At 41.9% G+C, this 72,089-nt stretch overlaps 1 protein-coding gene across 1 annotated transcript; it reads left to right on the top strand.

Moving 5' to 3' along the window:
• The first annotated feature begins 13,368 nt into the window (after window positions 1-13,368).
• On the top strand, window positions 13,369-48,094 carry TRIM35 (tripartite motif containing 35). The gene is made up of 6 exons (XM_027850594.1): window positions 13,369-13,799; window positions 26,025-26,120; window positions 32,192-32,422; window positions 36,291-36,313; window positions 38,115-38,233; window positions 46,520-48,094. The coding sequence occupies exons 1-6, from the start codon at window positions 13,374-13,376 to the stop codon at window positions 47,089-47,091; spliced, it is 1,467 nt and encodes a 488-aa protein (XP_027706395.1). The 5' UTR covers window positions 13,369-13,373; the 3' UTR covers window positions 47,092-48,094.
• The last annotated feature ends 23,995 nt before the right edge of the window (window positions 48,095-72,089 follow it).

Genomic DNA, 72,089 nt, shown 5'->3' with positions numbered 1-72,089 from the left:
ATAAGTTTGAATACTGCCTCAGACACTAACTACTTGTGTGACTCTGGACAAGTCCCTTAAATTCTCTCAGCCTCAGTTTTGTTAAAAAGAGATAATCAACCAACAAGCATTAAGTATACACCTACTATGTGCAAAACACTGGCAATACAAAAACAAAGAATTAAATAATCTTGACTCTTAAGGAGCTTATATTCTAATAGGATAGACAAGAAGTAAATACATACATGATATGATATAATATATAATATAATACAAATATATAATATATATTAACTGAATAAATATTAAAAGAATGAATACAAATAAATACGATGCAGTTAATGAGGGGTTGAGTTATCTTTCTCTAATGCCATCAGTTCAAGCCTTCAATCCAAGTGTACTTTCTCCACTGTTCTCCGGCAGTGACTAGCACCCCAGTTTCATTTAACCACTTCACATCAATTAGATTTTACAGAAGGATATTTACTTCAAAGTTATAACAGGAAGAGAAGAACAAATATTTGCTCTTAAGCCTTCGGGGACACACCTCCCCTATTCTACTTCAGTCCCTGGGGAGAGTAGGCTTAGATTTATCACAGTTTCTACATAGCATTGGTCCCACCAATTCACACCCAAATATGGCATCACTGATGGATGAATACTCATTTCAACTACTGATGGCCTAGGTCCTTGAAGGTCACTTCTCAAGCATCTATGCTAAGTTGGCTGCAAAACATAGGACAGACTTAACTTCCAGATGGCTCAGTGTCCTGATCTCTTGAAACTCACAAGATCACAGACTACAGATTAATCTCCTTGCCCTAAAATTAAAACAATAACTAAGTGCCCAAGATCACTCCCTTGACAGCATTGACTCTCAAGGGACACACTACCAGGAAGAGATGAGAGTGGATTAGAGGCCAACTAATAACCTTTTGAATCCCTCTGTAGCCAGTCAAAGAGCATCCTATGTACCATATAGTTAGCAGATTGCAATTGGTTATAGAATGTCTACACATGGTCCAAAGTCTTTCCAACTCTTCCTAAAGCAGGCTCCCCAGTCTCTTCCATGTGAAAAATTCTATCACCACCACTCTGTGCATATTTATAAAGCCAGGGCTCATTGGCTAATCCCCCATTAAAAGTAGAGTGTACTCGCTCCTCAGCCCTGCTTCAGAATCCTACTCTTCTCACCTTCTATATAATGTCTTTCCTGATCCCCTAAATGCCACTGCTCTCCCTCCTAAACTACCTTGAACTTAACTACTTTGTATTTATTCTGCCACCTCACCTCTGCCTCTTAAATTCTTTGGCTTCCTTTAAGACTCAGCTTAAAGCCCACCATAGGAGGCTTTTCCTGATCCTTATTGCTACTAATGCTTCCCCTTTCAGATTACCTTCTATTTAACATATATGTATACCCCCCACACACACACACCTTATTTACATGTTGTCTCTCCCATTACAAAGAATACTTCTTGGGGACAGAGTCTTTTTTTTTTAATACCTCTATGTCCCTCTAGCTTAGCTTAATGCCTGGCACATAGTAAGTGTTTAAAATATGCTTGTTGACTGACTAATTTGTATTTATATATTTACTTATTGCTTCCTCCTCCCCATTAAAAGTTAAGCATCTGATAAGTAGAAATTGTTTCATTTTTTATACTTGCATCCCCAGTGCCTGGTGTGTAACAGGTTCTTAATAAAGCTTTGTTGATTGATTTGATGAACTTGATCTGTAGGATGTGCCTTGATGGACTGGTGTCAGAGGTAATGATATAGGCCTGAAATGCAATAAAGGGTTATGTTTGGAGGGGCCTTAGAATCCAAATCCAGAGTAGTTGGGATAAACATTCCATGAGCTTAGAGTTCCCTTGGAATTGGAAATCCCTAGAAGAATCTTATTAAAAAGAGGAATTTACTGTCTCTACTGTTTATATCACATACGAGTTAAAGGATTTCTATCATAAGTGAATTTGCAGGTGGTCATTAATATACCTCTTTCCATAAAAGTTATATTGAAAGAATTTCTCCTATATGGTAACTCTAATAAACATGAAGATGTGATGTCTTACTGAAGTTATATTGAAAGAATTTCTCCTATATGGTAACTCTAATAAACATGAAGATGTGATGTCTTACTGAAAGCTTTCCTCTGATCATCACACAATCAGGACTTTTCTCCTGCAAGGCCTCACAGGTAAACAATAAGATTTGCTCTATCACAGAATCCTTTCCTGTTCTCATTACATTTGTGGGGAGTAGGGATGTATGTGTATACATACACTTATGTGTGAGTATATATATATATACACATACATATATATAATAAACATACACACATACATAGTATACCTCAGGATAACCTCACCCTTCACAGGTGGGATGGAAGTGGGTGGGTAGGGTGTGACTATCCCAGGTTCAATGTATTTTGTGGGTCTCAACTCCTAAAACTATAGCTCACAGGTCCCTGTTGATGTGTTTACCTTCAGTCGTCAGTCAGAGGACACAATTAGCTCAGAGCAAAGGTATTTATTGAAATGGTATAGTAATACCCAATTAATAAATGGTCAAAGGATATGAATAGGCAGTTTTCAAAGGAAGAAATCCAAGATATCAATAACCATAAGGAAAAATGCAACAAATCATTAATAATTAGAAACATTTTAAATAAGGTAACTCTGAGGTGCTACTTCACACTCATCAAATTCACAAAGTTGACAAAAAAAAAGAAAAACGACAAATATTAGAGGATCTGCAGGAAAATAAGCACATTAATGAACTGTGAATAAGTAGAGCTATGAATAGGTCATCCCATTCTGGAAAACAATTTAGAATTCTGCCCCCAAAGTTACTAAACTATGAATATCCTTTAACCTGCAACACCACTACTAGGCCTATGCCCCCACAGAGACAAAAGAAAGAGCATAAGGCTATACAAACATATGTACATATATACATGTATATATATACCCATACATATATATATGCTTGTGTATATATAGATATATCTCACAGCTCTTTGCAAGCCCATCAGTTGGGGAATAGGTACATAAAATATAAAAGTAATGAAATAACACTGTGCCATAAGAAATTATAAAAGGGGCAGTTTCAGAGAAAGCTGGGAAGACTTGTGTGAACTGATGTGAAGTGACTGAATACAAGGAGAACATTTTAAATAATAAGTCAATAAGTCAAGTCAATGAAATATTTATTAAGTATCTACTATGTTCTAGACACCCTGCTAAGTAACAAAAGACAAGTAACTCTGAAAGACTCATAAACTCTGATGAAAGCAATGATCAATCCCTAATCTCAAGGATCAGTGCTGAAGTATCTACCTTACTGACAGAGATGATACACTCAGAATGCAGAATAAGACATGTTTTTGGAAACAACCAATGAGGAGATGTTTTGTTTTGTTTTTTTTGCTTGACTATGTGTATGTGTTACAAGGGTTTTGTTTTTGTTCTTCTTTTCATTGGAAGAGGAAATGAATAAGAAAGAAAACGGATTTTTTTATTGCAAATGAAATTTTAAAAAGAAATGGCATCAAAAAGTATCAACAAAACATCTCACCTGTACGCCTGGGGTCTGCTCTCCTATGTACCTATACAATACCAGTAGAAAGAACAGAAACACAAAGATTCCATGAGTGGAGAGGGAAACACATAGGGAACAAGTATGGCCAAGGCATCTTACTCCAATGCAGCCATGTCCCCCCTTCCACCTGAAGTAATCTCATCACATCTTCAAGATGCTTCTCACAAGCAGTAGGTCTCTGTTACACAAGTCATTCTGTCCCTAACTGCGGGTTAGGTATATGGCTCTCATGCTTGGTCAAGGTCTCCATCACCTCCAGTTTCAGGCTCAGATGTACCCTGTCTTGGGGTACTGCTAAGCTCTTTTTACAGAACAGCCAGAATCCCTACCCTAAAACCAGCAGGAGTAGGGCTGCCATTTTCCAAGGAAGATCTCAACTCCAATTCTCAGTTCCTCTCATTGACTTGATTTAATTTGACTGTGCAACTGATCTCCCTCCATGTGCTTCTGCTATAAGATACCATTGCCAGTGGAAGTGGAGTGGGAATGGGGGCGGGAGAGAAGGGAGAATAGAAACCCTCACTGCTGCCCCCCCCATGCCCATCTGCATATTCTTCAAAGGGCACAAGGTAAAAGAGGAAGAGAAAACTCAAGAACTGTGCTCTTCCTCCATCTTCTCAACTCTGTCCTCAGATCTGCCTGACTTAGAAAGCGGCCAACTTGCTTTTTATCTGGGTCAAAAGGAGTATGGCTGATCTTCCTTCCGAGGAGCCCTCCCCGCCCCACCCCACCACAAAAAGGAACCTTCCAGATCTAAGGTTCCATTTGTCTAACGACTCAGTTTCCAGACTATGCCCAGATTTTATGCCCTACACAAGCTCGTTTCTGGCAAACAACAGCAGTATAAAACTTGCTTTGGTTGCTGCCTTAACCTGGGTGCTTCTCACTAGAATTCTATATTCCCCCCCTTAGAGTCTCTTTTCTTGCCAGAACACCCCACCCTCTCCATTCTCCTTTCTCCTCCAAGGAATTAAGACAAGGCCCTGCCAAGCAAGTAGTAGTCATGGTTCTCCATCCCCACCCCCTTCCCCTATCAGACCAAAGTTTATCTTGGTCACCATAGCATTCATTCCTTCACTCATTCATTCCTGCAACTCAGGTCAATTAACACTGAATAAGCTTCTTACTACTGTACTGCCAACAAAACAGTTTTAGAATTTTAAGAACTGACTCCCAGCACTCTGCTTTGAAGGGTTGTGTGGGTTTTTCCCACCCACCCCCACCTCTTCCTTCTGAACCTTTCAAATATTTTTCATGGAACACAACAGAAATTTACCCAGAATTTCTTTACAAGAATGTGACATGATGACATAGCAGAAATTTAGGATAATTACTCAATGAAAGACAGTGTGGTACCATCCAATTAGAAGTCATGGGCTCAAGACTCATGTTCAACACATTACCTGTATAGGCAAAACCCTTCACTTCTTGGGGTCTTCAGTCTCTTGTAAAATGGATGGGTTGGACTTAGATAACCTACTGTTTAAACTTATGATTTAAATCTATGATCCTATAATCTGCAGAACCCTAATAAACATAAGGACCAACATGGTGGAGGTGGTGTGCCTCCTCCCTAGAAAGGCAAGCTTCTCACTCCATACTGGCTCTCCTCCCACTAAAAGAAAAAAATGAGACAATGAAAACACCCCCTCTCCCAGTGTGACTATATTTCATTCCTATGCTAGTACCTCTGCAGCTCTGCCTACAAAAAAATATTTCTAGTCAGTCCTGGTTAATTTGGTAGTAATAATACAGGATTGCCTGTTTAGGAGAGAAAAGGACAACTTCTAGGAAGCTGTTGTCTTAGGTCAGAAATAAGGTGATAGGAGGCTAAATTAGGGTGGTGGTGATGGGAGTGCAAAGGAAAAGGTGAATTTCAGGTGTTTCAATGGAAGAAACAAGAGATTTGATCAACAGATCTGTTACATAGAATACCTGTGTAATATCTCCTCTGGAGTCCTTCCTCAACTTATTGAAAGTGGATTTTTAGGAGGACATAACTGACTCCATTTTGTACTATATTTACTGTTATCCTATTTCTTTCTTTTACTATGTGATGCTGAATGTACTGAATGTCTCTTTCAGTACCTCCCTTCCTCCAATTACTTCATGGTTACAAAAGAAAACTTATAGAACTTTGAATAGTTCTAGGAAATCACTTCTTTTATTCTATCTAGTAAGGCACATAGTAGGAGCTTAACAAATGTTAATTAACAAACTGACTGATGCTGTTTTCATTGGTCTTCTATAAGTAACTATACTAAGGCTTTGTAACAGTTTAGGCATCTTTTTTCTTTTGTTAAAAATTAGTTTTTCCTGTCTTATGTGCCCTACCTGATCTTATCCAAACTCTGGTTCATTTAGGTCAGGAGGAAAGACTAAACACACACACACACACACACACACACACACACACACTCTCTCTCTCTCTCTCTCTCTCTCTCTCTCTCTCTCTCTCTCTCTATATATATATATATATATACACATATATACACAATATATATATGTATATATATGTCATCTGTGGAATTGTGAGGCACACATGTCCATCATCTACTGATATAGTATGTCACACTCTTGAGTAGATAAACAAACCAGTGTTCCTGTCTGTCTGCAACCTGTGCTGACTTATTCATGCAGTGGCTACCAAGTACTTTGAAAATTCTTGCAATAGCACTTACACTCAAAGATGAGATCTCCAGATCTACCTCAGATTTTAGGGGTAATCCTATGGGTCATTCCAATTTCAAATCTGAGGTACCAGCCAGCCTGAGCCAATCTAGCCTATGGCAGTACAGAATAAACAGTTGTTAAAGCAACTCATAGCTATCCTTGGGTATAGGATCCCTTCTAGATGGACTGCTCATCTGGATTCTCAGGGTCTTCTCCTAGTTCAACTCTCTTCTTTGTTGCCAAGTACTAAGCTCCTTGAAGCTACTTCCTCTCTTCAGTGATTGTCTCTACGTAACTAGATTATATATCTCTGCTATCTACTGGATGAAGTGTTGGCTACTGGGCTAGTAGCTCCCCTTCAAAGTCATATGGCAAGCATCAGGGCAGGAGGTAAAAGAAAATGCCTCTTTACTCCCTGATGAAGCCTCCTCCACAATAAACTCCCAGCTTTCAATCTCTCCTACTAACCAACTTGAAATTCATCTAAAGCTTACCTATTTAAGGTTCCCAGAGGCATGGCTAATTTGTTTTCTTAGCCAATTAAGTTGGTCTCTTTTTCACTCAATCAGAAATGTGTTCAACCTCATAAAGGGATTGTAGGGTGTTACAAGACCTTGTTAACATATTACAACCTAATCAGGTATTGCTACATTCTGTGACTCCATCAGCTGAGCTGGAGAGGGGTGAAGGTTACATCTTCCCTCCCTACACTTTTCCTCCAGTTAAATATTTGTTGACTCCAGTAAATTAACCAAAGCACTTTTTTGGCAAGGGACATTTGGCAACAGCCACAAAAGATATGGCAATGACCACTCTTCAACAAGGATACAAACCTACCATAGCAAGTGGGGCTAGAGGTTACACTCATCCAAATTCATGGTAACACAATTTTAACAAGCAAGTAACATTTTATGAAATTCTCATAAGTTACCACCTGTCTTGGTACTTTCAAATGTGTCCCCCAACCCAAAGACAGCAAAGAAAAGAAAAATAAAAATATAATTAAGCATCCTCTCTCATAGGGAAAATCTGGCCCCTACAGAGAACACATGGGGGCTCTTTCTCCATAGGAATTAGGAACCTGAAGTTGGCTACAAATCTCCTCATCCTTCAGGTGAGAAAATAAACTATTTTGTCTTGGTATTTGTGTAACCAAACACAGAAGACAGACAGACAGACACACACACACACACACACACACACACCTATTGCATTCAGGGAGGGAGAGGAATTTGGACACTTGTCCTCTCTCATTAAGGAATTACTTTAATAAAAGAAAGAACAGATCAACAAATTGGGCATGCAACTAAAAAACTAGAAAACCAGCAAATGAAAAAGTCCCAGTTAAACACTAAGATAGAAATCCTAAAAATCAAAGGAGAAATTTAAAAAATTGAAAGTAAAAAAACAACTAAGAATTTTTTTAAAGGAACAATAAAATATATGTCATTAGCAAATTTGACTTAAAAAAAAGAGGAAAACCAAATTACCAGGATCAAAAATAAAAACACTAAATGCATAACCAATGAAGAAATAATTTATTAGGAACTATTTTACTCAACTACATGCCAATAAAACTGACAGTCTAAATTAAACTGATGGATATTTACAAAAATATAAATTGCCTAGATTAACAGAAGAGGAAATAAAATGTTTCCATAACCTAATATTCAGGGGAAAAATTGAACAAGCCATAAGTAAACTCCCAAAGTGAGGAAAAAGATGGATTTATAAGTGAATTATATCAAACATGTAAAGAATAATTATTTCCAAAAATATATAAATTATTTTGTTAATAGGTAAAGAAGATATTCTATCAAATTCATCCCAGGACAAAAATAAAATCTTGATACCTAACCCAGGGAGAGCAAAAAAAAAAAATAGAAAGAAAATTGTAGATGAATTTCTGTTATATTGATGCAGAAATGTTAAATAAAATATTAGCAAGGGAATGACTGCAGTATGTCACAAGGATCATACACTATGGCCAGGCTGAATTTATACTAAGGATGGAAGACTGGGTCAATATTAGGAAAACTATTAACATAACAGACTTTATTAATAATAAAACCAAAAAAATTGTATGATTATTTCAACAGAAGTAGAAAAAAGATTTTTGACAAAATAAGAAATCCATTTCTATTTAAAACATTAGAAATCATAAGAATAAATGGAACTTTCCTTAAAATGATATGTTGTATCTATCTAAAACCAAAAGTAAGTATTATCTGTAATGGAGATAAGCTAGAAGCCTTTCCAACAATGGGGGAGGGGTGATGTGTGGGTGGGTGAAACAAAAATGTCCATTATCTCCACTATTATTCAATATTGTACTAGCAATGCTAGCTATAATAAGACAAGAAAAAGAAATTGAAAGAATAAGGATAGGCAAAGAGGAAATAAAACCATCACTTTTTGCCCATAATATCATGACTTACTTATAGAACCCTAGAGAGTCAATGAAAAAACTAATCAAAACAAAGAACAATTTCAGCAAAGTTGCAAGATACAAAATAGGCCCATACAAATCATCAATGTTTCTGTATGTTACCAACAAAATCTAGGAGGAAGATATAGAAAGAGAAATTCCATTTAAAATGACTATGGGTATAAAATCCTTGAAAGTCTACATGCCAAGCCACACACAGGAACTATATGAACACAATTACAAAATATTTTTCATACAAACAATCTAAATAATTATAAAATTATTAATTGTTCATGGATAGGTGGAACCAATATAATAAAAATGGTGATGCTATCTAAATTGATTTACTTATTCAGTGTCATACCAATCAAATGACCAAAAAATTACTTTATACAGCTAGAAAAAATAATAACAAAATTCATCTAGAGGAACAAAAGTTCAAGAATATCAAATGACTCAATGTAAAAAATGGAAAGGAATGGGGACACTTAGCAGTACCACATCTCAAACCATATTACAAAGCTGAATTGATCAAAACAATTTGGTGCTGGGTAACAAAGACAGAGGTTAAAAAAAAAAGACAGACGTTGATCAGTGGAACAGATTAGATATATACTGTATTTCAGAAGCAAACAAATGAGCATACTAGCCTAGAGCATGATAAACCCAAAGATCTCAATTATTGGGGCATTCACTATTGACAAAAAACCATTGAAATAACTGGCAAGTAGTCTGGCAAAAGGTATAGATCAGTATCTCACACAATGTAACAAGGCAAGCTCCAAATGGGTATAGGATTTACACATATAGTGTGATATCATAAATCAATTACAGAAGCATGGAAGAAATCACTTCATAGCTATGGATAGAGATAAAGTTCATGATCAAACAAGAGAAAGAGAAGTTCACAGAAAGTAAAATGGATAATTTTAATTACATAAAATTAAAAAGGTTTTGCACAAACAAAACCAATTTGGAAATTGTGGGGCGGGGGGCCTTTGCAGCAAGTTTTTTCTGATAATGGTCTTATTTCTAAGATATCTAGGGAACTGAGTCACATTTACAAGAAAAAGAGCCATTCCCTAATTGATAAATGGCCAAAGGATATGAAGAGGCAGTTTTCAGAGGAAAAAAAATCTAAGACATCAAAAGCCATGTGAAAAAAAAATGCTCTAAATCATTAATAATGTAAATTAAAACAACTTTGAGGTACTACATCAAATCCATTAAATTGACTAAAGTGATAAAAAAAGAAAAATGACATGATGGAGAAAACAGGTGCATTAATGTAGTGTTGATAGAGCTATGAACTAGTCCAACCATTCTGGAAAGCAATTTGAAATTATACCCCCAAAAAAACCTATTAAACCCTGCATACCCTTGATTTAACCACACTAATACTAGGTCTATACCCAAGAAATTAAAGAAAATGGAAAAGGACTCATATGTACAAAAATTTTTTAGCAGGTCTTTTTGTAGTGGCAAAGAATTGGGAACTGTGGGGATGTCCATCAATTGTGGAATGGCTCAAGAAGTTATGATATATGATTGTGATGAAATATTATTGTGCTATAACAAGTGAGGTAGGGGATAGTTTCAGAAAAACCTAGGACCTGTGTGAAATGATGCAAAGTGAAGTGAGCAGAACCAGGAAAACAATTTATATGATAACATTAATTATTAATGATAACCAACTTTGAAAGACTTAGTAATCAACATGATGACCAACTACCTCTTCAAAGGGCTCATGATGAATCATGTTATCCACCTCCAGATAGAGAGCTGATGGACTCAGTGTAGGTTGAAGCATATTTTCTTCTCTTTCTTTTTTTTGTTTTGACATGACTAATGCAGGAATTTATTTTGCACGACTGTACATATTTGTAATGGGTTTGTTTTTTTGTTTTTTTTTTGCCTTCTCAATGGGAGGGGAAGGGAGATAATTCAGAACTGAAAATAAAATAAAATTGAATTTAAGAAAACTTCAAGTGCTACAACCTTCTGTGACTACATTAACTGAGGGTGAAAGTGGGAGTGGGGGGCAGAGAAGGGGAAGAAATCACATCTCATGTTCCTTACAAAAATTTAAAAAATGTTCTTCACAAATACAGGATGATAGAGGCATAGTTAGGTTTTGTGTGTGTGTGTGTGTGTGTGTGTGTGTGTGTTTTAATATGTGGGAGTTTTAATGGACCCCAAGCCCAATGAATCAGCAATGTAATATGGCAATCAAAAAGTTAATGCAATCTTGGGATGCATCAATCGAGCCATAGTTATCAGCACTAAGGGTGCAATGATCCCTTTGTACTCTGACCACATCTGGAGTATTGTGCTCAGTTGTACCCATCACTGTTTAAGAACACTGGAAAGCATCCAAAGAAAGGCTACCAGGATGGTGAAGGGCTTTGAGTTCACGTCATATGAGGAATCCCTTAAAGGAACTGGGGATGTTTAGCCTAGAAAAGAGAGACACAGAGAGAAATAAGATAGAATTCAAATATTTGAAGATCTGTTAAGCGGAACAGGAATTATTTCTATTCTATTAGGGCCCCAAAGGGCATAGTAAGGAGTAATAGTTAAAAACAGATAAATTTAGGTTTGATGTCAGGAAAAATTTCCTATTAGACCTATGTATAAGTAGAATTGCATACCTGCTGGGGTAGTAGATTCCTCCTCATAAGAAACCATTAAGGGGCAGCTAGGTGGCACAGTGGATAGAGCTCCAGCCTTGGAGTCAGGAGGATCGGAGTTTAAATCTGGCCTCAGACACTTGACACTTACTAGCTGTGTGACCCTGGGCAAGTCCCTTAACCCCATTGCCTAGCAAAAAAGAAAGAAAGAAAGAAAGAAAGAAAGAAAGAAAGAAAGAAAGAAAAAAGGATACCATTAAGTTGGATGGTCCACTTTTCAGGGATGTAAGAGTGAAGATTCCTTTTACTATTTATTGTGTGTTCTAGATGGTTCTTTCAACTAGAAAAAAACATTCTGTGATTCTATGAAATAAAGGTAGGAATCAGAAGTCAATACTATTACAGTACTAGGCACATGCCAAATGCTGGGGTTACAAAGACAAAAAGGAAACAGTCCTTGCCCTCAGGGAGTTTACAATCTATCAGAATGTTATTTCTAGAAATGGAAAATCCCATTTACAGGGAGTGAATCAAGACGTTTGGTTTTGGCCTTGTTGATTTTGAGCTAACAATGGGACATCAAAACAGAGACTATGAAGTAAGTTAATGTACCAAACCCAGACAAATATGCTTTTTGGTCATTTGCTACTAACTAAATCTCACAGGTCCTTTTTTAGTGATTCTACCCTTGATATAAAAAAAATTAGGGTGAACTAGGGAATAAAGGATTTCTCTTTTTCCCCATAAAAAAAATTTCCCCCTGGATTCTAGCTTTTTCTTTCATTCTCTGGCAAGAGGGCATCTCAGGGCATGAGTTGTACACAGTGGTGTCCCATCATGGCTGATTCACATTGGTCAGGCAGCTTACTTCACTTTTACAGACCCTCATACTGCCAAAAAAGAAGAGGTTGACTCAGATATAATCCTGCTACAATGAGTGCTCCCAGATACTACCTATCTCCTCTTCCTTTAATCCACAGTCTAGTCCTAGGTAGGGCCTTTTAGGCCCCCTTCTGGTTCTTAGAGAACTAGTATTATTTCCACTTTGATTGTCAGATCCACTTCCTCTGATTAATTTTTATATAAAGTAAAATGATTTCCGGTGTATTTTTTCCCCTATGATTTTATGGGTGCAGGGAACTTCCAGTGTGGAAATTTCCTCCATTGAGAGGATTGAGGCAGAAACTATTATGTCATTTGTATACAGAACTCAGAACTGAACCTAGATATTTCCTCTCATTGCCCAAGCTACCTTTTTAGTTGTCTTTAGAGTCACAAACAGTTCTTCCAGTCCAAATCCAGGCCATGTTTTCTCTATATCTATATATTTTCTTCACCTCCACTTCCTCCCCACTTGAGTCCCTTAGCTGTCCTAGTTTCATTGTACTGTACCTCCATTTTCTCTGTAAAATGGGAATAACAGGAGGTGATAGACATAAAAGCATTTTGAAAAGCAGAAACAAAGCAAGGATGAAAGGGCAGGGCTGGTTTTGCATTCTCTACCGACAGAGGGAGTACCTCTGCTTCTGATGAGTTAAGAATAGATTTAGAATCAAAAGCATGGTTCTTAGCTCCTGCATCTCAGACCCAAGCTCTCAGTGCTCTGGCCGTTGGATCTGGGATGGGGATGAAGAGGGAAGAGGAGGGGTTTCCAGAAACTCAGTTGATGATCCCAAGTGGGAAACTGGGTTATGGTAATGCATTGGGGTTTTTGCTTAGAGGTGGATAGAATGTACATTTCAGCTCAGCTAGGCAAACTCTGGGAATGGGTACGGGGGAGGGTGGGGTGTGGATAGGAATGGAGGCGCCAAGCCTCCCCCATCCCCCGCAGGGCACCTTCCAGCCCCGCCCAGAAAGCAATAGCTTTAAGAGAAGCAAGGCTGACGGAAAATGGGCAAACCGTCTCCACAGTGGTTGGCCAGCTGCGGTGTCACTCAGAGCACTGCGTGGGGTGGTGTAGGGTGGGGTGAGCCCACGCCTGAGTCACCCGCGGGGAGGGGCCACGCACACTTTGGAAAGTTTGGGAGCGCAGGACGGCGCGTCAGACCCGGGGCCGCGGCATGGAGCCGGGGGCCGGCGGCTCGGTGGGGCCGTCGCCTTCGTTCAAGGAGGAGCTGCTCTGCGCCATCTGCTATGACCCGTTCCGCGACGCGGTGACTCTCCGCTGCGGCCACAACTTCTGCCGGGCTTGCGTGGGCCGCTGCTGGGAACTGCAGGACGCGCCCGCCTGCCCTGTGTGCAAGGAGCGGGCGTCCCCGGCTGGGCTGCGCACCAACCACACGCTCAACAACCTGGTGGAGAAGCTGCTGCGCGAGGAGGCCTGCCCGGCCCGCCCGCGGGGGCCCCGCTTCTGCCGCCTGCACCACGGCCAGCTCAGCCTCTTCTGCCTGGACGACAAGGAGCTGCTGTGCGGCTCGTGCCAGGGCGACCCGCGGCACCAGGGCCACCGCGTGCAGCCAGTGCAGAGCACGGCCCGCGACTACCGGGTGAGGGGGGCCTCCCGCCGGGCCACCAGCGGGGACTTCGGCCACGTGGGTGGAGTACTGGAGTGGGCGCACCCGGGGAGGCCGCACCGCGCGATTAAAACCTGGCGCCTGGGCTGGGCCCCCAGCTGCTGCACGCAAGCCTGGAGTTCCCCTGAGCTTGAGCTTGAACTTGGCCCGCCCAGCTTGGCCCCGCCCCCTGCCTAACTCGCTCTGTTCCCGCTCTACTGACCCGCATCCCTTCTATTCCCCCCGGGCCGAAGCGCACAAGGTGGCCCGGGGGATGAACGTAGAATTACGTGGTTTATTAGGGACTCATAGAGGTCCCACTGGAACCTTTTCCTGGTACCCTCAGCCTTTCATGCGAGAAGGAACAGGATCTGGCGTCCCAGGGCTCTTCTGCTTACTACTCACTTTCCAGCTTCTATGGACAGGTCTCTTTCCTGCTTTGGGCCTTAGTTTCCTAATCTGTAAAATGAGGCAGTTGGACTAGATAACTTCAATGCTCCCTTCAAATGCTGTACGTATGATTCTGTGACAGAATGACAATTCGCACTTATATTGTGCTTTAGAGTTTAACAGAACATTTTCTGTACCCTGTGAGATAAGTAGGTGAAGAAAATTTGTGCTCAGAGCGGGTAAGGGTCAGAGCTAGGTTTCGACTCCCAAGTTCAGCACTGTCTTCTCAACCGCACCACCTCTACATGAGTGTGTGCCTCTCTCTACCTGTAAGAAGATAGGATCATCTCATGTGGCTTTTAGCTATTATTGGGGAAGCCTGGCAAGCTGAAATACACCATCTGAGATTTCCTCTCTCTTTCCTTCTCCTTCCTCCCTCCTCCTTTCTTCCTTCTCTCTCTTCCCTCCTCCCTCTAGCTTGTTGCAGAGTTCCTCTCTTGGGGTGAGGAGTAAAAGGTCAGAGTAGTTCCTTTCTGTCCTGCCTAGGTCTTAGATTTTCTGTAATTGGAAGGGGAAGAAAGGGAAGGAAAGAATTCAAGGGAAAAAGTGTCCTCTGAGTATATTGCTTATAAGATTTTAATTAAATCCCTTAGCTGGGCAAGAGGTGTGATGTCAATTTCTGCCCCTTTTTAGTATTCCTGCCCACCCTCACTAAGCCTAGAACTCACATGCTATGTAAGATGCTGAGCAAAGGGCCTGCTGCAAATGCCACTCCAGGGCTACCCAAATCTGTCCCCCTTTCAGGGGCATGCCTGAGGATCTAAAGAATGGCAAAAAACAGTCCCTTCTCACAAAGTGCTCACAGTCTAATGGGGGAGACAACATGCAAACAAACTATGTTTATACAAGATCCATACAAGATATATAGAAGCTATCACAACACAAATACGGCAGTAGTGATCTGAGAAGAATGGTTAGAACGTCCCAGGGGTTGGGGAGTCAAGCCCTAGGAAAATCGATCAAGACATTCTAGAAGCAACTGTAGTGATTTGCTTACTGTTGCCAGAGTAAGAGGAAGAAGACTTGGTGGGATGAAAGTCATTGGGAATTAAGTGTTAGACAGTCAAATGGAATGTGAAGCATAATCAGAGTTCTGGGATCAAGAAGATATAGCAGGCCATCTGCATCCATATTAACTGATTTACCAACCAAGGCATTACAGTTTCAGGGCCATCATTCTAAAGCTGAGTGAGCTAAGTCACCCAGGGCATGGTCTCAGGAGAGGATGCCCCATGGCATTTTCCTTGGAGAACAAGTTAGATTAAAAGTTCAGTGTATGGCACATTGGATCTGGAGTGAAAGGACCTGGGTTCAGGATGTATCTCTGCCACCTGTGTGACTCTGGCAGTTCACTTCACCTATAGTTTTATCTTCAAAGTGAGGGTATTGGTAATATTAAGAAAGCATTTGTTAAACACTTCTTTGTGCCAGGCACTGTGCTAAGCTCCAGGGATATTAATAAATGAAAGCAAAACATCCCCTACCCTCAGGGTAATTACATTCTACTGAGACAAGATAACACACAAAGGGGAGTCAGAAGAGGGGTGGGGCGGGAAATGCTACTCACGGCTTTGGAAATGGCTGGGGAGTGAAAGCCTAGCTTTGGGAAAGATAAAAGCAGAAAACTGTCTTTCAGAGCCCACGGTGGTCTCAGGGTACAGTTGGGAGGGGGATGAGGCTGAAGATGGTGGCTGGATTGCAGGTGATATGGTTCACCAGTGTCAGTGAAGTATTGGTCTAAGTGACTTCTAATATCCTATGTAGTTCTGAATCTATGTCCCTAGTAAATTGACCTTCAAATGCATGCCTCCTACAGATAATAAGTCCTATATAGAGCTGAGGGAACCATGGAAGTTTTCTAGTCCAGTCCCCTTAATTTTACAATTAAGAAAACTAAGGCCCAGAGAGGTTAAGTGATTTTCCTACAGTCACACAGGTAATAAGTAGCAGAGCTCAGATTCCAAACCTAGTTCCTCTGACTCCAAATCTAGAGGGCTTGCTGCCTCTTCACTCCCAGGTCCATGGAATACCAAAGTCTGAGATTCACCTGATCCCTGTCTTCTGTCATCTAGGATCCTGGAAACCAAGTCTCTGATCACTTTTAACCCTTTCCTTTGATATTTTTTTTTTTTTTTTTTTGGCAATTGGGGTTAAGTGATTTGCCCAGGGTCACACAGGTAGTAAGTGTCAAGTGTTTGGTCAGAGGCCGGATTTGAACTCAGGTCCTCCTGACTTCAGGGCCGGTGCTCTCTCCACTGCACCACCTAGCTGTCCCTAACCCTCTCCTTTGAGAGAAGCTTGGATAATCAAGCAGTGTAGAAAGAGGGCTGGCTCTGTCTCTGACTTGCAGGACCTGGCCTTAAATTCTAGTTCTGTGACTTGGTATCTGTGAGGTCTGGGGTGGCAAGGCCTTTCACTTCTCCTGGTCTCAGTTTCCTCCAGTGTAAAATGAAAGGCGCTGGACTAGACGAGTTCCAAGATACTGTCCAGCTCTAAATCTGTACTCTTATGTATTGGGCGAATCCCCCAGCATCCCTGTACCCAGTAACTCAATGAGCACTTACTAAGCCTCTGCTCGATGCTGGGGATGCAAAGACAACAACAAACCAGCTCCTGCCTTCAGGAAGCTGATATTCCATTGCAGATGGGGAGTGGGGAGGAAGATATCAAGAGAAGCCGTGTGTGCAGAACCCAGCCAAGAGAGTGGGTTGACAGGAACAGGAGATATTAGAGGGTAGCTTCCATGGCAGGAAGTTATCTTCAGATACCCAGCTGTTTAGGGGCCTTTCCTGATCCCCCTTAATCGTAGTGCCTTCTGCTAGATGGATATCTCTAGTTTATCCTGTATATATCTTGTTTGTTTGTATGTTATTGTTTGCACATTGTCTCTCCCGTTGGACCGTGAGCTCCCCAGGGGCAGGGACTGTTAATTGCCTTTCTTTGTCTCCTCAGTGCTTATCACAAGGCCTGGCATGTAGTAGGCACTTACTAAAAGCTTGTTGGAGGCAGCTAGGCAATGCAGTGGATAGAGAACTTGGAGTTAGGAAGGCTTATCTTCTTGAGTTCAAATCTGGCCTCAGACACTAGCTGTGTGATCCTGGGCAAGTCACTTAACCCTGTTTGCCTCAATTTCTGTAAAATGAGCTTGAGAAGGAAATGGCAAGCCATTCCAGCATCTTTGCCAAGAAAACCCCTAATGGGGTCACAAAGAGTCAGACCCACCTGGAAAACCAACAATAACAACAGCTTGTTGTCTGACCAAAAGGGCAATGGAGAGGCACATGGTGGGCATGAGCATAGTGCCTGGCACATAGTAGATGCTTAAATAAATGTTTATTGACGGACTTACTGACTGCTATGTCTAAAGAGTCCAGGATCTGAAAGAACTAGAAGAGACCATCTAATACAACCCCATCATTTTATAGAAGAGGAACCTGAGATTCTGGTTAAATGACTCGCCCAAGGTCTCATAGCTAGTAAATGACAGAAGCAGGACTCAAACTCAGATCCTCTGACCCCAAATCAATGCATTTTCCACTATTCAATGCTTCCTCTTATTCAAGGGCTTGTGCCCGAGTTGTAATTTATCAATAGCTACCAAGTGTTTCCTGAGTAAGTCTCCAACTGGGAAGGAGTTATGTAAGAGGATATGTAGATGAGACTGGAGGCTTCAGGGGGCAGTGGCAGCCAAATAAGGAAAGGAGAAGAGCCACTCCCAGAATTCAGTGACTAAGATATGGCAGACAAGATAATTATATAAACAAATGTCGGGAACTCAGAAAAATAGTGGACCACCCTAGAAATGTCTTGAAGAAGGAAGTTTAAATAATAGAGCAGTCTGGGGAAGCTTATCTCAGAGGACTGAGAAGAAAATCTCCTGCAGGGTATTGGTAGAAGTGGGAGGCTGTGAAGGATAGGTGAACTCTGGAATTATCACTTCCTGGGACAGAATAAAAAGGCTGCGCTACCTATTTTAGCAATAGGTTCCTAGAATGTTAGTGCTTAAAGGGACCTTAGGATCTAATCAATCACTGTGTAAGGTGCTGGGGATACAAGAATAAAAATGCTGTATTCACTGCTCTCAAGGAGTTCACATTCTTCTAGGGGAAGACAATAATGTATACAAATTCATGTAATATACAAAATATGTCAATGTTCAGTTATGTCCAACTCTTCAGTTTTCTTGGCAGAGATACTAGAGTGGTTCACCATTTCCTTCTCCAGCTCATTTTACACTTGAGGAAACTGAGGCAGGCAGGGTTAAGTGACTTGCACAGAGTTACATAGCTAGTAAGTATCTGAGGCCAGATTTGAACTCGGTAACATGACTCTTCCTGACTCCAGGCCCAGCACTATTCACTTTATCACCTAGCTGCCCCTATAAAATATATAAAGGATAATATTGTGGGGGAGGGAGAAAAGCACTGGCAGCTGTGAGGTCCAGGAAAGCTTCATTTAGGAGGTAGCATTTGAGCTGAGCTTTGAAGAAGGCTAAAGATTCTAAGAATTGGAAGTGAGAGCAGAGGTGAGCCCTAGGCATGAGGCACAGCATGTTCAAAAGCGAGGAGACGGGAGATGGAATCTTGCATGTAAAGGATAGCAAGTAGACTAGTTTGAATGTGAGAAAAGGGAATTATAATTATAATTAATATAATATAATTAATTATAATTAAATTCAATATCTCTTCCCCTAAATCCTGCCCATTTCTAAATTTTTGTATTACTATCAAGGGCACCACATTCCTTGCAGTTCCCCAGGCTCAAAACCTAGTGTCATTTTAGACTCCTCACTGTCTGTCACTGCCACCCCCAGTATTCAGTCAGTTGCCAAGGCTTGTCATTTTTACCTTCATAATATCTCTCATGCATGGCCCTTCTTTCTCTGACATTGACACCACCCTGGTGCAGACCCTCATCACTTCACTCTTGGACCAGGACAATAACCAGCTAGTTGACCTCCCAGGCTTAAGTCTCACTCCACTCCAGTCCATTCTCCACTCATCAGTCAAATTAATCTTCCTAAATTGCAAGTTTGACCATGTCATCCCATACTCAAAAAACTCCAATGACTGTCATCTTCAGGATCAAATATAAAATCCTCTGGCATTCTAAAACCTTCATAACCTAGCTCCCCACCCCTTCCGATCTTCTTATACCTTACATCCCCCCATGCACTCTTTGATCCAGTGACACAGGCCTCCTTGTTGTTTCTCCAAAAAGCCACTTCATTTCTCTGCTCAGGCCATTTTCCCTGGCTGTCTCCCATGCCTGGAATGTTCTTCCTTCTTGTTTCTGCCTACTTCCTTCAAGTCTCAGCTAAAATCCCACCTTCTCCAGGAGACCTTTCCCAATCCCTCTTAATTCTAATACCTTCCTTCTGTTAATTATTTCCTATTTATTTTGCCTTTCTTTATATGTAGTATGTATGTATGTACCAGTGCCTGATACATAGTAGGTGTTTAATAATTGCTTATTGACTAAACTTGGAAAGGTAATTGGATGATTACGGGAATCATAAAAGCAGAAGTTTGCATTTGATCCAAGAGGAGTGACATGCTCAAACTTGTGCCTTAGGATTATCACTTTGGTAGCTGTGGGAGGGAGGGATTGGAAAGAGCCAAGACTAAAGGTAGGGATAGCAGAGATTTTAGAGATTGGGCGGTCCAGATCTTCTTCCATGTGAGAAAACAGGCACAGACAACCTGAAGGATTGGCCTGATGTCAGACAGCAAAGAAGTGCCAGAGACAGACTCTGAATGCTGGTCCTCAAAGCCCAGACCTGGCTGGCACCACCCCTCCCACTGTGTACTGCTGCCTCTCCTGAGTGCCATTGGAGATCATCTAATCCAACCTTTGTCTTTGGGTGAAAGAAAAGCAGAGGCTCCAAAAGCTCATTGATCTGTTCAGGGTCAATCACTAACTAGCAATGTGGCTCTCTGCGAGTCACTTCCTCCTTGGACCTAGTTTCCTTAGCTTTAAAACTAGGGGGTTTTAGACTTTGATGTCATATCTCTAAGGACCTTTTCAGTTCTATGACTCGGTGGTATTGTCTGACTCAGCTCAGCACAACTCATAACCGCATCTGAAAAAATTCATGGCTTAATGATGGTAGGCCAGCTGGTTAGAGAAAAGACATATTTGATGCTAAAATCACAATAGCAGAGCATGAGGTGAAAAACCACTGGCAAATGACATAAAAGGAAATTGTAGAAGAATGAATTCATTAGGCCTAAGAAGAGTAAAGGAAAATGTTGCCTACTAGAGGAGGTTGAAAGCGTCTTTCCAGGGGACATGGAAAAAGGCTAAGACTTTTATTATTTTCTTTTCTTTTTTTTTTTTAATTTTTCTCATCAAAAATTTAGAGAGCTCTAGTGTGACTGTGGATTAGGGAAGTATTTAAGCCCCAGTTGGTTAAGGCCTAGATTTTTTAAGGAACAGTGCAAAGTTATATAGGAACTTGTAGAAGAGTAATCTTGAAAACTGGAAAAAGAGAGGTAGTGTTGGGTAATGGACAGAATACCACACTTGAAGTCAGGAAAACCTGGGTTCAAATTCTGCCTCAGACACTTATTAGCTGTATGACCTTGGACAAGTTACTTCACCTCAGCTTCTTCATCTGTAAAATGGGAATAACAACAGTCCCTAGCAGTTACAGTAGTGCATCTTGCTCTTTATGAGAGAACAAGGCCAAGAACTGCATGTGATAGGAAGGAGTAGATAGCTTACAGGAGGGAGAACCTACATGAATGAGATCTTTTGGAGAAGTTCTAATTAAGCTGTTCCTCATTCAACCTGCCATGCCTAGAGAATCATTGAAACATATTTAATGACTTGTTTCCAAGCACCTTAACAACGTTAGGGCCTTGCAGGGGGTGTGTGTGTGTGTGTGTGTGTTTGTGTGTGTGTGTACATGTATGTACATAGGGTGCCCCTAATCCAGGGTCCATCTGCAGACAGATACCTGTAGCCTGCCAGGTATCAGCTGTGTGCCTACCTGAATCGCTATCCTGTTATTTTCCAGTCATTATTCAGTCATATCTGACTCTTTGTGGCCCCATTTGGGGTTTTCTTGGCAAAGATACTGGAGTGGTTTGCCATTTCCTTCTCCAGCTTATTTTACAGATGAGAAAATTGAGATAATCAGGGTTAAAAGTGACTTGCCCAAGGTCACACAGCTACTAAGTGTCTGAGGCCAGATTTGAACTCATGAAGATGAGTCTTCCTGACTCCAGCCCAGCACTCTGTGCACTATGGCGCCAGCTAGCTGCCCCTATAACATATAAATATTAAAGTTTAGGGGGAAACTATTACTGTCTGTCACTTAGATCAGAAAGCTATGTAACGAGCAGGGTTTAGAAGCTGTGGAAGGGATGTTGTCCAGACTAGTCTAGAGGAAGAACTTAGAGATCAGGGCCCTGGCCTCATCAAAAGATTTGTGGAAGCAGAGGACCATTCAAGGGTAGACCTATCATGGAGAAAATTGAACTTAACAAGGGGTCATAGAATAGATTTGATGTCATAGAGGTTGGAGTGGAACAGTGACCACTCCAGATCAGCTTCATTGGGCCAGCTCCTGTGGAAATGTGAGTTGACTTTAGAAACCAATCTCATTTACAAAGTTGAGGATCATAGGTGATTTTGGTCTAGGACTCCCCCCACCCCCAGCTGAGGTGTATATTAGACCAATGTTTGACTTCCATGAACCCATGTGATCTACAAAGCACCAGATCAAGTGTTAAAATGGTAGAATACCATATTACCAAATCAGTTCTCCATAACATGAATAACATTCTGGTTGAGGGTCCATATTAATGCTATTTTGCAAATGTAAATGAATGACCCACCACTTACTAGTTTTTGTTGTTCAGTTGTTTCAATTGTGTCTATCTCTTCGTGACCCCTTTTGGGATTTTCTTGGCAGAGATACTGGAGTGGGTTGCCATTTCCTTCTCCAGCTCATTTTACAGATAAGGAAACTGAGGTATGCAGGGTTAAGTGATTTGGCCAGGGTCACACAACTCGTAAGTGTCTGAGGTCAAATTTGAACACAGGGCCCGATTCCAGACCCAGCACTGTATCCATTGTGCCACCTAGCTGCCCCTCCATTTATTAATACCTAAATGCTATTAAAAGAAAAATCCTTTGTGGCACATACGTGTTCAAGGGAATAGCCCTGACCAGTTAGCAATCCATTTATTTAATGCTGATGTCCTTTGGCATTGTATTTTTATGCACTACAGTGCTAAATAACCTTAACCTTTGAAATACATTTCTCAATTCTTAAGGAATCATTGTTTCAAGCTTTTATCTGATGCAAGAATCTTGTCTACCCCATCCTTGGCAGGCAGCCAGCTAGCTAGCCACATTTCTCTACAAGATTCTCATGAATAGCTTTTTCATATAATTTGCTGAAATCCAGGTACACTCTTGTCTTCAGCCTTCGATCAGTTATTAACCAAGGATTCATGAAAATCCTACTGTGTGCCAAGTTCTGGGCTAGGCTGGCACTTATTTCAGTACTTTTAAATGGTCCATGGTCATGATCTAGATTTTCCCTCCAGTGGTGCCAATCTATCCATCCTTTCATTCTGTATGATTCTTATCTGTATCATCTCATAAATGTTTCACAGAAGATCTGCCCAATGTGCCAGAGATCTTCCCATGAACGTTTTAATATTCAGGATTATCAGTGAAGCGCTTGGGGCTGGCTGTTCCCATGTTATCTTCTCTCACTACGTGACCAATGCACTTCCTTTTCTGATCATGCATGAAATATTTTATACCACTTCCTGTACACCAATCATTTTTGGTAATACATTCCCATCTCTTTAATCTTGCGGTGCCCCTTGGGCCACCTACCATTTTGATTCTTTAGAAATTGTATTACTAAAGATTCACAGCATCATTAAGTCTAGTAACCAGTTTAGCGCATTGTTTTTTTGAGACTGTCTCCCTGTTTTGCCTAGGCTGGAAGCACAGTAGCCACTCATGTGGCAATCCCAATGCTGCCGGGTCCAGAGGCTTTAACCTGCTCTGCTTTTCTGACCCACTCCAATCCATCTTCTACTCAGCTGCCAAAGTGATCTTCTGAAATCACAAATCTGACCATGTGGCCCCACCCAGTGGCTCCCTATCCCCTCTAGGATCAAATGTAAAATCCTCTGCTCTTCATAATCCAGCCTCTTCCCACCTTTCCAGATTTCAAACACCTTCCTCCTCTGTGATCCAGACAGCGGCCTCCTTGCTGCTCTCAGAACAAGTGCTCCATTTCCTGACTTTGAGCATTCTCATTGGTCCTGCATCCCTACAAGGTTTCCCTGCTTCATTTGTTCCTTCTAGCTTCCTATAAGCCTCAGTTAAAGTCTCACCTTCTGCAAGAAGACTTTCAGTCCAACTTAATGTTAGTATCTTACTTCTGAGACTTGCTCAAATTTATTTTCGGTATCATGCATCTTATTTGTACAGAGTTATTTGACATCAATTGGTTGTCAACAGCTGGTTGTCGAAATAACCAGCTCTCTGAAAAATGTGCTTATGGCACACTTTTAATTTGAATGGCATTATTAACATTTTCTCCATCACGTTCTTAAGTCTAGACAGTCAACAAAATAATAAATCAAGCCCTGATTTGTATCATTTGCTAATTTCTGAGGTATAAATGCCCACACTGAAAAATTTGACAGTCAGCTGAAGTTTAAGTTGACTTTAGCACACCCTGATTGTCTCCCTCACTAGATTATGAACTTCTTGAGAGAAAGAACATTTTTTTGGCCTTTCTTTGAATCTCTAGATCCTTGCACTGTGCCTGGCACACAGTAGGTGCTTGATAAATGCTAGTTGGCTGATTGACATATTTAAAAAAAAAGTCTGACCTTATATGGAGTATTCCAAATTGCCAAATTGATCATCCCCTGTCTCTTCAAAGGTGATGGAGGTTTCTTCTTATATCTTTTCTTTGGGGCCACCAACTTTTTAATAAGTTTTAAGATATCATTCATTCTGCTTTCAAATACACTTAAGGCAAAAAGCATAAATAGAGGTATAATCCAAATCTCAACTAAACATTTACCTTGCTGTGTGTTGCTGCCTTCAATTGTTCCTTGTTTATTAGCAGGACCCAGAGATTCTACACCCAAAGGACCCCAGGAACTATCCTTGATGGAAGCTGTTATTACTGTATAGAAACAGAATATACAACAAATATTTTCCATTCAAAAATTACACAATGTAGCATATCCCTCTCTCTAGCACATGGTGCAGTAGACTTTTATTTTAGTGACCAAAACCGGATAACAATTTTGATGACTGCTTATCATGGGATCAGAGATCTAGTACTGGAGCACAACTCAGAGATCATCTCATCCAATCCCCTCAAGTTACAGAGAAGGAAAGTTAAATGACTTGCCCAGGGTCACACAGGTAGTAAGAGTTATTGTGTGTTAGTTGAATTCATGACATAATAAAACTCTAAATGAGGACTCAGAAGATTTTGGTTCTAGATTTAGATCCGTCATGATCTAGCTACGGACAAGTCACATTACCTCTCAAGGCATCAGTTTCCTTATCGGTAAAATTAAGGCATTGGGCTAGATGATTTCTGAGATACTTTTCAGTTCTCAAGTTCTATGATTCAAAAACTTTTAAATGGTTTTCTAGATAGAGATGTTAATATGTGGCAATGTAGTATGGTGGTGGGATGGGAGAAGGAATAAGCATTTATTAAGTGCCTACTGTATGCCAGGCATTGTGCTAAGTGCTCTCATTTGATCCTCTCAACAACCCTATGAGGTCGGTCTTATTATTATCTCCATTTTACAATTGAGGAAACTGAGGCAGACAGAGGTTAAGTGACTCCCTCAGAGTCACTAGTAGAAGGAATACATGGTCTTGGATTCACAAGACGTGAATTCTAGTCTTGGTGCTGACTCCCAACCATTTTGTCCAGCTTCATTGTATGTTACTTCCCCTCCCCCTATGGAGAATATATATTACTCTACCATCAGGCCAAATTGGCTTTTTCTTTATTCTTTGAACACATGACATTCCATCTCCTATCTATATACTTTTGCACTAGCTGTGCCAAATGCCTGGAATACACTAACTCCTCACCTCTGCCTCATGGAATCTCTCTCTGCCTTTAAGATACAGCTCAAGTACTACCACCTTCTACTTGAAGCCCTTCCTGATCTCCCCAGCTGCTAATGCCCTCCCTCCCTTGTATATGTTGTATATATTGGTATTTTATGTATTTATATATTAGCCTTGTATATATTGGTTTTTATTTTTATGTTTATTCTATGTGTATATGTATATATGTATATATTTCCCCTCCCCCCCCCAATAGAACCCTTGAGAGAAGGAATGGTTTCTTTCTTTGTATTTGCATTCCTAGCCCTTAGCACAGTGCCTGGCACATAGTAGGCACTTCATAAATGTTTGTTGATTGATTAGCATTTCTCATCTATGTTAGACATGTGATATTACTCTAGACAAGTCACTTAACTCTCTGTTCCTCAGTTTCCATCTTGGTCAGATGAGAATAATAATGCTTACACTGCCTGCCTCACAGAATTGTGAGCAAACCACTTTGCAAACCTTACGGTGAAAGGCCGAGGTGAGTTATTACTGTTTGTTAATCACAAAGGATTGTAAAAATGTCAGTGGCTAACGTCCTTGCTTGTCCATGAGGACCCAGGAGAATGAAAGATCGGCAAAGGTGAATGTACCTGACTTTCGACTTCCTTTTTTCCTGTCTTCCTTCTCATTCAGGCAAAGTGCAGGAACATGGAGCATTGTCTTCGGGAGAAGGCCAAAGCTTTCCGAGCCATGAGGCGTTCTTACGAGGCCATTGTCAAGCATAATCAGGTGAATGTCCCATCAGGAAAGCTGTGCAATGCAGAGCTTCAGCTCAAGACAGAAGATAAAAGAGAAAGCAGGATGGTAGGCAGAGGAGGTGGTAGGCACTGAACATGGATCCTGGCTGATAGGGTAACATAAAAAAGAGGGCCGTACCTTTGGCTGGCCCTATTATGGTGTGGCTTCTTCTATAAGAACCCCAAATCTTCTCCCTCTGCATCTCTCTGTTTTAGGAGCCCTAAAGCTTGTACTATAACCTCTGCCAGAGCTAGAGGTACAGAGTGAGAGGAAGGAAGAAAAGTCAATACAGTATAGATACTTGCTGAATGAAATAAACAAATGAATGAAAGATGGTGCTTGGAATATCAGGACTATAACTTTGGGCTATTCTTTCTTCTCAACTACTGCTGTAGCCATCCTTGTTCAGTCTGCATGTCTTCTCTCCTAGTTTATTGCAGTAGCCTCCTAACTGGTCTTCCTGCCTTTCATCTATCCTCTCTACAATTCTCCTTAACTCAGCTACTCAAAGAATCTTCCTAATGCATTGTACAATGTTCTCCTGGTTCTTCTCACTTCATTTTGCATCAGTTCATGTACGTCTTTCCAGGTTTTTCTGAAATCTGCCTGCTCAAAGGACTGGAGTTTTTTTTAATGGCTTTGTAAACCTAAACACCTTAGCACAGTGTCTTGGACATACTAGGTGCTTTGTAAATACTTATTAGATTGCCTTGAATTTTTTTAAAGGTTTCCTTGGTTGGTGTTGAAGATAAACATGAGGGACTAGGTGGAAAATAAGTTGGCTATAGCAATAGATGAAAAGGTGTGGGATGTGAAATGTGCCTGATCACTACCAGCCTGCATTGAATTTCATGTGGCTGCTGACACTTCCCTAGCAACCTGCCTGAGCTCCTATAATTTTCTCCTCACTAGTCCATATAAAATACTGTTGGGTAGACCCTTCTTGATATTCGGTTACCCAGTTCAGAGCTAGACCTGTTTCCTGTCTGTGCAGCTGGCTGAGAATAGTGACCTATGACTAATGAAGAAGCCAGTTTGAATTTCTTTTCAAAACCTTTGTTTAAATTTTGTTCAAAATGTTCTGTTCTGTCTGAAGTTTAGGGTTATAGGCTCCTTAAGAACAGTTTTTTTAATTTTGTTTTTTTTCTAATTGAAAATAATAAATAACTTTTAACATTTGTTTTTAAATTTTGAGTTCCAAATTCTCTTCCTCCCTCCCCTTCCCCTTCCTTGAGAAGGCAAGCATTTTGCTATATGCACATGCCCTATTTGCACATGTATAATTACGCAAAAGGTATTTCCATATTAGCCATGTTGCAAAAGAAAACATACCCCTCCCCCAAAAAAACAAGAAAAATACAGAAAGTGAAAAATAGTATGCTTCAATCTGCATTCAGATCCACCAGTTCTTTCTCTGGAGGTTGATAGCATTTTTCATTAGAAGTCCTTTGGAATTGTAAGAGCAGTTTCCATAAAAAATTTTCTGGCTACCTTGGACCAGAATCCTTATGACTACCTTATAGTCCTTATGAGTACCAATTGGTTGTGGTGGTGGTTGCTGTTACAGGGGCAGCTAGGTGACACTAGCTATGTGACTCTGAGCAAATCACTTCACCTGTTTGCCTCAAGTTTCCTCATTTGTAAAATGGGAATAATAATAATAACACCTATGTCCCAGGGTTGTTGTGAATCAAATGAAATAACATTTGTAAGGCACTTAGCACAGTGCCGGGCATGTATTAAGCATTATTTTTATTTTTATGCTGATGATGATAATGATGATGAAGAGCATATTCTTCTGTTAGAAGAGAAAATGAATAATGGTACATTTATGATCTCAGTGAGAACATGCCCTTTTTGACTGCTTTTTTCTCTTTCTCTTTGCTTGTAGAGAAGTTCAACAAATCTAATAAATGTTCAGGAAGTGCCAACCATGTGTGAGACATAGTTGTAGACATTGGGGATACAAAGCAAAAAAAAAAAAAAACCACACACACACACACACACACACACACTCGAAACATTACTTGCCCTCAAGGAACTTCCTTTCTCCTGGAAAGGAAGAAGGAGGTTGCTGATGCCTGATGTTCATGATGCCTGTTTTCAGACCAACTACCGCACTGTTTGTAGCACCTCTGTATCTTGATTGGGAGCATTGTCTCTCAAGCTCTAGAACTTCCTTTGCTGGAAAAAAAAAAGCCAGTTCCTTCCTAATTGTTATGCACCAAAACATTACTGTTTCTCAGCAGTCCATTATTGCCTCTTATAGTTGCAATTACTCTCTAGTACATTCTAAGTATCTGCTTAGACACTGCTGTTTGCTCTTTATGTGGGGACCACCATTTCTTAAGGGGTCCCAGCCATGCTTGCTTCCTTCCCACTTAACTCACTCTTTAGTCTTCTCCATCTCCTCACCTTGAGTACTCTGCCCCTCCTTTTCAGCACCCATTTATATGTTGTCTTCCCCTATTAGAGTCACTTAGCACAGTGCTTGGCACAGAATAAACACAACAAATACTCTGTCTCTCTACTGTAGCCCATCATAGAAACTTCTTTGGTGCCGTATCTGCCTGTTTCTGTCCTGTAGCAAGAGCCAGTTATGAGGAAGGGGCAGGGTTTCAGTACTACTGGACCTGCAGTACCCGGGGAACTCCTTGTTAGTGACCTAGTTGGCCCATTCAGTGATAGAAAGAGCTTATGAGTGATATTAATAAAACTGCCAAAGACCTCGGACAGGATGTCTCAGGTTAGGTACATCTATTGCTTTAGTGAGGAGAGCTCCATCTCTTGAAGATCACTTCTCACAGGATAAGCTTAATTGGCCTCCTTGTTAAGACCTGAAGCTGAATTCACTGGCAGGTTTCAGCTTCATGGGACTCATGAAACTAGTTGTGTGTATATGCCCCTGAGTATGATACTTCACGGGTGTTATCTTCAGACTTGGAATACAAGCCCAGTCTGTAATTGAGTACACAGATAACTAATAGTAGTGATTGGGGAAGGCGGGGGTGGGAGAGTATTGGGAGGATCATCCAGATTTCTGATTTCCTCAGTGTAGAGAACCCCCAGTGCAGAAATTCCCTCTACCTGTACAAATGAGCAAACCATTTCTCTCTCATTCTTAAAGCTTTTCTCATGTATGTCATGGACCCCTACCCTTAACCTAGTGGTCTGGTGAAGCCTATGGACTCTTTCTCAGAAAACTATTGTGAAGTGAACAAGATAAAAAAACATAGGATTACAAGTGAAAATAAAATGTAACACCCACCCCTACCCCTCATCCAAGTTCACAAGCTCTTTGAAGTCTATGGACCCCAAGTTAAGAACTCTGGTCTTAAAGAACTGCCTGAGGCTGTTGTCCAAAGTCACACAGCTAGAATGTGTCACAACTTAAACCTAGATCTTCCTGACTCCAAGTCTAGCCTTCTATCCACTGTGCAACATTGTCTTTCAGTTAATGGCACTAGGTAGCCAATTTAGAATGTACAGTCAATCACATCTTAATCCATTACGTTACTGGTGGTAATGTCTCAAAACTACTTTGTATTTATTTGGCATATACTTTTTATTTTGTTGTTCTATATGGGGCAGCTAGGTGGTACATCAAATAGAGTACTGGGCTTGAAATCAAGAAGACTCATCTTCCTGAGTTCAAATCTGGCCTCAGACACTTCCTAGCTGTGTGACCCTGGGTAAGTCACTTAACCCCGTTTGCCTCAGTTTCCTTGTCTATAAAATGAGCTAGAGAAGGAAATGGCAAAGACACTCTGTATTTACTTATATGTGTATGTGTTGGTACTTAGTAAGTTGTTCCATGTAAAGTTCTGGAGGCAGGGACTTTAGCTTTTGTTGTCATATCCTCCAGTCTCTAGTACAGTGCCTGGCACACAGTAGGCACTTAATTAATACTTGTTGATTGATTAATAATCATAGCTGATATTTACATAGCGCTTCAAGAGTTGCAAAGGTTTTCTATGCATTATCTCATTTCATCCTCATTATCTCCGGCATTTGAGGAAACTGAGTCTCAGTAACCGTAGTTGCTGTGCCTAGGGTCACATAGCTAGTGAGTTTCTGGCATAGAGTTTGAACTTAGGTCTTCTTGACTTGAAGTCCAGTGCCCTCTCTACCATGCTGCCTACCATTAATTACATTGGATAGCCATTCTGAAAATGCCCGGCCACAACTTGTGCAATTCCAACAGTGATGGACAGTAAGGGGCCATAACAACCAAAGCCAATGAGGTCGGGGCAGCCTGCAGACACTCGCATGTTTCATCAGCTGTCAAAACCATATCCCTGCTTCCTCCCTGAAAATGTCAGTTCCGTTGGGTCCAGAGGCTTAAATGTAATGCTGCCTGACCCTGTCATCAGTGGTGCCTCCCTGAAGGACTACAACAAAGGCCAGGCCTCCACATCCCAGCCTGCTTTGTCAGGCTTCATCCTCAATGGTGACAGTGCTATTAAGAATTTCTGGGAGTCGGTGCCGTCTCCCTGATTTCCCCTTCTCCGTGATAAGAGTAGACCTTGTCACGGCCCAGCCATGGGACCGAAGAGTCTTTTCATAGTTGTGTAGCAGCTGGGTGGCATGTATTGCCTGACATTTCTGAAGAATCCCCCCTCCCCCTCTCTGAGTGGGAAGGCAAGAATAATAACTGACATCTGGATAGCACACAGTGCCTGGCATGTAGCAGGTACTTAATAAATGCTTGAAACACTTGACATATTGATCTCATTCGAGCCTCAGGACAAAAAGAAGTACAGGGAAAAGAGGGCTGGGTTTGGGACCCGGATTGAAATCTCAATTCTGTCACCTGTGTGACCTTGGTCAGCTAGATTGCTCACTGGAAAAAATGCTGGGCCTAGAGTCAGGAAGATTCCTTTTTCTGAGTTCAAATCTGGCCTCAGATACTTACTAGCAGTGTGACCCTGGGCAAGTCACTTAACCCTATTTGCCTCAGTTTCCTCATCTGTCAAATGAACTGGAGAAGGAATGGCAAACCACTCCAGTATCTTTGCCAAGAAAATCCCAAATGGGGTCATAAAGAGTCAGACACAACTGAAAACAGCTTAACAACAACAACAACCTTGGGCAAGCCATTGGATCTCTTTTTCATCTGTAAAGTGAAGGAATTGGACTAGGTGATCTCTAAGGTCCATCCCAACCCTATAATTATGATCCTGTTAACCCTGTAAGTAGGTACTTGAGGTAAAATTATCCATTTTACGAAGGTAAAAACTGAGGCTCTGAGAGGATACTTGCCCAGCATCATTTTGGGTGCTGACCAACAGGTATTATTTCTGAAAGGGATTCCCTGCTCCAGGGTTTTAGGATTGCTATAAGCTATTAATGACAACAGTGCTTATCACAGTGCCTGGTACATGTTAGGTGTTTAATAAATGTTTATTGATTGGTTGATTGCAAGTCTCTACAAGGTTGCTTGCCCAGGGTCACACAGATAGCAAGGATCAGAGATGAGGTTTGAACCCAGATCTTCCTGACCCCAGCTCCCACAGTCCTATGTCCCATTCTCCCTCCTTGGTGGTTTTTAAGCAAAGACTGGGTGACCACTTGTCAGGGATACTGTAGGGAGGGTCTCATACTGGTTAGACCTGAGATAAAATTCAGCCTCAGACACTTAGTAGCCATGTGAATGTGCCCTCACTCAGCCTCCATTTCCTCATCTGTAAAAAAAAAAAAGGGAGAATAGTGTCTGCCTCACAGGGTTGTTGTGAGGATCAAGTGAGATAAAACATCTAAAACTTTGTAAAGTGCTACATAAATGTTAACTGTTGTTCTTATTACTTTCTGTAATTTTGAAAAATGATTCCATTTATTTACCAAATCATCCTTCTCAATCTCTAAACACAGAAGAACTTCACCCAGTAATTCAAGGCCAGCATTCTTCAGCCTTGACAAACCTCGTCTCTGTTCCCACTTCTTGTCCATCTTCAGCCTAACTTGGACTCCTTTCTCCATGTCTCCTAATTCCTTACTCTGTACCTTCTCCCAGGCCCTTCTCACCTCTCCGCCCAGCTCACATTCTCCCTCGTCTGCCTTAGGTGGAAGCTGCCTGGCTTCAGGGCAGGATCCGGCAGGAATTTGAGAAACTCCGAGAGTTCTTGAGAGTAGAAGAGCGCGCGGCCCTGGATGCAGTGACTGAGGAGGCGGGGCAGAAACTGAGGCAGGTAGAAGAAAAAATGAAACAGTTGGCAGAAGAGACGGAGGCCTTGGCTCATGAGATCGGGAGGCTACAGATGGAGATGAAGGAAGATGACATCTCCTTTCTCATGGTAAGAGGGTCAGTCCTGAGGCCTGGGATAGGCTGGGGGTTGGGGGGGGGAGGGATGGAAAGAATTCTATGGGGCTGGTTGGAATGAATGAACCCATGAAGTCTTTTGTATGAAGAGTATTTAGGAGACCAGCAGCACTGGCTGATCCCAATCCTTCGTACCCCACTTTCGGTGCTGACCAGATATTCTAGGTGAAAACGGTTCCTTGCTCCAGAGTTTTAGGATTGCTATAAGCTATTAATGATAAACGTTCTCCCTGTGAGTCTCTACCTTTTCCAAGAGCTTTGCAACAAACCCAGCATCCTTATAGCAACCTGCTTGCTCCTCTCTCCTCTCCTCCTCTCCTGTCATAGAGAAATTGGGGGCTGCTTTGGGTGATGCTGATGCCAGGAACCAGAGAGAATTAACTGGAAATAAAAGGTTCTGTGAGGTTAGGAGCATTCCATACTCCATATCATATCTAGGTTCTACAGTCTAACCAGAGGTTTGGCTCACCTGGATGGAGTCCAAAAAAGAACAACAGAAATTGGTAGAAATTATAAACAAGGGCTGTGGGAACTGAGCTTATTTGTCAAAAAGAATAGATAAAGTGTGACAGAGTGAATAGAGAGCTGGCCTTGGAGTCAAGGATATCTGGTTTCTAGGCTTTCTTGTGGTACATACTAGCTGTGTGAACATGGGCAAATTATTTAACCCTTCAGTTGTTGATTTTCATGGGTAAAGGAAGTTTCCACACTAAGCATTCCCCACAATGATGATGTCATTGGCCCAGATGCCAAAAATTCAAAGCATAGACCAGCTGGTTTTTCTCTCAGTTAGAAACCTACCCAAAAAAAAGGGAAGGGGATTTAAATCAAATCAAAAGACATTTATTTAGGGAAGATATAATAACTCACTGAATGTGAGGCAAAACCAGGTTGTTCAGAAGATATGATTTAGAGCAGAGGTGTTAAGCATATGGCCATTAAAATGTAATTGGGAAATATTAACAAAATAAGTAAAACTACAATATAATATAGATAACGTTAAATTGTGGTTTTCTAAGTCAATATGCAACTGATTTAGGATCTGCTTCTTTGAAGAGATTTTAAAAATTGGAATAAATACTAATCTGCCTGGGATGCTTTAAGTGTAGACCAAAGCAGAGGCAGAGATGGAGCAGAAAATAATTACAACTCAAATTTCTATAGTGCTTTCAGATTTACAAAATACTTTCCTGTATAACAAAGCTGTGGAGATACAAATATTAATTACCTCCTTTTTATAGGTAGGGAAATGGAGGCCTGAGAAAAGTCAAGTGCCTGACTAAATAGATGGGCATTTCTTTGAGTCTATGTGAACTGAAAATTAAGAGAGTAGGTGACTTCCACATATGACTCAATATACCAGAGCCTTTTGTCCAGCTGGATCATTGGCTGCTCAGTAAACCAGTAAGTCCTGGCTGACTCCTGATCTGTAACTCCTATCTTCTTTTCCCTTAACTTCATCCCCTTTTCCTTTTTCTTCTGATCTTCCCCTGTCTTCCACCAAATCCAACCCAACCCCCCCCCCTGTATCGCTACCTAACCCACCTGCCTTGCCTTGCCCTGAGCTGCAAAGAGTTTGGTTTAGAAAGACAGGCATCCCAGAATATGAGGAGAACTGAGGAAGAAGTCTGTCCCAGGGAGGGAAGTGGGGGCTTTAACACTTTCTTCTAATGGTTGTAAGTTCTTCAAATTTTTTATACTTCTTGTGGTTTATATGTAGATGTTTAAAAAATCACTGTAAATTCATGTCTATCTGTGTCAAATATTTTATATACTGTAACAAATTCAAGGTCCTGAGTTTGTTGGTTTGGGTTTGGGTTTTTACTGATTAGGTTGTTTTATGTGTATGTCTTAATTTTTAGGCAAAGAAGCAATTTCATTCCTAGCTATTTAATAGAGACTTGTGAGAAAGAGAGTTCAAAAACTTCTCTAAAAATGGCCTAAAATGTTAGTGATCAGCTCATTGAATACTAAAATTAATATAATGAATTTGGATATGGAATAGAATTAGAATATAGCCCCCACAGGCATGGAATTTTACTAGCTGAGTGTCACCCAGAGGTAGGGAGCCTGTGAGGCAGGCACCAAAAGGAGACATTCCCATTTTGGCCTGGAGCTATAGAAAGGCAGCATTGCTTTGAAAGTCTGGAGCAGGTTCCCCACCCCGGACTCTGAAGCAACAGTATTGGAAAAGGCCATAAGGTGCAGAAATGCTACTCTACAAAAGTGCTTTCTCTTGTATCTTTGCCCTGTACATTTTTCTCCTTTTGTGTTACATCTTCCCCCTTAATTTCTTCCTCCTTTTTTCCTACCTGTATTATGCCCTCAAATGGAAATGTTTGTCATATTTACTGAATAGGGTTGGTATTCTCCAGTCTTCATTTTAAAGGCTGATGAGTGGAATAGTTTGTAATCCAGATAAAATGGTCTATTTGTTATTCCCTGAACATGTTATTCCATCTCCTGTCTCAGGACTTTGTTTAGCCTGTTTCTCAGACTTGGAATTCACTCCCTTCTCACTCCAGCCTCTTAGAATCCCTAGCTTCCTTCAAGGAAAGAAGGAAGAAAATAAGCATTTATTAAGTGCCAAGTGCTTTACAAATATTATCTCATTTTATCCTCATAAAAACTCTGGGAGTTAGGCACTATTATTATTCCCATTTTATAGTTGAGGTAAATGAGGTAGACCAAGGTTAAGTGACTTGCCCAGTGTTCCAAAGCCAGTGTCTGAGGCTAAATTTGAACTCAGGTCTTCCTGACTCCAAGCCCAGTACTTTAACTACTGTACCATCTAGTTGCTTCAAGGCCCAGCTCAAATGCTACCTCCTACATGAGGCCTTTCCTGATCCTCTTAGTGGCTAGTTTCTATTCCACCCCACTCCCCAAACTACTTTGTATTTTGTTTTTGTTGTTCAGTCATGTCTGACTCTTCATGACCCCATTTGGGGTTTTCTTGGCAGAGATACTAGAGTGATTCGCCATTTCCTTCTCCAGCTCATTTTACAGATGAGGAAAATGAGGCAAACAGGGTTAAGTGACTGGCCCAGGGTCACACAGCTAGTAAGTTGCCTGAGGCCAGATTTGAACTCAGGAAGATTTATTTTGTGTATATTTTGTATTCACTGATCTGTGTTCTTTTTGTTTCCTTACCATATAATATAAGCTCTTTGAGGGCAGAGATGATTTTATTTTTGCCATGTTAGCCACAGTACCTAGTACATAGTAGGTGTTTAATAAATGCTTGTTGAATTTTTTATTTTTCCCTTTAAAAATAAACATTCATTCTGGGTTTTTTAATTAGGCTCCAAAGATTTTTTTTTCCTTTTAATTATTGACCTTTAATAGAAGAAAAAAAAGGTTCTCTATCTACAATCTAAAATGTTGTCCTGTGAGTTTAGTCTTTATGTATGGCCTTCAAAATGTCTGTGTGTATGGGTGGACAGGTTGGTTTTGGGCCTAGGAGTGGGGAACCTGTGGATTCAAGGCTGCATGTAACCTTCTAGGTCCTTGGATGAGGCCTTTGGACTGAGTCCAAGTTTTACAGAATAAATTCTTTTATTAAGAGGATTTGTTCTGTGAACTTTGGATTCAGTCAAAGCACTTGGGAACCTAGAGGACCACATGGGGTCTTGAGGCTGCAGGTTCCCTACCCCTGGTTTAGGCTGAAAGCCAAAAGATTGACAACAAATAGTAGAGCTTTGACACCCACACTTTCCCAGGCTTGGAAACTGAGTGAAGTTTTTCTGGGGCCTCAGTTACTTCCTACCATGTATCAGATAAATGTTGGCTTTTATTGAATCTAGATGTTTAACTCTTTACTGCATGTTCTTTTTTTCTTTCAGAAACACAAGAGCCGTAAACGCAGGTAAGTTCCTAGACATAATTGGGGAACAAACAAATCATACGCCTTCCTTCCTTCCTTCCTTCCTTCCTTTCTTCCTTCCTTCCTTCTTCCCACCCTTTCTTCCTTCCTTCCTTCTGCTTTCTTTCCTTTTTCTCTTTTACCTAGCATGAAGTCATAGGATGTTAAAAAGAATCACAGCACAATATATTTAGCTGTCTCTGTTTGTGGCTCCAGCCACACCCAGACATATAAAAGAGTTCCAATGAGGCAGTAACCAAAGCCCATTGAAGACACGTTCTAGAACCACCTTTGGAGTCCACAGAAAGGCATTAAAAATGACCATAACACAACAGTGGATGTTTGAGGAGGACAGAAAGTCTGTAAATACAGATCGACCTACAGGATTTGAAGCCTCTTCTCCTATCTTATCCTTGTTCTCACCCTTTGCCCCACCTGATCCCATAGGTCTTAGTCATTCCTTGAACCCCAAGTTTAATCCATATCCAGTTCCATTTGCTTTCCTTCTGTAACTGATAGTCCCACCTCTCCCCTACCCCACTGCCCTCCCAGCCCTGCCCTAATGAACCCCCATGTACAACTGCCTTTAAGGTAGAATGGTTTTAAATCAGGCAAGAGGACTCTCGCTTTGCTCAGTATTAAAAAGATATTTTCCCTGTCATTCTGAGAATGATCCTCCCACACAGGCATATCCCATGATGAGATTTTTCAGAGCCCATTGAATTTCCAGAATGGTCAGCAGATCTGAAGAGCTCAGCTCTGTTGGGAAGGGCATATTTTTCTGATTCAAGTACCCAAGAGGGCAGTTGACCCAAGAACTTTGGAGACCATGAGCTTCTGAAGCTTCTGGACTCAACTATCTGGGGGTAGGGCCACAAGGACTGGGCCCTAAATAAGAAATCAGTGGGCTTAGCCTTCCACAAGGAATAGAAGCTGCCTAGTTCTGTCAGTATTACCCATGGATGCCCATAAGGTACCTAAGCATCAGGGAAACTGAGGAGTTAGTGAAGTTATTTCTTCTGAGGACAAACCCTTTGGGTCTTTGGTAAAATTTGGATTCAGTCAAAAGGCCACACTTAAGGACCTAGAAGGCCACCTGTGGCCTGAAGGTGCAGGTTCCCCACTGGTGGAGTAGACATATTCTGTCCCCTGGAGCCGAGCAGAGCTAGAAACAACTGGCTGAAGTGGCAAAGAGACAAAAGCGGGCTTGATGGGCTTGATGTAAGAAAGAACTTCCCAACCGTTGGAGCTATCCAAATCACGATAGAAATAGTCGGCCTCAGGACATTGAGTGGGTTTCCCCTCACTGCTGTTTTTGTTGACTTGTGTCAGTCAGTCTGAATCTTCCTGACCCCATTTGGGGCTTTTTTGACAAAGATACTGGAGTGATTTACCATTTCCTTCTCCAGCTCATTTTACAGATGAGGAAACTGAGGCAAACTGAGCATTAAGTGCCTTGCCCAGGGTCACACAGCTAGTAAGTGTCTGAGGCCAGATTGGATTACAGGAAGATGTCTTCCTGACTCCAGGTCTGCCACTCTATCCACTGTGCTAGCTAGCTGTCCCCTTCCCCTCACTAGAGACCTTAAAAAAAATCTGTACTTGGGTCCATTGAAGGGAGGATTTTTGTTTAGGTTCAGGGTGGACTTGATGGTCAGTGAAGCCCCTTCCAGATCTCTGATTGTGATGCTCTGAAAGTGTCAGAGAAGCCCAAGTAGCAAGAGAGATAGAAGGGGCCCCATTCCTTTCATGTCACCCCACTGGTGCCCTTGTGGCCTCATCTACCCCTTACTTCCTTGCTTAGGCTTTCCTGCACGACTGAGCCAGAGCCTGTCCAACCAGGAATGCTTATCGATGTCAGCAAGTACCTGGACTCCCTGCAGTACCGTGTCTGGAAGAAGATGCTGAGCAGTATTGAAGCTGGTGAGTAGGAGGGGTGGTTGGGTTCTCCAGGATGGAAGAGGTGGGGGGTAGGGAAGGGAGTACATAGTGACAAGTGTATTGAAATAGGAGTCCAGGCCTGAGATCCACCTCTGCCCCTAACTTAGTGGCATTATATTGGGCAGGCTACTTCCCTAACTTTGAGCCTCAGTCTCTTCAATGAGGAGATTAGATGTCCTGAGGCCTCTTCCAGCTCGAAACTTAAGTGACTTTGCTTCTGGGTGAGCACTGTGACATACAGGTATGTCCCCTAACCCCTCTCTGTTTTGCCATGATGAGAAGCTCTTTAGTTCTGAGGCACATGTTTTCATTTCCTGGAGAGAGAGAGATGGAGAATTTGGAAAGCCTCCAGAACAGGTTATTATAACAATCCAGAAAACAGGACCTATGAAGGCAAGGGAAATGAAATGGCTATTGTGCAGCAGAAAGCCTAGATGATTCTTGATCATTTTCTGCAGAATGTTGTTGGCATGAGCTGAGCATGAATGAAATGTGTTGGTTCAAACCTAACTGACAATTTTGCTGTCAGCTTATATGAGCTGCAGTTTCCATCAGGGCTCCCAGCTGGGATGAGCAGAGAGCTCCCCCAGTCTACTCCAACCTCTAACCCTGTTCCTCCCACCAGCTCTGACTCAGGCACTGCTGCTGTAGCTCAGCCTTATTACTTAGCTGCTGGTGGGCCCTGGCCTTTGAGAGAGGGTCCTCTGCCAGGCCTCCACCTACCCACAGGGTTGGTAACAACCAACTCAAAGGTGGCAAGAGGATAAAGCTCGGGTGTGAGAAGTGGAGAATAATAGAGGATTCTGGCATAGGGAAGGGGTAAGGGAGGGTAAAGCAGTTCTCCCCATCTCCCCTCCCTCATATCAGATCCTAAAACAAGCTTATCCTAATAAGATGTAAATGCCTTGCATTACATTCTTGTTAGGGTTCATCTTAGTGGATTTGGCCCAACATTTTGATCTGTTGAGATCTTCTGGGTTGCTGATTCCACCACCCAGCTGGTTGACAGTACTTACTTTTTGTTTCCTCTTTTTATCTCGAGCATATAATGAGTGCTTTGGGGATTAAATTAATATTAATGGTATTTGTATTATGAATATTAATAATAATTAATATTAATGATTGCTTTTTTAATTAAAAGCTAGAGGGGGCTAGATGTCTGCCTCTGGAAGCAGGAGGAAATCCCCCTAGCTTCCTATTTGCCATCCAGATGACCCCTACTTTTAAACCAACCTATACCTCTTCCTGCACCTTACTCTTCTAGTTGGCCCCATTCTGACAAAGACTTCATCCAAGTACTGAACAGCAGTGGACACTACCCTTTAAATCAAAATAAAAACCCCTTCTCTGATCCTTTTTCCTCCTATTGAGCTAAAGTCTCCCCAACTAAATTCTGGCAGCTAAATTCCAATGTGGCATCCCTACTCACTCACAAACCTTCAGTCTCTTCTTGTCTCCTGGCTGCTTTCCTACTGCCTACAAATGTGCCCTATGCCCTCCTCAAAAGACCTTCATTTGATTTTTCCATCCCTGCTAGCTATTGCCCTATGTCTCTCTCCCCTTTCATGGCTGAATTCCATGAGTAGGTCATTTAAGATAGGTGTCACCACTTCCTGTCCCCTCACGCTCTTCTTAACTCTACAGTTTGGCTCCAGCCCTCTGCATTCAACTGAAATTGTCCTCTCCAAAGTTACCATCGATCTCTTACTCGCCAGGTCTGATGACTTTTTTCCATCCTCATCCTTCTTGACCTCTCTGCATCCTTGATACTGTTGATCACTTTCTTCTCTTTGATACTTTTCTGTAGGTTTTTGGACGCTGCTCTCTCCTGGTTCTCCTCCTACCTGTCTGACCACTACTTCTTAGTCTCCTTTGCTGGATCTTCATCCAGTTCATGTCCCCTCACTGTGAGTGTCCCCTGAGGTTCTGCCCTGAGCCTGGGCTCTGTCCTTTTCTCTTTTCCTCCTATACTGTTTCACTTGATGATTTCATCAGCTCCCATGGATTCAATTCTCTCTCTGCAGATTACTCTCAGATCTATTTTTCCAGCCCTAACCACTCTGCTGACCTCCAGACTCATATATCCATCTGTCTATTGAACATCTTGACACAGATGTTCCTTAGACTCAACAGTCCAAAACTTGAGCCCATTATCTTCTTCTGTCCCCTCACTCTTCCCCACCCTTGCCTCTATGAGACCTCCCTGTTCTATTTTTGTTTTGCTTTTTGGTGAGGCAATTGGGGTTAAGTGACTTACTCAGGATCACACAGCTAGTAAGTGTCAAGTGCCTGAGAGCAGATTTGAACTCAGATCCTCCTGACTCCAAGGCCAGAGCTTTATCCACTTCACCTAACTGCTCCCTCAGCCTCCCTGTTCTAAACTTCCCTATTACTATCAAGGTCACTACCATCCTCCAAGTCACCCAGGTTCATGATATAGGTGTCGTCCTTGAACCTTCACTCTCATCCAATCTGTTGCTTGTTATTGTTCAGTTGTTTTCAGTCGTGTCCAACTGTTCCTGACCCCATTAGGGGTTTTCTTGGCAGAACTACTGAAGCAGTTTGCCATTTCCTTCTCCAGCTCATTTTACAGATGAAGAAATTGAGGCAAACAGGGTTAAGTGACTTGCCCGGGGTCTGAGATGGGATTTGAACTCAGGAACATGAGTCTTCCTGACTCTAGGCCCAGCACTCTATCCATAGCGCCATCTAGCTACCCCAAATCTGTTGCTAAGCCCTATAAATTATACCTTTCCAACATCTCTTGTATATGTCCCATTCTCTGCTTTATCACTCTCACCACCCCAGTATAGACTTCTCATCACCTCAAACCTGGACTATTGTAGTGAACTGCTGGCCTCTCTGCTCCATTTATCCCCACCCCAGTCCCTTCTTCTCCATGCAGCTGCCAAAGTAATCTTCCTAAAGCATAGGTCAGGTCATGCCCTTTCCGTCCTCCATATACTCCCCTGGCTCCTTATTGCTTCCAGGATGGAATATAACATCCTCTGTTTGGCTTTTAAAACCCTTCATAAGCTGGCCCCTTCCTACCTTACCAGGCTTGGCCCTTTATTTCCCTCCATCGACTCTGTGATCCCGCGACACTGGCCTCCTTGCCTTTCGTCCCACAAGGAACTCAGTCATCCAGCTGAATGCATTTTCACTGGTTTTCCTTGATGGTAGAAATTCTCTCCTGCCTCACCTCCACCACTTGGCTCTCCTGACTTTCCCCAAATCCCAGCAAAAATCATACCTTCTGTAAGAAGCCTTTTCCAGCCCCCTGCAATGCTAGTGCCTTCTCTCTGAAATCCCCTCTCTCTGAAATCCCCCATATGTATTTTGTTTGGACATAGTTGTTTGCATGTTATCTCCTCCATTAGACTTTGAGTTCCTTAAGGGCAAGGACTTTTTTACCTTTGTATCCCCAGAGCTTAGTGCAGTGCCTGGCACATAATAAGGCCTTAATAAATGCTTGTTGTTGGCTTGCTGCAAAGTCAAAGAATGAAACAATCCCTACTCGGGAGGAGCTTACATTCTAATGAGGTAGATTACAAGTATTCATGCCCACCTGATCTATCCTTCCCCCATTACTGAGAGTTGCCCACTAACCTCCCCCACAATTCACTCAACGACCCCATTAACATCCTCTCCTGGAACACTACTCCCTACAGGTAACTGCCACTCTGTTTACTTACATCTCTCTTACTCCCTACACCATCACCTTCCTCCTCACCTCCTTTTCCTTACCCCTCATCACCCAACTTTTGTCATCCCTAGTATCTCTTCTCTCTTGCTTCCTTGGCCTTGAACCCTCTCCTTTTCGTCTCGTTCACCACGCTCTGCTTATCCCACACACCCAAGCTTGAATTCTTTCTGGTAGGAGATTTAACAAGGGCAGCCAAGGCTTAAAGTCCACTCTAGCCTGGGAGCTGTTGTGAGTGAGCAAGGATGCCCGCCCATGCAGATGTAAGAGCATCCACCAGATGGCAGCAGCAGCAGCCTTTCAGGGAAAAAATTTTGGAAGTGCTCAGTTTAGATACCTTTAGTGCAGGGGTTCTCCACCATTTTTGGGGGGTAATGGATCCCTTAGTCAATCTAGTAAAGCCTATGGACCTCTTCTTAGAATCATATTTTTAAATGCATAAAATAAAAAATGGGATTACAAAGGAAACCAATTATGTTGAAATTCAGTCATCAAAATATTTTTTTTTGAAAAAACAAGGTTAGAGGGCAGCTAGGTGGCACAGTGGATGAAGCACCAGCCCTGGAGTCAGGAGGACCTGAGATGAAAACCAGCCTCAGACATATGATATTCACTAGCTGTGTGACCCTGGGCGAGTCACTTAACCTGAATTACCTCACCAAAACAAAAAACAAACAAACAAAAAAAACCCCAAGGTTATAGAACCTAGGTTAAGAAATTCTGCTATAGTACATTAGTCTGAATGATCAAGGGCTTAGAGATCTTTGTGGAATCAGAGAATGTTAGACCTCAAACGTTCCCTTCCCTAGAGGTCATCTCATCCAACAGCTTGAAGAGCAAGGTGGGCCGGCTTCCACAAAGCAGGTCTAACAGGTGGGCAGGCAATCAACATCTATCAGACAATTACTGTATGCCAAGCATTGTGCTAAGTGCTGAGAATAAAAATACAAGCAAAAACAAAACAGTCCCTGCCCTCCTGGAGCTTCCATTCTGTTGGAGGAATACAACACATAAAAGGGAAAGGAAAAGTTTGGGACCACAGGGTGTGGTTAGGATAGAGAAGGTACCTGCTCTGGGGAAATACTCCTGGGCTGTGAAGCATAGTTCCCTACAGTGTTTGCTGGCCCTCAGAGCAATATCTTCCTCCCTCCCTCCCTCTTCTCTCTCTCTCTCCCTCTCTCTCTCTCTCTCTCTCTCTCTCTCTCTCTCTCTCCCTCCCCCCCTCCCCCCCCCCCCCCCCCCCCCCCTCCCCCCCCTGCTCCACCATGCCCTTGTGTGTGTATAAACACACACACACATACATACACACATACATATCGCTCTCTCTATATATACACACATTTTTACACGTACATATACATATGTATCTCACTCTGAAAGCTAACCTGTGTCTCTGTGTGTGTAATGTTGATATCTAGTTATCCTCCTAGAAGATGTGACTGGTAATAAAGGATGAACTCCAGCTTTTGCTATGGTCTTAGACAATCACTAGGACCAGGCTAGGACCACCCACTAGAGCCAGCTTCTCATGACAGCCGGGGCAGAAGCACCTATGGGGTGGACAGTTCTGCCAGACAGATACTGGAGGCAATAGTAACTGCTAACACCTAGCCCTTCGCCCAGAAACCTTGACATGCCCTCTGTATTTGACATCCCTCAAGGAATGGGTTTCCCTTCAATTCAGCTGAATTCAGTCAATGTGGATTACACATCTACCGTACGCCAGGCACTGTGCAAGGTGCTGGGGATAGAAAGAGAGACATTGAACTTTCCCTATCCACAAGGCACTCACATTCTCTCTGATTGGGGAACTATGTACCTCAAAAGTAAATATCAGATACATGCAAAATAAATACAAAGAAAGTCATGGGGGAGGATCCCTGAAGGCCTCGAAAGGAGGTTATACTTAAGCTGAGTCTTAGAGGATCCAGGAGGTCAAGGGGAAGCACAGAGCATTCTAGGATGGGGCACAGCCTGTGCAAATGCATGGCGGATGGAATGGAATATTATGGGGGACGGCAGATAGACCAGTTTGGCTGGAACTTGGAGTGTGGGAGAAGTAATGTGAAATTAGTCTAGAAAGCTTCGCTAGAGCCAGGTTGTACAGGGCTTCAGTTTCTGCAGTGATCAAGGCCCTACCTCGAGGGAAGGCATTTTCTGAAGGAAGGGAGAGCTGAGGAACATGAGTGGTTGTGGTTCAGTCATTTCCAGCTCTTGTGAGCCTGTGGACCTCTGTCCATGGGGTTTTCTTGGCAAAGATACTATAATGATTTGCCATTTCTTTCTCCAGGGGCAAACAGGTTAAGTGACTAGCTCAGGGTCATACAGCTAATAAGTTTCTGAAGGCTGGATTTGAATTCAGGTCTTCCTGACTCCAGACCCAGCGCTCTGTCCACTGGGCCACCTAGCTGCCTTCTAAGAGAGGATTAGGTATTAGAATATTATCCCAACCCTCATTAAACCTCAGCTTCCTTGTATCATCCATGTCACTTGTACCTCATCTTAGGCCTCCTGTAAACTTTACCTGCCATTGTGCTCCCCTTGGTCTCAATGCAGGGGCTACTGAATCCCCACCCTCAAATATGACCTGGCTATTATATGCCCTGATTGTTTTAGATTGAGAGGTACCTGCCTCCATTTGCCAAATTGTGTGTATGCCACTGGGGGCAAGTGGGCTATGGATGCCTTTAGGTGACAGCCTTGAACTTGGGGCTTATTTTCAGACCTTTGATGCTACCCTGGCAGGGCAGATTTGGGGTGGGGCAGAACCCAGGGATCATAAATTTAGTTGTGGAAGGTACATTCTATTTCTAGGCCATCTCTTCCAATCTCATTTTATAGATAAGGAAACTGAGGCCCAGAGAAGCAAAAACGGCTTTCCCAAGATGATACAACTACTAGCAGATAATAACAAAGCCAGGATTTGAACCCAGATGCTCTGATTCCAAATCCAGGGCTCTTTCATTGTGCTGTACTTCCTGAGCATCCCAAAGTCATTTCTGGGAACTTCTGGCAAGCCCAGGCCAAATCAGAATTCCAAAAGACCAGGATCCCCTGCCCATGAGTTTTTGGAAGTTCTGAGGGAGTGGAAAGATTGATAAAATTAAATGGTGTCCTTTATGAAGAGCAGCTAGGTGGCTCAGTGGATAGCACACCAGCCCTGCCATCAGGAGAACCTGAGTTCAAATCTAGCCTTCAGAAACTTACTAGCTGTGTGACCCTGAGCTAATCACTTAATCCTGTTTACCTCAGTTTTCTCATTTGTAAAATGAACTGGAGAAGGAAATGGCAAACCACTCCAGTATCTTTGCCAAGAAAACCCCAAAGAGTTGGACACAACTGATTGACTGAACTGGGGGGTGGGGAACCTGCTACATGTGGCCCTCTAGGTCCTCAAGTGCAGTCCTTTGACTGAATCCAGATTTCTCTGTGAAGGACCTAGAGGGCTGCATGTGGCCTCGAGACCTCAGATTCCCTATCCCTGGATTAGACAACAACAAATGCCTTCTAACCTTCATCCCTCAGGTCTGACATTCCAGGACCTTCTCTGAGCCCCAGAACTGACCTATTTGCTCGAAGACCTTGGCCTTCTTCCCATCAGATGCACACCCCCAGAGGTGGCCTTCGATGCCTCAGGGGCCCTAGGGCCACCTAAGAATTCAGGATAGTGACCCCGCCAGAGCCTGGAGCTTGTACCAAACCACATGGGGCACTGAATGACCTGACTGTTCCTCAGTAGTCAGCGCCATAACCTTGGAAGGCAACATTTTAACCCTCCTTCACTGATACAAGATTCCTAGGACAGATCCAACTCCTCTGGACCTAGGGTTTTTAACCTTTGTTGTGTCAGGACCTCCTGCCAGTTTGGTAAAGACTATGGATCCCTCTTCAGAGTAATGTGTTTAAATGCATAAAACAAAATACACAGGATTACATAGGAAGCCAATTACACTGAAATCATTATTAAAATATTTTTAAAACCAAGTTCATAGACCCCAGGTTAAGAACTTCTACTCCAAGTGGATACAGCACTGGCCCTGAAGTCAGGAGGACCTGAGTTCAAATCCAGCCTCAGACTAAACACTTGAACTTACTAGCTGTGTGACCCTGGGCAAGTCACTTAACCCCAATTGCCTAAAAAAAAAAAAAAAAGAACTCCTACTCCAGAGACACTTGGGATAGGGACAATACTGATTTTTATAATGGTTGATTCTATAATCCAAAGGGGGCTGACCAGATATTTCCCATTTCTAAGAAATCTGGGAAAGCCTGCATGGTAGAGGCTGTATAGCTGGTTTCAGAGCCAGGAAGGTCTGGGTTCAAATCCCATCTCTGACACACATTAGCTGTGTGACCTCTTAGATTCTCAGTGTCCAGACAACTCTCTCAGACTTTAAGTTGTAGAGTAGATGCCAGTCTCCACTGGTAAAGAGAATTTCCTCATCAGGAATCCCTTATGCCTACGAAATCACAGGTGTGGGGGAAAATGTCAAAAGGGGCAGAGTAGAATGGGATGAGCTGGGTGCCAGGTTGCCAAAATCCCTTTTCTTCTTCATCTCTCCTAGTGCCCTTCAGCTTTGACCCCAACACAGCAGCCGGCTGGCTCTCCGTCTCTGACGACCTCACCAGGGTCACCAACCATGGCTATCGGGTCCAAGTGGAGAACCCTGAGCGCTTCTCATCCTCTCCCTGCCTGCTGGGCTCCCGGGCCTTCTCCCATGGCTCCCACACCTGGGAGGTGGATCTGGGTGGGCTCCATAACTGGCGGGTGGGTGTAGCTCGGACTCGTCGAGAGTCTGGTGGGGACGGGCACTCGCACAGCTGCTACCACGATGCCCGCTCAGGCTTCTGGTACATCTGCCGCACCCGAGGAGTGGACGGGGATCACTGTGTGGCGTCCGATCCTTCGGCTTCGCCCCTGGGCCTTGTGCTGCCTCAGCGCCTGCGTGTGGAGCTGGAGTGTGAGGAGGGGGAGCTCTCCTTTTACGATGCTGAGCGGCAGTCCCACCTCTACACCTTCCATGGCCGCTTTGGGGAGGTGCGGCCCTATTTCTACATAGGGGGTACGCGGGCAGACACTCCCCCTGAGCCTCTGCGCCTCTGTCCACTCCATATCCAGGTCAAGGAAGAACTCTAAGGCCGAGGGCCTTGGAGTTAAATCTTTCCCTTCTCTAATTCAATACCCTTCCTTCCCACCTTCCCCATTGCACTTTCCCTAGTATTCCTGTTCATTCTCTACCTCTCTTCTACCTGCCCCTATCTTCTCCCCAGAACACTGGTTTTTAAGTCCCAGAGCCTGTGTTCAAATCCCAGCCCTACCACTTACTACCCGTGTGACCTTAGGAAAGGTCACTTCTCTTCTACTGGTCTTAGTTCCATCATTTTTTATTTTATTTTATTTTTATTTTATTTTTTAGAGACTAAGTCTCCCTATCTCACCCAAGCCAGAGGTGCAGTAGCCACACTAAAGCGCAACACGAATGCTTTAACCTGCCCCATTTTTCTGACCTGGGTCAGTTTGCCCTTCCTTAAGCAGCCTGGTTTCTCCCTTTCATTCTCAGGGCTCCCCCTATTGATGTTAGACTTAGCATAGCCACCCATCTGCTTTTGCCCCACTGCAGCCCAGAACCCCCATACTCCAGCAACCCACCAGCCTCAGCCTTCCCCAGTAGCAGGGATTCCAGGTGTGAGCCGCCACTCAGCAGCCCCCTCATCCATAGATGACTTTCAAGGTCCTTTCCAACCTCAAGAGAGTCTGTGATGCTGGGATCCCTTCGCAGTTTGGTCACCAGATTTCCCAACTTGCTCTGTGAGTGATAAGGTCATAGAATCTAGAGCCCCAGAGACCATCCAGTCCAACTCCATCATCCTACAGAGGGAGGTGAAGTAACTTACCCAGCGTCACTCAGGTAGTATTTGGCAGAACTGAGAGCTGAGCCTAGGTCCAGATAGACTATGAGAGGTTAAAGGGCAGGAAAGCAGCTAAGTTCAGAAGAAGCCTGAGTGCCTGGCCTTTGCTGGGCTGCTGCTGACTCTGCACTTTAAAGGGTCTCGCATGTTTTTCCTCTCTGGTCCTTTTTTTTTTAATTAAATTTTATTTTATTTTCACAAAGATTTGCCTTCACTCCCTCCCCTCTTTCCATCCTCCCCCCTTTGAGAAAGCAAGAAAAGTAAAACACTTATTAAAAACATGCATAGTCAAGCAAAGCAAATCCTCACATTGGCCATGTCCCCAAAATAGGACTGTTTTCACTCCTGAGTTCATCACCTCTGTCAGGAGGTAATTAGCACGTTTTATCATGAGTCCTCAGGCATTCTGGTTCATTACTGTGTTAACCAAAGTAGGACCATTCCTTCTCTTTCTTTTCATCCTCCCTTGCCCAATACCTAAAGAAAGTTGCCACAGCCCAGTTCTTAACCCCCTTTCTGCATTTCCTCCTTGCTCTTAGCCTTAGCTCATCTATGAGTAGGCTCTGATTTACACCATAATACATTGCCCAAAACTGTCATAAAGAAGACAGTTGGAGCATCACCCATGTCTGTATAAGAATGACATCCTAACTGCAGGGTGTGTTATTCACCATAGGCCCAATATCAGACAAATCATGGAAATAATTAGCAGGATATCTTAAGGGTTAAAACCTACATGAACCTCTACAATCACATTCTAAATCCTCTAAAATGGGTATAGATGTATTATACACATTGATTAAAGCACCCCAAATATACCATAAGGTGTACATGCTGCATGTAAAAATAAAATTACTGTATCGCAGATTGGACCTATGACATGATGAAAATAAACATTGGACATTTAATTGCCCATGCTGCTTGCTGCTTTAGAAGTTGGGTTGGCTATCTAGGGAAGACTCATCTTTCTGAGTTCAAATCTGGCTTCAGACACTTACTAGCCATATGACCTTGGAGTTTCCTCATCTGTAAAATGAGCTGGAGAAGGAAATGGCAAACCATTATAGTATCTTTGCCAAGAAAACCCCAAATGGGGTCACGAAGAATTGGACACGACTGAACAACAATAACAAAATCTAGGGAAACCTGAACTAATGCTTTGTTTTTCCTCTCAATAATTTCCCAAATGTATAGTTGTGAATCATAGAATAACTACAGTCTCAGAAAAACGAGTTGATGTTCAGCCATAGGGCAATGGGGAGGTGCATGGTGGATGTAAACAGGCTGCAACACATTTTAAACAAGGAATTATGTAGAAAAAGTGACTGCATTTTCTTCCAGAGACTTAGTGGTAGCTAGAATCTAGTACAGAGGTATACAACACTCCCTAAGTGCTGCAAGAACCAGATTAAAAATGTAATTGGGAAATATTTAACCAAATAAAAATACAATAAAACTAATATTACATTATAAAACTGAGTCAATATGTGGCCCGCAGGGATCCTTCTGTACGAATTGATGGCTTCTGATTCTATTCCAGTTTGACACCTCTGCTCTAGTACTGTTGGTATTGTCCTGTATCTCAGATACTTTATGGGTTAAATGGGGTTTGGACGCCTGTCCCGGGACCCTAACCGCCATGCTGTCCGTTGCTTCTGTAGGGAAATGGCTCTTGAATTCTAAACAGCCAACTTTTTAAAGTTGGAGACTGCCTGTGTAAAGCCATGAACCAACATGTTTTGAACAAATTAAATAATTTTTATTATAGCTAACATTTCTATGATGGTTACTATGTGCCAGGCACTGTGTTAAGTGCTATACAAATATCTCATTTGATCCTCACAACAACCCTGGGAGGTAGGTGCTATTATTATCCCCATTTTACAGGTGAGGAAACTGAGACAAGCAGACGTTAACTGACTTGCCCGGGGTCGTACAGCTAGTAAGTGTCTGATGCCAGATTCGAACTGCAGGTCTTCCTGACTCCAGGCCTGGCACTCTAGCCACTGTACCGCTTACCTGCCCCTAGAATTTTTTAACGTATTTTAGTATCGTCGTCCACTATTTCTATATGTGATAGTTACAGTCCTGAGACCTACTCTAGGGCCTGCCTTAATGTGCTTTTTAGGTGACTCTCGGTCTTCTAGGACTATCCTACTGGAGCATAAGCTCTGGGAGTTCTGTCAGAGAGAGGCAGTGTTACACCATTGGAGTACTAGACTTGGAGTCAGGAAAACATGGGTTCACATTCTGTCTCAGGTGCTTATTATCTTTGGAATCCTGGGTGAGCTACTTCACTGCCAAGCCTTGGTTTACTCATCAGTAAAATAGGGATAGTACTAGCACCTAGCTTATTGTGTGATTGTGTCTATCAAATGGGAAAATACACGTGAGGTATTTGGCATATCTTAAAGTATAATAACAAACGTGAGCTGTCATTATTCTCAGCCAAAAAGGGTTCCAGTAGATCCCCAAAAATGAACTGGATGGCCACTCCCTAAGGACCAGCCTCGCTAAATTCAGAGACCCTCATCATCAGGTTAGCCTCAGAGTGAGGAAGTTTTGGTCCAGCTGAATTATCACAACTATTGAATTGTAGTGGAAGGGTTGCAATCAGTTCAGATTGCTCCACCAGTCCAGGAGGAAGGAGGACACCAACGAACTCAAAGATCCTTTAGGTCTCGGTATATCACGCACATGTTGGCATGGTGGTACCTTCTGGTAAAAAGTATGCTGGACTAGGAGGCAGGAGACCTGGGTTCTTAGTCCTACTTTTATCACTAAATAATGATGATGATGACGGTAATAATAATAATAAATCTCACCCTTCATAATTTACAAAAACACTTTCTGAGGTGTCAACTAATCAGCAACTCTTTCTGGGAGGCTTATTATGTGCAAAGTGCTGAGGATACAAGAAGCAACAACAGTCCCTCCTCTCAAGGAGCTTATATTCTAATAGAGACAACATGTATACAAATATATAAATAGATACATACAAGATACAACCTCAAGTAAATGGAAGGTGCCTTTGCAGGGGAAGGGGAAAAAGGCTGAGGAGTGTAGGGAAGACATCCTGGAGAAGATGGCATTTGGAAGCCAGGGATTCGAAGAGGCAGAGGTGACAAGGCTGAGGCTGATCCAGGCAAGCAAGACAGATAAGATACGGAGCATCATGTGTGCATCAGGATGCAGGTACCTCAGAGTGTATGGAGGGGCAGTCAGTCAGTCAACTCATATTTAGTAGCACCTACAATATGCTGGGCACTATGCTAACCTGTAGGAATACAAAGAAAGGCAAAAGATAATCCCTGATCTCAAGGAGTTTATAATCTAATAGGGGAGATAATGTGCAAACAATTATGTACAAATAAGATCTATATAGGATAAATTGGAGAGAGTGTGTAAGAAGACTGAAAACATAGGAAGGAACCAAGTAATAAAGAACTTTAAATGCTGAAAAGAAGAACATATGTTTGATCCTAGATGTAATAGGGAGCTATTTATAATTTACTGAGCAGTAGGGTGCCACGGTGAGACATACGAGGCTTTAGGAAAATCTGACAGATACACAGAGGTAGATTAGAGTAGGGAGAAATGAGGCAGGGAGATTGCTTAGGAGTCTATTTCAACAGTCCAAGCAGGAGGTGATGAAGGCCTGAATTAGACTTTGATGACTAGACAGGAGGGACCATATCCAAGAGATGTTATAGAGAAAGAAATGACAAGATTTGGCCTATCGGATAGGTAACAGTAATGAGACTCAGAAAGGTCATACTTTTATTAAATGGTGAAGTCCAGACTTAAACTCAGGTGTTTTGACTAGAAGCCCTTTCCTCTTTTCCATTGCATCACACTACTCTCAACCTGCTGTGTGACCTTAGGCAAATCACTTCACTTCTCTGTTTCCTCATTTGCAAAACCAGGGGCTTAGATGAGATGGAAATAGCTTGGCACAGTGGAAAGAGTATTGACTGTGAAACCATGGAGGCCTTTTTGGTTCCAGCCCTACTTCCAGCCCTGAACCTATGATCTGAAAAGTCCTTTAGCCAGGCGTCTTGTACAAAAGGGCAAATTACATGAAGAGCAGAGACAAAGGAGGAGCTAAGAGGGTGTGGTAAGAAGCTGTCTAGGATGTAGTACATAAGCAGTGTGAAACAAAGGACATTGTTTAATATGACCTTTTACAAATGCACATAGGGAGTCATATATTATGGAACAAATAACCCAATGAGATCATAGAGCCATTTGAGTGTGTGAGTAAATGTGCATATTTTAATGCTAGGAAATTCTGCTCTCTGTAATATATCTATTTTGTGATAAATCAGTTTGCTTGTATAACAGCAAAGACACTAGTGGACAATAGCCCAGGGCGAGGCCCCTACAAGTTTCAAACCTCGCCTGGGGTGCACATTTGTGCTTTGTCTTAGTGATTGGCAGAACATACATGCAGTCCAGGCAACAAGTCAGACAAAAAGAATTTATTAAGCACCTACTATGTGCCAGGAACTGTGTTAAGGCTAGGACTACAAAGAAAGGCCAGAGACAATTCCTTGCTGTCAAGGAGGTCATGGTCTCATGTCTATAAAATAAATCAACAACTCTGAAATATATAACAAAAGCATTATCATGTAGCAGGGGACTGGTGATTTGTCAGAATTGTTGAAACTGAAGAGGAGATCAAATAGCTAGTCTCTTTGCCCAATGGGAATAGGAGCTCGGACTGCAGCAGGAGAGATTTCAACTAAGCTAAAAGGTTGGGGCAGGGAGGCCAATAGGTTGACAGAGGCATTGGATCATCTTCTTCCTGAAAGGTCACCCCAAAAGGAATGAACTCCTAGATGGACACAAAGGGAGGGATGTGGTAGCTCCGAGAGGGAGGGTTAGAGGGAGGCTTCAGGCATAATTAGGCTGGCTCCTTTCCATAGACTGTAGGATCTCCATATCAGGAGCTCTGCTTTGGGGAATGCATTTAGATTAAAAGCTGATGTCATCTGACACACAGAATGTCTCCTGATCTGCCTGCTGTTTATTCTGGTTTGTTTGTGGGTGTCAGCTGGGTGGGTCTTTTCTGCCATGGAAGAACTTACTGCAGGGATGAAGATGAGAGGGCTTGGTTTCTATGGTTACTAGGATGGCTGGAATTTGCATAATGCTCTTCATCCAAAAGACAGTTTAGGAACAATGTGAGGTGGAAAAGAATAGAGCAGGAGCTATCTGAAAGGCCAGGGTCACAGGGAACAGTTATAGGAGTGGTCAGCTTCCCCTCTTTCCCTTCAGCTCCACAAACCTGAAGGATCCCCCTTGACTCTTCCCTCTTGGACCTCCTCCCACCTGCTGCCTCAGTCAAACAGTTGCCAAACGTGGCTGATTCTATCCTGTTTTCATAATGTCTCTCTCTTAGCCCTTTTCTCTCCATTCCTGAGGCTACCCCCTGTGTTTTTTTTAAGGTTTTATTTATTTATTTTTAACATTTAAAAAAAAAACATTCTGAATTTCAGATTCTCTCTCTCCCTCATTCCAATTCCTCCCCCACCCACTGAGAAGGCAAGCAATATGATATCAATTATACATGTGAAATCACGCAAAACATATTTCTGCATTAGTCAAGTTGCAAAAAAAAGCAAGAAAAATAAAGGAAGTGAGAAAATTATACTGCAATTTGCACTCAGAGTTCATTAGTTCTCTCTCTGCAGGTGGATCGCATTTTTTATCCTATCACCTGAGTTTTGACCCTGAACTATTGCAATTTCTAAGAAATTGGTTTCTTGGCTTCCAATCTCTCCTGTCTCCAATCTAGCCTCTACACCTGCCAAAAAAATTCTTCCTAAAGCCCAAATTGGGCTGTGGTGCCTCCCTGATCTCCTTCCTCTCTTTATGTCAAACATTTTTTTACTGACGTCCTTTACACCACATCCTTTAAATTGTTTTGTTTCAAAGGCCTCCCAGCTCCCTACTCCCTCTATTTGACTCAGTTCAATTCAACTAATGTATTAAGGGCCCAATGATTAAGGGTGACATAAAGACAAAAAACATCAATTATTTTTTAAAGCACCTACCCCATGCGAGGAGCTGTGCTAGGTATAAAAACAAAACAGATCCTGGTGTCAAGGAACATATATTCTACTGGATTTATTTAACAAAAGAAAACGACAACAAAATAACCTGTTCAGCCTGGCTTTTAAGTCCCTCTGGAATTTCATTCCAATATACCTTTCTAGCCTTACCTCACACTACTTCCCTTCACGAACTGGACGTTCCCCCACCCCTGAAATCCCACCCTCCTCATTCCAATTTTGCTTCAAGGCCCAACTCAGGTGTTACCTCCTCCAAGAATTTGTCCATGATCTCCTATGTTATTTCTGCTTTTTCCCTTCTCAAATGATCATAGATTTATGTAATTCTCCCTTGTGAGTCCATCCAATCTCAGCCACCTTCACCTCACCTTCCCAGAGTCTCTGTTCCAAAAACATCTGTTGCTGTGCATTCTGAGATTGGTTCGCCTCACAGAAGTTATTTGGAACAGAGACATTGGAAAGGTTAAGTGTGGAATTGGGCCTTGCATTTATTTATCTTGGTGCATGTTGTACATACATACATATACATACTCATGCACACAGTAGGATGTAAGCATCTGCAGGATAAGGACTGATTCTTTTTGTGTTACTGTATCTCCAGCATCCAACATAATGCCTTGCATACAGTGGTCACTTTAAAAACGCTTATTGAATTGAGGATCATCAGCGTTCTGGCCTAACCCCAGTGCTACAGGTCTGGTAAGCTCTTCTAAAGTTGCTTAGTTCCCAAGTTACCTTAAAGTTCCAATTCTACAAGATCCATTCCTCAATACATAAATGTGGTCAAAGAATGTAAACAGGCATTTTTCAAAAGAAGAAATTTAAGCTATCGACAACCATATAAAAATACTCTGAATCACATAAAAGAAATCAAATTAAAAGAACTCATGGGTTCTACCACATACCCATCAGATTGGCAAAGCTAATGAAAGAGCAAAATGGCAATTGTTGGAGGACCTGTGGAGGGACAGGCATATTTGTGCACTATTGATGGACCTATGGACAATAAGGTCAAAAACAGAGGGAAATAACTGATACATACAAAAACATTTATAGTAACACTTTTTTTATCATAACAAAAAACTGGAAACAAAGTGGGTTCCCATCAAGTGGAACTGATCAAATTATCATATATGGATGTAATGGAATATTATTGTGCCATAAGAAATGACAATAATATCAGGTTCAGAGAAATTTTACAATATTTTATATGAGAGTAAAGGGAAAAGAATCAGGAGAACAATTTATATAATAACCATAATAAAATGTAAAGAAAAGCAATTTTGAAAGACTTCATAACTCCAGTCAATGCAGTGATCAATCATGATTTCAGAAGATTGCTAAAGCATCCTTCCTATCCCTTGATGGAGAGGTAGACTAAAGTGAATAATGAACCATACTCAGCATAGCTAATACATTGATTTGTTTTGCTTGTTTATACTTATTTATTGTTGGTGTTGATGGTGTTTATTTCTAGAAAGAGATAGGGAGAGTTGATTGTGATGGGAAAAAAGAAAAGAAAGGGGGCTATTAGGTGGCGCAGTAGATAAAGCATCGGCCCTGGATTCAGAAGGGCCTGAGTTCAAATCTAGCCTCAGATACATAACACTTACTAGCTGTGTGACCCTGGGCAAGTCACTTAAACCCATTGCCTAGCCCACCCCCAAAAAAAAGAAAAAAGAAAAGAAAGAAAAAAGGATTAATGAAACATTTTTAAAAATACACAGAAAAGAACTGAAGGAGGTTCAGAAATGGACATAGATAAGCAGGGCAGTTTGTTACCACCATGTTAAATTTAATATGTATTTTTCAAAAATTGTATATAACAGAAGTTCATAGTTTCATATAGAATCTTGTCTGTTATATTGAAATGTTCATGTTTGTCATTTATTAAATAATAAATAAATAATAAAAATTGTTATTTAAAGTTCCTACTCTGCCATTTTGGCCATTTCCTCTCTTCTTTGCCTTAAAAAAAAGTTTACTGATGCTTTTTTTTTGTTTATCTATTACTACCCACTAAGGTACCCTTCCATCTCCTCTACCCAAAGAAGAAGTCCTTAATTTCAACAAAGATGTATAGTACAGCAAAATAAAGCAACACGTTGGCTATATCTGAGAATACAAAATTCATTCTTCATCTCTAGTCCAATACCTCTCATTCAAGTGGCAGAAGCTATGTTTTATCATCTCTTTCAAGTAGCAGAAGCTATGTTTTCTCATCAGTCATTTCAAGTCACCACTGATCCTCTTTGATTGGAGTTCTGAGCTCTATCAAAGTTGTTTTTCTTCATATCACCACAATCACATAAATTGCTATCCTGGTTCATTTAACTCATTCATTTAACTCTACATCATTTCATTTAAGTCTTCCCATCTCTCCCTGAATCCATCATATTGATAATTTCTTTTTTTTTTTGAGGCAATCGGGGTTAAGTGACTTGCCCAGGGTCACACAGCTAGTGAGTATCATGTGTCTGAGACCAGATTTGAACTCAGGTCCTCCTGACTCCAAGGCTGGAGCTCTATCCACTACACCACCTAGCTTCCCGTGATAATTTCTTAAGGTGTAATAATCTTCCATTCTATTTATATACCATAATTTGTTTAGCCATTCCTAAATCAATAGGCACCTACTTTGTTTCTAGTTCTTTGCTACTATAAAAATTGCTGCTATCAATATTCTTGTACATATGGTCTATTGTCTCTATCCTTGACCTTCCTCGTGTGTATATCTGTGTGCATACATACACATATATGTATATGTGTGTATATTATGTGTATGTGTGTTAAAAATTGTATCACTAGGTAGTTAGGTGGCACTGTGGCTAGAGTGTTGGGTCTAGAGTCAGGAAGACTCATCTTCCTGAGTTCAAATCTGACCTCAGACATTTACTAGCTTTGTGACTCTCTGCAAGTCACTTAACCCTGTTTATCTGTTTCCTCATCTGTAAAATTGGGTAGAGAAGAAAATGACAAACCACTCCAGTGTCTTTGGCAAGAAAACCACAAATGGGGCCACAAAGACTCCAACACGACTGAAACAACTGAACAACAATAACACCTTACGGGTCAGAAATAGAAGCTACAGAAGGAGCCAAGTGGTTCTAGAAAACATAAAGGACCAGGACAAGGGGAATTTCATAGGACTTCATGGCAGGATAGAACTTTTGCATCAGTCACACCACACACACACACACACACACACACACACACACATCATGATAATCATTGTATCATTAAGTCAAAGGGTACTGACTTTTAGGATATAGTTCCAAATTACCTCCAGAATGGTTGGATCAATTCACAGCTCCACTAGGGCATGAGTGTGCCTGTCCTTCCCAACAACTGCTGATTAATGTTTTGCTACTTTGCATTCCCAGGACTGGTGAGATCACTGCTTTAGAATCAATTTTCAGATTATTCAGTCATTCACTGCTGGTCTCCAGAACCATCCCCCGGTTCTAATTCAAAACGACTCTCCCCATAGCCATTTGGTCACTGACTCAAAAGTTTGATCCTGCCATGGATTTCTCTGAAGTTCATTTTTTACCGGTCCTTTTTGTTTTCTTGGGTCACTGGTTCCTCTGGTAGCCCCAATTTTGGGCTCCTATGGTGGTGCTCCCGATTTTCAGTCCTTCTCTAGCAGATTGGCATCCAGGCTGCAGATGGATTCCTTTTCTGAATGCCTCAGGAAAATCTACAATCTTTATCAAGTCATCTTTGATAAAGGACATTACCAAATCCCTCTCTGGTTTTCTTATATCTTTTGACTCTCTTCCGAAACTCTTATGTTATCTTTTGATTGTTTTCTGAAATCTCTCATAAATTAATTCTCCTCCTTTCTCCCACCGGAATGTCACCATGGGAGCTTTATTCTCTCGTTTGTCAATATGTGGTTCAGTAGTTCGTCTAATAGTTCCCCTTCAGTCATTCTAAATCTAAATCATATGTATAAACACACATGCATACACACATGTGTATATAAACCCCTAATTATAATATATTTAAATTCACACACATACACATATATATAAATGTATATGTGTGTGCACCTGCCCCACCATATGGTTTTCTGGAGACACCCTAGGTTTGAGGCACTTTGTTGTCAACATTTACTTAAAATCATAGTTCATAAGTCTTGACCAACATATTTTTTAAAAATTAGATACATTAAAGAGTCTATGAATTAAAAAAAAAAACAGAAAAAGAAGTGACAAGAAAAATTTCCCTATAAACACAGGAGTAGGTACCTCCCCAACCCCCAGGTTGCCATATTTCCCACAGAGGGAGAAACACACTCAGAGAATACACATGACCAAGGAATACTCATGGATGTGAAATATGTAGAAAACACATGAAGAGGGAAATATATTAGGAACACATGTGATTGGAGAATACACGTAAAGGGGTACATATTTCGGGAAAATCTACGACCAGTGAACATGCCTGAAGAGGCACATTCATTACTGGGATAATCACACCTCTGATGCTGCAGAGTCACTGATATCTTCTTAGAAAGGCTGTCAGGCATTGGTGTTTGCTAGTGATCTTATGGAGGCGAGCTACTTTGTCTGCTGAGCTGGGCTACTCTGGCACTCTGTTCACTCTGCCTCGCTGCTTTTTGCTGCTCTCTGCTGTCATTTGCTGATCTGTAAGGCTATGCAGGCTCTTCTAGTTGCTTGCTGTTCACTGAAGTCCTGCAGGAATATGAATACTGGGTACAGAGAGGATGAAGTTCTTTTAGTAATAGCCCAGGGTAATTGTAAGCTACATTACAGCCAACACCAAAAGAAAACCTTAAACTGACATTTACTAAGGCCTTAAGGGCTGACTTGTCCAACCAAGACTTGAGCCCAGGTCTCTTAATTCCTATTGCCCCACATATCCTCCTATAATAGGAATCAGTATGGCCAGAATTGTTTTTCTTTTTAAAAAAATAAGAGGAACAGTTTTATTGACACTTTTTTTTCCCATCACTATCACTTCCCAATGACTACATCACTACAACAGAACTCTTCCCTTAACAAATAAGTAGAATCAAACAATACCAAAACCCTCTCAACCTGGTATGAAAACATGTGCCTCATTCCTCACCTCTAGTCTACCACCTTTCTGTCAAGAGGCAGGAGGCACAGATGGTTTCACCCTCAGTCTCTGAAGTCATGATTTATCACTGCATTGATCAGAGTGCTGAAGACCTTCAATGCTGTTTTCCTTTATGTCTTCATGCTCATCATATAAATTGTTCTCCTGATTCTTCTTACTTCACTTTGCATTATAGTTATCCCTTCCACATGATGGGAGTTAGGGGCATGGTGCCTCTGCAATCCAGAAAATTCACATAAAATTTTTTGGCCTTCCCTTCATACCAGGGAAGAAGTTTGAATTATTATTGAATTAAAAGATAAAATATGTTGACATTTTACAATAGTGCACACATATTTTATGCATTTCTGAGTTGCTATTCTGTTGGCTTTCTCATGTCCTCTGTGGCTTCTGCAAAACTCCCAAAAAAAATTCCCATTGAATTTCTTATGCCGACCCGTGATATATCAGAACCACAATGGGGAAAGTCAAGATGTGGAAGGGATAACTGTAGTCCACACAAGTCTTCCTAGGTTTATCTGAATTCTTCATGCTTGTCATTTATTACAGCATAATTAATTACACAGTCACTTGTTTAGCAGTTTTGACACTTCAAAAATTGCTGCTATAAATATTTTTGTATACAGGCATACCCTGTTTTATTGTGCGTTGCTTTATTGCACTTCATAGATTTTGCATTTTTTTGGCAGCTAGGTGGTACAGTGGATAGAGCACCAGTCCTGGAGCTAGGAGGACCTGAGTTCAAATCTAACCTCAGACACATAAAACTTACTAGCTGTGTGACTGTGGGCAAATTGCTTAACCCCAATTGCCTCACCAAAAAAAAAAAAAAAAAGCAAAAACAAAAAACAAATTGAAGGTTTGTGGCAACCCTGTGTCAAGCAAGTCTATTGTAACTATTTTTCCAATAGTATGTGCTCACATCATGTTTCTGTGTCACATATTGGTAATTCTCACGATATTTCAAACATTTTCATCATTATCATCATCATTATTATTATATCTATTATGGCGATCTATGATCAGTGATCTTTGATGTTACCACTGTAATTGTTTTGGGGGGCTACAAATGACCCCCATGTAAGACTGTCAACTTAAGAGATAAATGTTGTGTGTGCTCTGACTGGTCCACTGACCTGTTGTTCCTTGCTGTCCTCTGGCCTCCCTATTCCAAGACACAACAATATTGAAATGAGATCAATTAATAACCTTACAATGGCCTTTATGTGTTCAAGTGAAAGGAAGAATCTCCCATCTCTCACTTTAAACAAAACACTAGAAATGATTAAGCTTAGTGAGGAAGACATATTGAAAGCCAAGATAAGCTGCAAGCTAGGCTACCACCCTGATCAATCAGCAGCCATCAACATCAAGGCAAGATCCTCTACCAGCAAGAAGATCACACCTTGCAGAAGGCTCAGATGATGGTTAGCATTTTTTTTAGCAATAAAGTATGCACATTATTGTTGGGGTTCTTTTATACAATACTATGGCATACTTAATAGACTACAGTATAGTGTAAACATGGGCAGCTAGATGGCACAGTGGATAGAATGCCAGCCTGGAGTAAGGAAGACTCTTCTTCCTAAGTTAAAAAATCTGGCCTCAGACACTAACTGCATGACTTGATAAATCACTTCACCCTGTTTGCCTCAATTTCTTCATCTATAAAATGAGCTAGAGAAGGAAACAGCAAACCACGCCAGTATCAGAAAACCCCAAATGGGGCCACAAAGAGTTGAACATGAAATGACTGAACAACAACAAGAAATAGTATAAACATGACTTTATATACATTGGGAAACCAAAAGATTCATGTGACTTGCCTTATTAAGATATTTGCTTTATTGCAGTGGTCTAGAACTGAACCCATAGTATCTCCAAGGTATGCCTGTACATGGGACCTTTTCCTTTGCTTCCCACCCCCACCCACCACTCCCATCATGATTCATCCATGTCTTTGATTTTCTGGGCAAATATACCTAGGACTAATATTCTAGGTTAGAGAATATACACAGTTTAGTGACTTTGGGGATATAGTTCCAAATAGAATGATTGGACCAGTTCCCAAAAGTGGATTAGGATATCTTACCTGTCTTGACCTCCCACCCCAACCCCATTCTTCATCAAGAATTCCCATTTTCCTTTTTGCCTATCTGGTGGGTATTAGATGAAACCTGGGATTTTTTTTTTAATTTGTATTTCTCTTATTTGGAATTTTTTTCATATGGTTGCTGATAGAGTTCATGTCTTCTTTAGAAATAGCAGAATTTCTTTTCATAAAATTTCAAGGAATATTGTTTACTTGGTTCCTAACCTTTAAGAGTTTTCTTCTCCAAGCTCAGGGCTCTTGAAATATCTGTGACCAGAGAGCTTAATGCTATATTCAGACAGATCTTTATGAATGTGTATGAGCCTGCATGTACTAATCTACCTGAGCATGTACCTGTACATGTCCATATCCACACTGTTTACTTGCAAATGGCCCTTTGCACACCTATAAAGCAACTCTTCATTGCCTCTGCCTCCTGGAATTGCTAGTTTTCCTTAAGGCTCCGCTCCTCTGCCACCTCCTGAGAGAGGATTTCCCTCATCCCTTGAGTTCTTAGTGTTCTCTCTCTTCTCTCCAAGTTATCATTTATATTCTTACTCGGCCCCCACACCAGCAGAATGTAAACCCCTTTACAGCAGGGACTGTTTTGCATTGTCTTTACATCCCTGGTGCCTAGCATTCTTACACATTTGTTGAGTCATTTTAGTCTTGTCTGCCTGCAAAGATACTGGAGTGGTTTGCCATTTCCTTTTCTAGTTCATTTTACAGATGAAGAAACTGAGGCAAACAGCATTAAGTGACTTGCCCAGAGCCACACAGCTAGTAAGTGTCTGAGACTAGAGTTGAACTCAGGTCCTCCCAACTCCAGGCCCAGCATTTTAGTGCCACCTCGCTGCCCATGGGAAGCCCTTAATAAGTGCTTGTTGGATTAGTGTAGGCGGAAAGGAAGGGAAAGAAGTATAAAGGAACAAAGAGAGGAGATTCATTAGCCCATTCTGACATCCTACCCTATCATCAAGTAAAATACTCTCTACACAGTAGGGTCCCCACCTTTTTTGTGGCGAGGATCAGAATATCTCAAAGGAACACTGATCTAAAGCTGGATGGGAACTTAAAAACCATTTAAGCCCAACCCTTTTTCAGATGAAGAAACTGAGGCTAGAAAGGTTAAGGGATCTGTGTAAGGTCATTCAGATAGTAAGTGGCAAAACTGGGATTCAAACTCAGGTCCTCTGCTCCAAGTACAGTTGAGCACACAGGGTGTCCATCTGTTCTCCCCACGCATAAATGAATGAATCAATCAATGAATGAAATAGCATATGCTAAGTACTTACTATGTGCCAGGCACTGTGCTAAGCACTGAGGGTGCGAATACAAGCAATAAGACAGTCCTTATTTCTAAGTTTACATTCAATAAAAGAAGACAATACATTTAGGGGAGTGGTGGTCAGGGAGGACTATCAATTGACCCAAGAATGGTGTTAATTTGATTATCGTTTTCAGAGCTAGAGTTGAAAAGAGTGGGGGTGGGGATGTGCACAGCAGCCTGCATGGCATGGAGGTACCCAGGAAGTGGTGTGTGTGTGGGTAAGAGAAGGTGAAAACCCACCCTTCAGAGCTCAGGGTCCCAGGGGTGGCAATCAGAGTTCCTTGTGGAGAAGGGGAGAGAGGAAGAAGATGCTAGAATGCAAGGTACTATGCTGTGGAGAAATGAGTCATGGATTTTCATAGAATTGTAGATTTTAAACTGCAAGAAACCTTAGGGTTCATCCAGTCAAAAGACCTAGGTTCAAAGTGGCCCTGCCGCTTACTCTTGACATTGGGCCAGCCATTGAATATTTCTGGGCCTCAGTTTCCTCATTTATAAATGAGGGGGTTTGGGCTTGATGATGCCTGGGTCTTTTGCAGCTCTAAATCTATGATCTTGCTTTCCTAATTCAAAGCTCTCATCTATAAGATGTAGAAAATGAAGCCCAGAGGACTTGCCCAATGCCACACAAGTAGTAATTATCAGAAATGAAATGTGAACACAAATCCTGGCTCCAAATGCAATGCATCTTTTGTCTGACTTCTTACATACAATTCATCGTGGTAATACACTGGAGCAGATCGATATTCATCATGCATTTTCCCCCAACCTCTCGGTGACCTGCAACTTTTTGGGTGACCTAGGTAACCTGCTCAGAAATTATGTTGTTTGATGTTTCTCAACCAGATAGCATCCTGTGAGGGACTGTCTGATGTTGGCAACTGCCAGGTGGGCGCTGTGGCAAGATTAGGGTAACATCTGGGTATTTGGAAGTCGAGGCAGGGGCTGTGGTAGGCGGAGTCGTGGTGAACTGGGATGGGCTGGGTACGGAGAAGCCCTGAGGCAGTGGGCAGTGCTATGTGAGATAAGCTGGGTGCAAGGAAGTAGCCGGAGCTTGTGCTCCTGAGGCAAGGGGCGGTGCCACGTGGGAGTGGGACGGCAGAGGACGAGTTCCCTTTGCTTAGTCCCCTCCCTATATGCAAAGTCAACCCCAGACGCCTCCTTCCTGTGACCTTCCTTACTTCCTGGGTCCCTTTGTGTAGCACTGACCCCAAACACCTCCTTCCTGTGTCCTTCCTGACTTCCTAGGTCACGTACTCTGTCTATGCACTAATCCCAGACGCCTCCTTCCTGTATCCGGTCCTAGCCTCCTGCGTCACTCCCTCTCCCTTGGTGTGCTAAACTCAGACAGCCCCTTCCGGTATCTGACCCTACAATCATTGGCTAGTAAGCGGGCTGGGGAGGAGGGGCTAAGTAGGTACTTAAGGAACGAGCGTGGTCAGATCACGCGCTCTCTTTGCTCCTGCTCTGATGGCTTGCTGTGATGGCCTCTGAATAAAGCTCTGGTGTTGGCGCCTCCTGATGGCTCGTCTTTGTGTGTTTATCCGGTTGAGGACCGAAGACTGATGAGTGAGTATGACTCTGGCAGCCTGCTCCTCATAGGAGGAATGTTCGGCCGGCATAAGGTTGGCGCGGCCGGTACAGCATCCCTAGAAGAACATTGGCTGTTGGTGTTCAAAAGATGGGTTTTGATTCCAGGAAGTGGTTTGGGATTGTTGAAAACATGGTAGCAGTCTAGCTCAGTCTCTTTCTCCTCTTGAGTTCTGAGCCCAGCTCATTGTCTGTTTGCAATGTCTGTCCAAGATATGTATACTGATGAGCCAGCTAAATCCACTCAACTGCCTCTTAGACTACGCACAAGGAGACTTTTTCGCTCACGTGGTTTTGGGAATACAGTGCTATTGTTCAGTTGTTTCAATTTTGTCCAACTCTTCATGACCCCATTTGGGATTTTCTTGGCAAAGATACTAAAGTATCTTTTTTTGCCATTTCCTTCTCCAGATCATTTTACAGACAACGAAACTGAAGCAAACAGAGATTAAGTGACTTACCCAGGATCACAGAGCTAGTGAGTATCTAAGGTCAAATTTGAAGTCTTCCTGACTCCAGACCTGGCACTCTTATCTACTGAACCATCTAGCTGCCCCTGGGAACACAGTGCTTAAGGTGAATTAGGGACTGTTTACAGAGGCCACGAAGAATTCTGAGGTTGACAAATAAGGTTCTTCTCAAAAGTCTTGGTCCCAAGGGAGACTGTAAAAAAAAAACCCACTTTATTGACATCTCTTGTACACCCAGATCAAGGCAAACAGACCTCAGGGTGAAAGTTGATCTCGGAATCTCAGAGCCCATGTAACTCAAGCCACTGTTTAGCTCCACAAAAACCACAAATATTCTTTGGACTAAACACAGGCTCACTCTTCCCATCCTCTCATCCTGGGCAGAATGGAATGAAAGCATGGTCCACAAAAAGAAAACTGACTCAGGAGTCAAGTGCCCCAGAATCAAATCCCACCTCTAGCACATCCCACCCATATTACCTTGGTCAAGTCCCTCGATCCCCAGAGACTTTGGTTTCTCTTCTATAAAATGATGGGTTTGGCCCAGGTAGCCTCCGACATCCCTTCTAGCTCTAGATGTATGATAGTGATCCTATTTTTTTTTTTTCATTTTGTCTTTTTATCCCCAGCACTTAGCAGGATGGCAGGCGCATCAGAGGCATTTGATAAATGACTCTTAAATTGAACTGAAGTCAACAGACCTGAGTTTAAAACCTGCCTCTAACACATAGATATGTTATAGGGGCAAGTCATTTAACCTCGCAGAGCCTCATTTTATATTCTGTAAAATGGAAAGAATAATGTTTGCACTATCCACCTCAAAAGACTGTTCTGAGGAATGGGTTTGGAGATAAATTGCCTTAAACTACTTCACAAATCTACATTGCCCTGGGCACTCTGGGATAGTTACAGGCTCTGGGGCTGCAATTGTTAGTTCTTCTTTTGTATACACATACATACACACACACGCACACAGAGCTTAAAATTGCAGTAAGACTATTTATACTTGTTGTCTTTCCCATTGGTCAGTCAACAAACATTTATTAAGCAGTTACATAAGCTCCTCTTGAGTAGGATTGCTTCATTCTTTGTATTTGTATTGCCCTGACCCGCTATTCCTCCTAGAACACCTAGGGCTGCTCATCCATCTTTGGTGTCCACTTGATTCACCCAACTTTCACTTGTGGCTCCAAGAAGCTGTAGCACAGCCAGTGGCCACACCCCAATAAACTGTCTCAGCTGTTAGGCTAAACCAGGTTGAGGGTAACCAACAGGCTTCAAACTGTCAATGAGGTACGGGAATGTCTACCCCAAGTATGTGAATATTGTCTCCTCCCTCCCAGTAGAATGGGTGGATGAGAACACTTCATCCCAACAGTTATGAAGGCGGCTGGAGCAGGCTCTGTGGAGTGCTTCGAGCTTGGGCAGACGTTGAAAATGCTGAAGTCATCCACTGCATCCAGTTTGTTTTTGAGTTTTTCCTTGCCACTATGCATGACTATGGAAGAGAGAGTGAGGCTGACAGCTTTGTGCAACTCTGCCTTACTTAAATCCAATTCACCTGCAAGTCAAGACATCACCTGTGATGTCATTGGTCCTCATCAAAAACAAATTACCATGACCTAGCACAGTGCCTGGCACATAGTAATTAACCTGGTTGATTGATGGATAGATTGACTCTGTGCCGTAGCCCTGGATAGGGAGCCAGTATGCTTTACAGGGAGAATGTACCCAGCTCACCAGGTGGACCCCCTGTGGAAGTTATAGAAAGACATGTTCAAGAGGATGAGAAGCTAACTGCAGGGTTGAAGTGATTGTACAATCCTACTTTTAGAGCTGGAAGGGTTGTCAGATTAGATAATCTTCAATATCCCTTCCAGTCTAGTTCTATGATATCATAATCACTCCAGTCATACAGAGAATGACCCATCCAACATTTTAGAATGGCAAAAGATGGGGCAGCTAGGTGGCAAAATGGTTAGAGCACCGGCCCTGGAGTCAAGAGGACCTGAGTTCAAATCCAGCCTCAGACACTTGACACTTACTAGCTGTGTGACCCTGGGCTAGTCACTTAACTCCAATTGCCCCACACACAAACACACAAACAAAACAAAAACCCCACAAAAAACAAAACAGAATGGCAAAAGAGAAAGAGTAATGGATTTGCGGTCAGAGGACCTGGGTTGAAATTGTTCCTCTGCTCTGTGATTTTAGATAAATGACTTAACTTGTTCAGAATACAGTTTCTTCATCTATAAAATAAGGGAATTGAGTTAGATTAGTCAAGAAGTATTTATTAAGCACTTTCTATGTGCCAGGCACTGGGCTAAGTGCTGGGAAAATTTTTTAAAAAGACAAAAGATGGACCCTGCCCTCAAGAAGCTCACAGTCTAGCGGAGGAGATGACATAAAAACAACTATGGACAAACAAGTTATGTACAAGATAAATTGGAGATAATCAATAGCGGGAAAGCACTAGCATTAAGGGGGATCAGGAAAGGCTTCATGTAGAAAGTAAGATTTTAGCTGAGACTTGAAGGAAGTCAGGAGGTAAAGATGAGGAAGGAGAACATTCCAGACATGAGGGATAGTCAGTGAAAAGACATGAAGTCAGAAGATGGAATGTCATGTGCAAGAAACAGCAAGAAGACAGTAAGGTATTAGAAGACTGGAAGGGTAGGAAGAGGCCAGGTTATGAAGAGCTCTAAAAACCGAACAGAGGATATTATATTTGATCCTGGAGGCAATAGGGAGCCACCTGGCATTAAGAGGTGTGACATGGTCAGCCCTTCACTTTCTGAAGAACAATTTGAGAACTGAATGGAAGACAGACTGGAGTGGGAGAGATTTGAGTCAAGGAGACCAACAGTTAGATGACCTTTAAAATGCCTTCGGGGTCCTAAATCTATAATCTTACAAATGAGGAGACTGAGGCCCAGAAAGAGGAATTCATTGCCTAAATTCACACAGATAATAGGTAGTAGCTCTGGGTTTCAAACCTAGGTCCTCTGATTGCAAATTCAGCCCTCATTCCACTACATCACCATATGAATGAGATCACAGTTACAGTGAAGCACTGAGATGTAAATTTCATCTCGTTAGCCTCAGCCCACCTTCCAGACTGTTGATATTTTTTTAGATCCCAACTCTGCCATCCATCTTATTAGCTATTCTTCCCAGCTCTGTGTCATCTGCAAATTGGATGGGTCTGTCATCTATGTGCCTTCATCCAATGCTCTCATTTTTGCCTTACCTCACTCAATCCTGGTTTCTCTCACTGTTTCTTGACTCATCCCCTGCTGTCACATGCCTGGATATACTTGTCTTTCACTCCTAATTTAGTTCCTGCCCACCCATCTCCTGGCAGCCATTACGAGTCCATATATATGTGGAAGGAGTCCCATATATATGTATGTCTGAGGGGGGCTGACGATTACAGCATCCTCACTCACCTAATTTAATTTTCCAAATCACCCAAATTAAGGGCTCTTAAGGCAGGAAATAGTAGAAACTAAGTAGGGCATCATCAACTGTTAAGTTATTGAATTGTATTTTTTTGTAGGAAAGGTGGCAGGGCTTTACACACATGACCTCATTGGCCTTCAAATGAGATAATATTTATAAAGTGCTTAGTGCAGTGCTTGGCTAGTAGTACATCCTTAATAAGTGCTTATTCCCTACCTACCCTTCCCTTCCTTCCCTTCTTGTAGGGAAGAAAGGCCAAGACAGAATTTTATAGAAGAGAAAAACAATTTTTCAGGATAACTAACTAAGGGTCCTACATTGACAACTAAAACACCCACATCAATTAACGCTCAAGCATTTGTTAAGCTCCCACTGTAGACCCAAAAGAGAGGTACAAGGAAAAAAAATTATTTAGTCCTTGACCTCAATGCTCTTACTTGGAAGGAATATGTTCACAGATGAGTAAATAAAGGATATATAAAAATAAACACAAAGTGATTTGGGAGGTAAACTTATGACAGGAGAAATCAGGAAAGGCATCTTGTAGGAAGTGATAAATCATCTACTGAATACAGAAAAGGAATCCTGCTCTCAGGGAGCTTACCATCCAATTAGGGAGAGAAAAAGTAAACACACAGACACACACAGACACAGACACAGACACAGACACACACACACACACACACACACACACACACACACACACACACACGACAATCCAGGACAGTGGTGTAACAGATGGCAATAGCCAGCAAATGATCCCAGTGAGTGGTACATGCTCTAAATTCTGAGCACTCAAGGAAGAGCTGGAACCTCTCAGATAGAGACAATTTGGTACATCCAGCAGGAGAAAGGTCGTGCACAAGGTGACAAGGTTACAAAGTCTGAAGTGTATTTCACTTAGCTCACTTTTGGTTTTTAGAAGGGAAAAGTCTGTTTGACTTCTGTTTGAGCCAGGTCAAAATGTTCTTCTCAAACTAGAATGCTGTCTGATCTCTGCTCACTGACATTTCCTGATTCACCTTTTTTACCTCCTCTAATCTGTGTATCCAGAAGCCTGCCTAGTTTCTTTAAACTGAATTTTCAATTTCTACCAGTTCATCCTGAGATGGTCTACCTTGTCCTCTTCCTCCTCCTTCCTCCTCCTTTTTCTGTTCCTGTTTCTCTGTCTCTTTCTTGCCTTCTCTTCCATATGCCTCCCTCCTCTTCATTCCCTTCTTCTAAGTCTTTAGTATTCTCCTCTCTTCTCTCTGTCTCTCTCTCTCCCTCCCTTCCTCCTCCTCCTCTTTCTTCTCTCTCTCTCTTTCTCTCTCTCTCTTTCTGTCTCTTCCTCTTTCATTCTCTCTCTCTGTCTCCTTACCCCCACTCTCTTTCTTCTCTCTCTACCCTCACCTCTCCTACAGATTACCTAAGAAGATCCTAATAATATGGTCTCAACTCTGCTCCATCTGCACCACACTCTTCACAGCCTCCCATGATAGATCAACACATTCTTTCTTCTTTTCACATTTCCCCAGTCCCCACCTCCAAGCCATTGTTTCCTCTTAAATGGGAATATAACCAATTCCATTTCTACAGTTTACTGAATATTGACATAGTGTGATATCACTGATGATATCACTAGTATAATATCACAGATGTCATTATAGTTTCTGTGACTCTATGTTAAATAACTGCAAGAGTTGATTATTAACAGACAAACAAAGGATAGTAGATGTTTCTGCCTTCCCCTAGAGACAAAATGACTCTGGGATTGACAGATTAAAACAAAAAGTACTAGTGTCAGGCATGGAGAAAAACCTTTTGATTTTCCTAAAGGAGGAGAAAAGGTTTTAGTTCAAAACAAGATTGGATCTATCCAGAAGACTATATTCTTATGTAGTTGTTCAGCTGCCATAGTGGAAAATGTGATACGAACTCTTAGGAAAAATCTTGGGCAAACTGATGAGCATAGGTCTGACCGTGATATTACCCTGCCCGCGAAGTTTCAGCAGCACCCTCTAGATACAATATAAACTCTCTTGTTTGTCATTTAAAGTTGTTCACAATCTGGGTCTATCATATCTTTCTAAATTGATTCCAGGATATTTCTCTTCATCCACTCTACCTTCTAATAAATTGGATGACTTGCTTTTCCCCAAATACAACATTGCTATCTCCCACCTCCATGCCTTTGTGCAGGCTATCCCCCACGTGGAATACTTTTCCTCCTGACCTTCCCTTCTTAGACACCTTAGCTCTCTTCAACGCTCAGCTAAAGTGCCATCTTCTACATGAGGATTTTGTTGATCCTCCAATTGTTACTGCTCTCAGTCCCTCTTTGATAATACTTTATATGTCTATTGCATATGTTCATTATTTACTCAGCTGTGAATAAATTGTTTCCCAATAGAAACTAACCTCTTGGGGCAGCTAGGTGGCACAGTCGATAGAGCACCGGCCTTGGAGTTAGGAGGACCTAAGTTCAAATCCAGCCTAAGACACTTGACACTTACCAGCTGTGCAACCCTGGGCAAACCACTTAAGCCCATTGCCTAGAAGAAAGAAAGAAAGAAAGAAAGAAAGAAAGAAAGAAAGAAAGAAAGAAAGAAAGAAAGAAAGAAAGAAAGAAAGAAAGAAAGAAAGAAAGAAAGAAAGAAAGAAAGAAAGAAAGAAAAAGAAAGAAAGAAAGAAACTAAGCTCGCTGAGTGTCTGTACTATTTTGTTTCTGTTATTTTATTCCAGAGCCTAGCATAGTAGGGAGTAGCTACAAATCAATGTTTGTGGAATAGACTAAAATAAATGGAATTGAATGGGATGGGATGGAATAGAGGGGAGAAGAAAGGAAGGAAGAGAAGACAAGGGAAAGGAACATGAGGGAAGGGAAGGGAACACAAGGAAAAGAAAGGGAAAACAAGGGAAGGGAGGGCAAGGGAAGGATAGGAAAGGAAGGGAGAAGGGAATAAGCATTTATATAGCACCTACTATGTGCTAGGCTCTACACTAAGTACTTTTAGAAAGAAACATTAGAAGCTAAGCTCAAACTAAAAGAGGAAGATGGCAGTTTGTTCTGGAAGCCAGGGAAGAATAATTCTGCTGTAAGGAAAAAGGGGAAAGAATAAGAATAAACTGGTTTTAGAGATAGCAAAGTAGAAGTAAATATACAGACCAAGAGAAAACCTAATTGTCTAACCTGTAAGTCATTTGTGCGTACCTTTATCCCTTCTCATGGCTTGTCATGAATAGCTTCTCTTGTACTCAGGATAAAAGATCTGAGATTTCTCACCTCCCTAACTGATTATTTATATTAAAGAGGGGTCCATGAGATTATAACCTCCAAATAAATAATTATAACTGACATTTTTGTAACACTTAAAAGTTTGTAAAGCACTTCATATGCACTATCCCACTTGAGTCTCATAATTCTGTGAGGCAGGTACTATAGGCATTGTTACCCCCATTTTGCAGATGAGGAAACTGAGACTCAGAGGGGTGGAATGACTTGTCTATGGTCACACAACTAGTGTGAGAGGTGAGATTTAAATGTAGGTCTTCCTGACACCAAATCTAGAGATTTATCTACTAAGACAGGTAAAGACAAAGATCGAGCACCTAGACAGCTACCAAATCCACTATATTTCCTTCTTTCTCTTTAAAACCTTTAACTGACCATTGGAAACTAGATGTCATAATTACAATCCTGCAGCCCTTTGGTTCTCAGTTCTCATAGTATACCACCTATGTCACTTTTATACTACAGTTTTAAATTTCAAACCAATTTAATATATCTCTGACACATTAAAATATCACCTGAAAATTATTGCTTAGACTATATAAAGACCTTTTCCTCTTAAATATATTTGACCTAAACCTGCAGGATGCATTTTAAGAAGGACACTAGTAATCAGTAAAATGTCCAAAGGCAGGCAACCAGGATGGTGAAGGGCCTTGAGTTCATGTCACATGAGGCCCAATTAAGAGAAGTGGAGGTGTTTAGCCTGGAGAAGGGTGGACTTATGGGGACACACTAGATGTCTTAAACTTGTAAAGTCATCTGAAAGAGGAATTTAACCTGTTTTGTTTGGCCCAAGAGAATAAAGGTAGGAACAATGA

The sequence above is a fragment of the Vombatus ursinus genome, unplaced genomic scaffold (assembly GCF_900497805.2).
Source record: "Vombatus ursinus unplaced genomic scaffold, bare-nosed wombat genome assembly UNPS02009062.1, whole genome shotgun sequence".
Classification (NCBI taxonomy): Eukaryota; Metazoa; Chordata; class Mammalia; order Diprotodontia; family Vombatidae; genus Vombatus; species Vombatus ursinus.
The sequence above is the reverse complement of the archived record's forward strand: the minus strand, read 5'-3'. Positions and strand labels throughout refer to the sequence as shown.

What these genes read in the sequence shown, in the direction of transcription:
- TRIM35 (XM_027850594.1), top strand. Translation starts at nt 13,374, where the DNA reads ATGGAGCCGGGGGCCGGCGGCTCGGTGGGGCCGTCGCCTTCGTTCAAG. An exon ending in GCACGGCCCGCGACTACCGG is followed by an intron (nt 13,800 to 26,024) that starts GTGAGGGGGGCC and finishes CTTCTCATTCAG; the next exon opens with GCAAAGTGCAGGAACATGGA. An exon ending in GCTGAGCAGTATTGAAGCTG is followed by an intron (nt 38,234 to 46,519) that starts GTGAGTAGGAGG and finishes CATCTCTCCTAG; the next exon opens with TGCCCTTCAGCTTTGACCCC.